Here is a 69,030-nt window from a genome sequence, read left to right on the forward strand (position 1 = left end):
TATTGATGCAGTTGATGAATTAGGGTATGAGTTTGTGGATCCTAATGGTGCTAAACTAACAGGTCATTAATAATAGCCCTTTTTTAAAACAAAACTTGTTTTTTATTTCACAGAAAATTAAAAAAAAATTATTGCTTATGCATTTCAAGTAAAAAATCTTACAGAAAAATACAGAAAAATACAGTTACAGAAAAAATCTTACCAAGCCATAAAATTAAAAAAAAAAAAATTCTAACAAATAAGGATTTTGGGTTTACTATTATTAATTCAGGCTATCACTATAGTAGCTCCAATTTTTGTCCTTACTCAACCAATAAACACCATTGGTTTCTGAAAAAAGTTTTGTTTACTGTAAAAAAAATGCTACGACTATAATAAAAAAGATAGCTTATTGAAGTTCTGTTAAAAGAAAACTCAAACTAAGCAAAGGAATTTACTAATCCTTCAAAGTAGTATTGCTTATTAGTAATACTAGGTGATTAAGGATTAAAAGTATTTTTGATTTCGATACTTATTCTCTTAACCCCATTACTCGCTGGCATTGCGTTTGCTTAGCACTTTGCTGTGATGCAAAAGTACATTTTTGAAAATAAAAGCGATAGCAAATTGCTACCAATAATAAGCCTAAGCTATGCTGATAATTTCAAATGTGACTTCTTCTTTAATGTAAGAAAATATTATAAATGAATAATTTCAGATTAAAATATATCTATGCACATTTTCAATATATTTTTGCTACAACGTATACCTTTGTTTTAGCGTAATAAATTTGTAAGAATGAAATAATTTTATCGTCGGTTTTTATCTTTTCAAAAAAATTACACAAGAGAGAATAAATGTTCGGTCGTTTAATGGTACGCTACTGCGATGTTAATATTTAAACAAATTAATTTTAAAATCTAAAAATCCAATTTTATTCATAATTAAAAGATTATTATTTCATTTTTTAAGGCAATTTATAGACACCTTTAAACTAATATATGCAAATAGATTATTATTTGCATATATTAATTTAAAGGTGTTTATATATTGTCTTTATCGATTTTTAAAACAGTGATGGCAATAATTAAATTTAAAATGCTTAATTTAAGAAAAAGCATCTTTGTTTTATTAAAAGTTTTATATACTTTGAATATATAAGACTCAATGCTGGTAAATTTTCGTAGGTTTCTATGCACCGCAAGCAACTCTACGTGATGGTCAAAGGTGTAGTACAGCCAAAGCATATTTGGTACCAGCGGAAAACCGAAGCAACTTACATCTGCTTCCTTATGCTTTTGTACATAAAGTAATGTATAATTTTTAATCTATGTATTGGAGTATAGTATACAAAAGCATTAAACTCTAATTTTAAAAATGGTATTATTTAAAAATTAATGAAACGTAATTTAGGCCAAAACTAACTGTCGCTACTGCTCACAAGGTGGCTCATAAGTGTAGTGTTTTCCATTGTTTTAAAATGCGGATTGTATTTTTTCAATAGTTTAAAGATAAAATCAGTTGTTTGAGTTGCAGCTCTATTTAATCAAAAACGAGTTTCCATGAAAGTTTATTGTAATAGTATTTTTATACGTTATGTGTGTGATGAGCTCAAAGATAAACGTTTATGACATGTGATGCCTACCTTACCGAATCGGTAATTTTAAAGTTATCCGAAACCACGTGTGTGTATATTGAAGGTTATACTTTTTAAATGTATTTCTATAAACAGTAATTGAAGTGAAAAAAATTAAGTTATGTACTAAAGTACAAAATTAATGGAAGTAATTACCTAATTCAATTACATTAGGGAGCAATTTGTTTTCTGTTGCGTGAAATTTTTTAACGGATTTTTGATATTTCTACGCTGTTGGTATCAAATGTGCAATCGTTTTATCTCTCTTAGCTATCGTTTTTTTAATGACGTTTTTGTCTATATTTTATCAAAATGTATAAGTTTAAAAACGTTATAGATAACATAGATCTAGATCCAAATCTAATTGGTCGCATAAATGTTACGACAAGTATTTTGTCAGAATTAATATTGCATAAGAACCTATGCCCGAACATACGCTACTTATCATACGCCACGTTATCGTACGACACTAGGGGGCTTCCCCTATTAAAAACTGCTTCTCCGTATGCCCCTGAACAGGCCATAATAAAGAAATGCCTCTAGTCGCGTACGATGACTATTTCGAGTATGGTTTTATATGGAATTTTAATTTTAATCATGTGCCCTGACTCCACTAGAAGTTTGTCGCAACTTTATAACGTATAAAATTTTTTAAACACGTTCATTTGGACAAAAAATGCCATTTTTAAAAATATTTGTAGCTTTAGGATTAAAACTAATTTCAGGTTTGAAATCCTCATACCCGAATTAGGCAAGATCAAGCATATGCGTAAATAATAATAAAAAATAAAAAAAACATTTTTTCCCCTGTGATTCCCCATTCCATTTATCGTGACATTTATCGTGATCATAGTTAATCTTTATTTTGGTAAGTTGGACTTCTATTTTTTTTTTGCTTAATCTAGTAACATAAAGCCACCGGGAATTACGACAGGGAATAATGTTAAATAATTAGAATTATTTGCTTGTGTCGGTATACGTTTTTCAAGCTCTGAAATATTGATTAGTACTTATTAATTGCTTATTTACTTTTTTCTTTTTTGACCCATGTGAAGAACTATTCAGCTAATGTTTAATTTAATTCGAATTCCATTTTATTCAATTTCGTACTAAACATTAGGATTCGAGATTCCTTTTACATGTTCAAATAAAAAGTGTAAATCAGTGCGTGTCAAAAGTTGTATCCTTAAAGTATAAAACACGTGCAATTTTTGAACTATTCGCTCAATGGACTCTGAATTGATTAGTTACAATGCCTCACTTGTTTAGATAGCAGTTTTTAGTTTTTTTGTTTAGCATATATTTAGATAGCATATATTTGGTTATTTTGATAGTAGTTTAGCTTTTTTTAAATAGGTACAAATTCAAAATTGTATTTTTTGTACTTAAAACCCCTATACCTCCTATTTTTCCACAATAGGCATTCCATATTTCCGTTAAAATTTCTTTAATCTCTTAAAATAATCTTTTTTAAGTCATTCTTAATCGAATTGCAATTAAATTAAATCAATTATTTAATTTTTATTACAGTTTATAAAAAGCTAATATTTTATTCTTTTCTTATCGATCAATATAATGGCTAACTTTTTATTTCAATATTAATGTAAGACTAATTAATTCACTGTTGTGACTAATCGAAAGCAAAAATTTATTTATAACTCTTTATTCCTTATGTAACAAGCTCCTCTTCCCCCCCACTACAGCGCCTCTGGCGGTGAACTAAGACAGTCTGCCAGGAACCGCCGTTAAGCACGGACGTTTAATTCGAGTCCAAAACCCCCTCTTCCAAATTCTTGTATTTTTTTATCCTTGTTTTATTTTTATGTGTTTTGTCCTTTTCAATAAATATTTAGAGTTAGATAATTTCTAGTCTTTCATTATTTATGTGAATTGGTAGAAATACAAATAAACCAAGACTTCCCCTACACTTACCAAAACTATGTCTCAGTTACATTGTTATACGAATTCTCACAGTCTTGTCGGCGATTCGAGATCGCCAAATTATTTCAAATCGAATATTGATTATGCTTTATTTTTGGCGATATTATCTTTCGATAAATCACCAATCTTCGATCTCTTCCCATGCTCCTAACTGTCCGTTGGGAACAATTCATTCACTTTCAATTTTCAATTTTTGGTGACTGCGGGTGCCCTTTTAGGCCTCTCTCCCAGTCCCAACTGTTGAATATAAAATGCTAAATAAAATTCTCGATGTAAGAGAATGTTTTATCTTGATCTCTTTAAGAGATTTCTGTTCCTTATTATTTTTATATTTTTAAACTGTGGCCATTTTCAATAATTAATAAATTTTTTTTAAGCGATTTTATTTATTTCTCTGAGACAATTATCATTTTATTGCATCCAAATTAAGATGCATCTGTAACGGCCGAAAAGTCAATAATGCTACCTGTACAAAGCCACTAATTAATTTAAAACGATCACCGCCGTTACACTCCTAAACTCTTAGTCCAATTGAGTCGGATTTGGTATCATTCAAATTGAAGTGAAAAAATACATCGAAAACTACCACTCAATTGTCAATTTAGAAGAAATTGAACGTTCCCCCTTCCCAAATTGGGACTACCCCCTTCTGTTTTGGGAGATGCTAATCCGTTGAAGATAAAAGTATTCTTTTTTTTAGAAAGTACGCTTTTGAATCTGATTTCGTAACATAAAAAATCGTCTGCTCTAATTAGTGAGCACGATTGAAATCACCCTGTTTGAACCATGAAGATTGAGTCCTAGAACGTGAAGATCCGATCATTAAATCAAAAGTTATTCAAGGTTGACCGGGGTTTTTGGGAGCACTGTGCACTAAATACAGGGTTATTCATAATTCCTTCCGGGGTTTCGAAGCAAAAAAACGAAGACGAATATGGCGAAAAAGAACATATGAAATTATTCTGAAAGTATTCGAGTTTTAATTTAAGCAGTTGCCGGTAGATGGCAGTAACATGTAACACTGAAGACAGTTGTAGTAAAGAAAAATGGCGTTTACAGGCTGAGGGAATTATGAGTAACCCTGTACAATCTCAAAAAATAAACAAGTAAAAATTTTAAAGGTATATTTTATTTCTAATTTCTTCCAAACGTACTTTATGAAGCATAATGATGGAGAGAATAGAGCAGTTAATTTCATGGAATAAAGGTTTTGCAGAAAATGGTAAGAAAATAAAAATTAAGATACCTTTCATGTTCTCATTTTAGGTTATAATAGAAGGTAACAGAGCAGTTGGAGTATTATTTGATGTCAATGGTACAATTTATGAAGTCAAAGCCAAAAGAGAAGTCATCTTATCAGCCGGTACTGTCAATACAGCTCAGTTGTTAATGTTATCAGGAATCGGACCAAAGGTTGAACTTAAAAAACACAATGTTAGTAACACTTTTAACTATGAATTCATGTACCTGATGACGGAAAGATAGGTTCATTTCTTTTCTTTCCTTCGGTATCTACTGTATTATACAAGAGGTGTTTTGTAATTACTGCCTTTGATGTATATTTTCAGAATACTTGTCAAAATTGAATGCAAAAAATCTGTGGAACTTTTTACGAAAAATGCAAGATTTAAAACATTGAAATCTATTTGATTGCCTAAGAAAATTGAGAGGAGGAGAAAAGTAATTATTAGAAATGTCTTAAAAGTTCATACGGCAATCAAACTGGTTATTGTATTTTTAATTTCAACCTCCGAACTAGTTATTCATCAGATTTTGAATACTGTCATTCATTTTGTCACGTATTTTTCGCTCTACTTACTTTTATATTTTTTTTCCTTCCGCTAACATGCACACTTTTTTACTTTCATTTTGTTACGGATTGTAAAAATACACATCAAAGGCAGTCATTACGCAATACCATGTGTTCACCTACGGCATCATAATATCTGAAACGTTGATGAAAAGCAAATTAAGAAACTTTTAAGTAGCTAGAAATTTTGTATGGTAAGAAAGTTTCAACGAATACACTGTTAGAAGATTTGGAGATTTTTTGAACCATAATATCGTTTAAATTTGCTGCAACCTTAATATGATTCTAAGCTTGACCATGTTATCGCATTCTCTAACTCTATTATTACACTTGATTATGGTTCAATTTGAATGGAAACATCCTTCAATTTAACACCTTATTAGGATTGCAGCGAATTCGCAGCATATCAAGCGGTTCAAAGTACCTAAATTAGGTTTGAACGGTGAACTGATTTTTCTGAGAGTGTATGATAACTTTAATAATGCGCATCATATGTATGAATGTCACAATAATTACAATATGATACATTCAATGTGCATAATGTGTATGATAGTTACAATGTGTTGATATTTGTGATAGTTTCATTGAGTAGAATTTCTGTTATAGTTTCAATGTGTAGAATTTGTATGATAGTTTCGATGTGTACTACAGTTTTAACGAGTAGGATGTGTGAAATAGTTTCTATGTGTTGAATGTATACTATAGTTTCAATTTGGTTGAATTAATATGACAATTTCAATATACAAAATGTGTAGAATATATATGATACATGTGTACTATAGTTTCAACGTGTATAATGAGTTGGACAGTTTCAAAGTGCATGATAGTTTCAATATGGGGGTTATGTATATTAGCTTCGATTTTAGGGATTAACATGATAGCTTCAACGTTTATTATGGTTTCATAGTGTATGATGTGTATAGCTTCAACGTGTACCTATGGTTTCAAAGTATATGATGCGTATATCCTTAATGTGCTTAATAGTTTCAATATGTATGATAGATTCAATGTGTAGAAATAACATGATAGATTGAACGTATATAATGGTTTCAAAGTGTATCATGTGTATGATAGCTTGCCTCGAAGTGCATGATAGTTTCAATACGTAGGATATGTATGATAGCTTCAATGTGTGGATTTACATGATAGCTTCAGCTTGTACTGTGCCCTCTAAGTGTATGATGTGTAAAGCTTCAACGAGTACTATGGTTTCAAAGTGTATGATGCTTATAGCTTCAACGTGTACTATGGTGACAAAGTGTATTATGCTTATAGCTTCAACGTGCATTATGATTTCAAAATGTATGATGCGTATAGCTTCAACGTGTACCAATGATTTCGAAGTGTAAGATGTGTATGATAGCCTCAATTCGTAGGAGAGTTTAAATGTATACGATGTGTATCATAACTTCAATGCGTGGTATATTTATTATAGCTACTATGTTTATTGTAGTGTAAATGTGTTGGTCATAAATGATATCACATAGTCACAGAAAAAATAAAAAATATATGTTTCGTTTCAGATTACTGTTGTAAGTGACTTACCCGTGGGAAGGAACTTTCAGGACCATTGTGCTACAATCAGTAATTTTGAATTGAATTCAGAATCCCAAACTGTTGCAGAAAAGTTGACGAATGAAACAAATATTAGAGATTATATTGACTATCGCACAGGTAATGTTTTAATACACATTTTTAATGAAATGTTGAGATTGTTCTAGATCTTATCAGAATGCATGTAAAGAAACTTTATCATGCGAAACGCTGCTCCCTGCAAACCTGCTTCTAATAAGAAGGAAAAAAACTGTAATACAGATCGCATATAATGTAAATGTTTAAAGCTATACTATCTGAATATCACGTACATAATAAAAAAAATTGGTTTATATCATTTTTCTTAAAGAAATATAATAAAATTTTCTTTATTTTTGTAATAGAGGTACGTTTCTTATTCTGCAAAGGTGTTAAAACAAAATACGTATTTAGCTGTAATATTATTATCTTTTGACACTTCTTTTGTTTTAAATAGCTCACATTACTTTGGTTTAAAAATATTTAAATCAATTAGAAATTTATACAAAAATCGCTTTCCGATAAAGTTTATATAAATTATTAGTTTTCATTGTAATGTAGAACTTCCTATATCTCTTTTCTTCAAATAATAATTGAAATCTTCAAAGAATGGTAGAGTGTCAGTAAAATCAGTCTTTATTCATCAATTATTCATTAATTATAAACGGATTAAAATATATTTCATGGATAACGGAGCTTACTTTAGTAATATACAAGGTGATTATGAAATAATTTAATAAAGGAAAGCTCCCCTTAAGAACATACCCTTTATAATAACAGAATAATATTTTGTATAAGTGCTTTGTGTACAAAATATTTTGCATTATGATATTATAAAACATGCGCTAAGAATAATGTTAGAACAAATATCCAGCTCTCACGGTTGTAGATACAGGGACAGAATTTCGAAGCTTTTAATAAGAAACTCTAAAAATTTCTCAGAGAAACATGCTTCTCACATTAAAAAACTAATAAATACATTAGCATAATATTTTGTACATGAATTGGTTCAACGCTGAGAAAGCAAGATGTTGCATACAAATCACTGTGATTTTCTCAACTTTCCCATTATTGCCAGAGTTGAATCTCGGATAAATTTTAAATATAAAAAGTAGTCTTTTCTTCATCTCTGCTTAGTACCGCTGTTTTTCGTGATAAAAAATATTGTTTCCATGCACTTTAAGATTTTAAAGTGTCCAAGTAAGATCTCCCGAATCGCTGCTTGGGAAACACGGTCCTATTGAACCATGTTTACCGGGTTGCGGCTACTACCTCTATTTTGGGGGACATAAATCCGAATATCGTCGGCACTAATTAATTAGCATGCTTGTGGTCATCCTTTTGAGCCATTAAGAAGAACGTGAAGATCCGATCATTAGATCAAAAGTTATTCAGGGTGATTAGAGCATCCTTTAACAAAATCGGAGGTCCTTGATTCGCTTCCTGTCATCAGCCAACATATATTCTTCTCGCGCATTTCTCCTTTCCCATGCGTTTTGCTCAAAATTGAGCGAATGTTGATTTCAAATTTCGAAACAAAATGTCTTCAAATTCGACTATTATTTGTTTCGGAGCTATTTTGACTCATTTTTACGCAATTTTGCGAAATATTTTGCGTAAGTGTATGTACAAATACATTTGAATTTACCGTCGCTGGTTGAAATTTTAAACTAGGATAAAAATTTTATAAAGAGAACGAAATTCGATTCGCTATTCCAGAGCTTCAGGTGATTCAAGAATTTTACCTAACTTTAAACAGGTTGCTATTTTTACTACACCTAACTCTTGATGAAGAGCCCTGTTGTTTAAACGAAAACAAACATTATAATGCGAAGACTTTGCTTCATGTGTGCACATAAATTATATTCTAATATCTAAAATATATTAGAATTTATACAGGGCAGTGAAATATATTTCATTAAGAATTAGAACAAACGCAAATTGTTATTTTTTATGTTAATATATATGAAAGAGTAACATTTCAAATAACATATTAGAAAAAAACTCAAAAAATAAAACGCTATACCCCGATATATTCAATAATATTATCATCAATTAATGCGTATCAGTATGTTAATATAAAAACTTCCCATATGGTGTCATGGTATGTTTTGTACAAATATGATTCCGATAATCTAAGAAACTTTTTTAGTAACCATTAGACTGTTTTTTATATTTAAAAAATGACAAAATATATTTTTGCTTGTTATTAAAACGTCACATACATATTAAAGATTCACCGGTGCCCCATCTGATACTAAAGGTTTAACCACATATTTCTGTGATAATCTCTTTGTACGTTTTATTAAATATTTAAATACTTATTACGAAAATTAAATAAAGCTCCAGAGTATAAAAATCACAATTAAAAATCATTAAAATTTTAATTTTTCTACAAGTGGCCCAATAAAAGAGACACTTCATTTCTCTCTTTTATTTGAGTTTTTTGAATATTTTATGGTCTAAAATTAAATAATGATTGTTTTTCTTTCTTTTTAAAGGTCCTCTTGCTAGTCTGGAATTTACATCAACTGTAGCATTTTTAAAAGGATTAAAAAAAAAGGCCAAAAGTGGATGATCCCAACTATGAGCTTTATTTCTTGGAATCCCTCGATCAAGTAGGAGCGTCTCTAATAGATTCTGTAAGTTTTGTTTACATTTTCAAGCTTTTTAAAGATATTTATATAAAAAGTAGATAAAAAAATGTGTTTAGAAAAGTATGTGAAGAAAATTGTATAAATTTCAGAAGAAATTTAAAGGATAAATCCATGAATACAGTTTTATTTTTCTATCATCGATAGATAGCCTATTCACCAATTGGTTACAATGCATTTATAATTTTTTTTGTCCTTGTACATCCGTTTTCGTATTTTTGTACTCACCTTTTATATTTATTTTCACACTCTTTGTAGGAAATAATAGCTATGTACAAGTATATTACCCGATTAAAAACTTCACACGCGTCAAAAATAATACAAAAATGAAACAACAGTCGACATGTTTAAAGCGCATCGAAAATAGGAGCCCATTTTCAAGATTTGACAGACGTGAATGTAACGAAACAAAAATTATTTGATAAAAATTAACATAAACTTTACCTTTTTTTTTCATTATTATTATATCTTTATTTATATTTAAATCATATGAAGTTTTTAATCAGGTAATATATTAGAGCTTCAGTTTCTTGTGATTATTTATATAACTAACTACGTATATTGTTTTCATTTTCTTTTTCAAATGTAGGCTTTCAAGCAAGTATATGGCCCATATAAAAATAAACCATTCTATACATGTGGTGTTCAACTCACTCAGCCTTGGAGCAGAGGGACTGTAACATTGAGTTCATCAGATCCTCATGAACCGCCAGTAATTGATCCTAATTATTATGGCAATAAAAAGGACTTGGCTGATATTGTTTCAGGTAAGTGCTATTAACAGAAAGAAAGTCGACAGTAAAAATATAGTTTCTTTGAGTTACAGATTGACCTGGATATAGCGGGGCATGCACCATATAGGGCGTTGGATCCATGTCCGAGAGGTTGTTAGTTCGACCCCCTCCGGCCACAGACACACCGTGTACAAAATGGTGGCTGGTGCATGCTACATCAGTCGGGGTCTCAAAGTTTTCCAAGTTCTCATAACAAATTAACCCTTTGTAACTCAACAACTGTGATTTAAGAAATATTTACGCGGATGTTAGAATACATCATATTAAGCGTGTAAAAAATAATGAAAAAATTAAGACCCTAAAATTAAAAATTTATTGATAAAAAGCATTTGTTGAACATCTCCAATATCGTGAAAAATAGCACAAAAATTCCAATATATTTCAAACTTCATGTGAAAAATTTTGAAATTGTTGTTTTTATGGTAACAAAGTCTCACACCACATTTTTCAATCCCTCCTTAGCCAAATATACAATCAAGGGGATTGTTGTAAAAAAATTGTTTATCCTGCAATTATGTCGTGGAACAATTCTTGCTAAACGCATTATAATATTGGTAGCTGCACCAAGACTTGGTTCCCCCGAGTTTGCAATATTTTCTTAACCTGAACTTGGTTTGATTTTATAGGTAAATCCAGCTCATTATAGAATTGAATTTTCATGTATGTTGCAGATATGTAACGTGGTGATACAAAGGGTTAATACCTCTGAGGGTACTGGATCGCAGATTGATAGTGCTCTAATTCATTTCAAAATTAGGATCGGCGGATAGATGGTGTGTAAATGTGTCCTTCCTGAAAAAACGGAATGTGACGTATGTTTGTTGTTTGTTGTCTTCAGGGATGTTTCCCAGACCGTTGCCAATAGCAAATAGTGCAGGTGACGTAAATAAAAGTACCGTATTGTAAACTATCTAAATCCTTTCTTAGGCCTTTTGAAGATTATTTACCATCTACATGATCTTATAAAATACATGTGGGAACTCAAACCCCATTATAATACATTTGCCTTGCTATTAAAATACAGGAAACACTTATTTCCGTTTGAGTTTGGTGCTGTCGTCTATGTTTCTATCGATTGTATAGAATCATCACATTTGTTTTTAAAAGTTTGAAAGCCTCGTGTGCGATCTGTTCTGCTATAATACCTGTTTTGATGTGACATTTGTACTGCTCAACGATTCTACGATTCTATTGTAAATGTAAATAATTTCGTAAATGTGAATGTGTTAATTTATAGCAAATGTAAATGTGCTTTTATTGTAAAATTTGGAAAAATATGAGTTAAAACTTTGGCAAATTAAAATATATTTCCCTAAATGCTATTGTTTAATTAATAAAACCTAAAAAACTGGGAGAAATTCAACAAAAAAAATGGCCCCCCGAAAGGATTAAAGTGATATGATTATCCCTTAATAGTTTCAGACCATAATTTAACATTTTGTGTTAGTTTACTGGTTGTAAATATTTTTCTATTAAGACTAAGTAGTTTGTTAAGTCATTTAAGTTGGGATTGGTAACAGTAGGAACGTGGCCCATTATAATTATGCAGCAATTGATAGTATCGTATTGGCAGCTGAAAAAAATATCATTCTAACCTGTGCCTACTGAAACACGATCCAGGGAAGGGAAAATAATTTTTCAATGAGGGTTAAATGATTCAGCTGTTTGGGGGAACGAACAACAAAGGAAGATGAAACCGAGATGCATAATCGAGGGAGAAGACGAAGAAAGTTTTTAGATGAGAAAATAATTGTTCTGGTGAAGCGTTGAGAATTAAAGCTGAGTAAGGTTTGTTGGCAGGACGAAACCATACAATTGTAATTTAAAATTGGTAAAGCAATTTTAAAAAAAGGCAACGTCAGTGCGGTACAATACTTTTATTTACGTTGCACTAGAAAAGCACAATGGGTTATTAGCGATGGTCTGGAGAACATACCTGAGGATGATCCGGAGACAACATACATCCGTCACATCCCGCTTTACAGGGAGGACACTTTCACACATCAGCCATCCATCAGCAGATCGTAATTTTTATCTGTACCAGAGCACGATCAATCTCCGATCTAGTACCCTCAGAGGTATTGATTTGTTTTGGGAACTTGGAGGTCTTTATGAGCCCGAAAGATTTAGTGTGCACCAGTCACCATTTGGAAGGTCTTCGGCAGGCAGGGATTGAACTCATGACCTTTCGGACATGAGTTCAATGCCTTACCAGTCAGATTAACCTGGCCCGACCCCTCGTCTGAATAAACAATTGAATATTTTTATATACTGGTATAAGTTTGGAATCACGTCCGTTTCATCAGTTGGGATAAAAAAAATTAATTCAATCAACTTTAGTTAAGTAAATGAAGGCTTATAAAAAGAAGATACTTTTGATAAATCTTAAGAACATAAAGCTAAAATAACTTATCTTCCATCAGTAGCTGATGCACAAGGTAATGTAACATGAAGAGGACAATAGGGTAGCATCTAAGATTAATGCTCTTTCAGAGATATCCGCAACTTGATGATGACCAAGAAGCTTGTAACGGCCTATAGGGACCATTCTTATTGCATGCAAATAATTCTAGCTTGTTCATATTGGTCTCATTTTAGACAATATTGACAATATATAGACAATGAAATCAGTTTTCGTTCACATCTCAAATTTCGCCTCCTCGAATTTTTCGCATGCGTGAAAGATGCTATTATTGTGTAACAGCGTTTTGAGGGCTGCTAGGTATGGAATCTTTTATCACTCTAGCAATTTATTGAATAAAGAAAGGATTTATAAAAATGCTCTACGTTGGATAATTTCAAATTAGATTTTGGATTGCCAATAATAGCTATATGTTTGAAGAAGTCGGATTATATTGTTGAAAAATGAAATCAAATATTAAATATGATAAAAAGCTATAACCTATTAACTTTAATCTGAAATGTTATTAAAAATGGAAGCATAGTTTTTATACGCGTTTAACGTCCATCTTCCGCATGAATAAAATTTTTTCATTACATGTAGGTAATATTTAAAAATGATAGAAATACAATAAAAACTACACGATGAGTGTATTTCGATGGATGTTCACGCTCCTAGTTTACATATAACCGAATATAACAAATTTACATATAACAGATACGCTTCTAGTTTTACATATAACCGAAAAAAGTTTGATTTTGAAAGAAAATCTATTAATTTACTTTAAATAAAACTATACTACAATCTATTTTTGGAATTATTTTTTGAAAAAAAATAAACTTTCTGGAATTGATGTTAAATGAAAAATTAAATAGGGTAAACTAACCAGTGAAGGCTTAAGCTTCGCTTGCCTTTTAAAAAATCATATTAATTTCAAAATTCGTAATTATAGTTAAATGACAGTGTCTACATATTTGCTACTAAATGCAAATTATGTAAAAAAATTTTTAGATAACTTACATAATATTGTTTTAAAGTTTTGGAGGTTCAAATAACAAGTAGTAAGAAGACCAAGTGAAGGAACAGCTCTTACCAGTGAAGGAACACAAAATTTCCCTGTAAAGGAACACTTAATTTTGGTTATTTTTAAATGCTCTTTATGAATTCATAAGTCATGCAAATATTTAAAAACAAGCCTATTCTTGAAATTATAACATACAAATACTTGGAAAATGTTAACTTTTTTTTGTAATCAGGAATTGAAAATTAAAGTATCAACATATTAACACATACTGTTCATTCACTGGGAAATCTATGCCCAGTAAACGAACATGCTTGTTCCCTCACTGGTTAGAAGTTTTTTTTTCGTATTTGTAACATACTTTTGATGCGGAACATCACTAAAGGTACAAGAAAATTAAAGTTTATCTTTTATTTTCATTAACTTAGAAAAAAATCCAGTAAAGAAGCACTTTTTCCTTTACTGGTTTTTCCTCGTTTGGAGATCCAGTGAATAAACACCCCCTTATCTTAGTACTTTATTATGCTATGATGCTTAAAAAAATAAAACGTAACTTCAATAACTATATTTTGAATTCTCTTTTTCACAGTGAGAAAAATAAAACTATTACATGCAATTAATTTCACTTCAAACATATAAATACAAACACTCGCCTTATAATGCATTTCCACGCGATATGGAAAGGTTTTGCTTCCTCACTAAACCTCCATAGCGCTTGGAAACGCAGTTTACCCTGATTTGCCCTTCTTCTGCCTCTGTGAATCTTCAGGTTCTGTTTTTTATTTCTCTCTCTCTCTCTCTCTCTCTCTCGGTTACTCAGGTTTTTCTAATTTTATTTCTCACCTTTATTTTTCCATTTTTCGTTGGCAATTTTATGTTTTTATTTTTTTTTCAATTTCAAATCACTTTTGTTTCTTCGCATTCACACCTGACAACTCTTGAAATTGATAATGGGTGATTTTTGAAGCATTTGAAACATGTCGACTATTATTTCCGTTTTGTATATTTTTTGAGCAAATGAAATTTTAAATCAGGTAATAAATCTTGGTTTGCTTTCTACTTGAGAAACATCTGAGTTGAAAAATTAATAGTGATAAAATTAATTAATCATTTGAAAGAGAATTAACAACATAATATATTCTCAAAATTATAATAAGTTGAAAAATTATTAAAAATATTATTTTTAAAAATTTTACAGCATTAACGCCTATGAAACTTAATTTAAGTACATCAAATCAAATTTTCATGTTTTATTCCTTTAGGATTAAAAGTATGTCATCGCTTCGGAACAAGTAAAGCAATGAAGAAATTAGGCTCTAAACCCTTCAATACCACCTATCCTGGCTGCGAAAGATACTCCAAAAATCAAAACAGGCTCTTCAAATGCATGGCTGAATCTTTCGTATTAACTCTAAGTCATCAAGTTGGCACAGCCAAAATGGGAGATCCCCGCGATCCATCAACTGTGGTAGATCCATATTTAAGGTAAATAACCCTCACTTTGGAATTCATTTTTATTTGGCTTAATTATCTACTTTCAGTTTAATTTTCTTAGATAATCTATGAGGATATATTTTTTTAAGTAAGAACTGTTTTTGTGATGGAGTAATAGAAACTTTATTTTTAAACGTAAATTGTATCAAAATCCAAAATAAGAACATTTATTCACTTTTCAACATGGCCACCATTAACATTGAAATATTTGTCAAGTTGTGGCACCAGCTTTTGGATTCCATCATCAAAGAACTCTGCCACCGTACCATTAAAGCAGTTAACAATAGTTTCATTCAATATGGGGTCATTTTACTTGCTTCAGAAAATTCTTTCAGTTTTGGAAATAGAACGACGTTTGATAGGGCTAAGTCAGGGCTGGGTGGAGGATGATCCAGTACTTAGCATTCATGTGAGTAGCAGATTGTTCTTCATCACTAGCATTTGTTCTTTCCTCATAAAAAAGCTTTCACCTTTTACGCACATTTCCATCATCCCTTCTCCTTCGATAATCTACCGGTGAAATTCAGACTTTTTTTTGCCTTTAGAAACTGAATAACTGAACATACTTCACCATCTCCGGGATTGCTGATTGAGATGGCGATAAACGAAGCAGTGTTAACCAACACCGACAGAGACTAGTCAAGAGTTTTCGATCTTCAGCAGACGTCGCTTAACAGTATGCGTAGGCACGACGCGTAGTCGATTCTTAGTTTAAAAATGACCCCCGTAAGAATTTTTTCTCTCTTTTCAGAAAAAAAAACTAAATTACATTTGTTTTTGTTTTAGTATCTATAAGATTCCAAGATCGTTAAGACACGGCTCCCAGCACATCACTGTAGTCAAGCATCACTGGCTGCTGTCAGTGTGCGGGTGGGTGATCACTTGGATCACTTTGCGTAGGAACCGAGGGTGTGCGGTATTGGTTCTCGTTAAACTGTTCTACCGTAAAGTGCTTGACTTCGCGTGCAGGTCGTTGGGCTGCCGAAACGGGGGTGCCATCCCCTGTTTTCAGAGGATCAAAATTGTGATGGCATGTCCTCGGATCATCCTTAGGGATGCTTTCCACACCGTCACCAATAGCCCATTGTACAGCTCTAGTGCGATGTAAATGAACTACAACAACAAAAACCATAAGATTCCAAAAAAAGAGGGAAAAAATAAAAGAGAAAATAAGAAAAGCATACATTTTAGAACAACAAAAGTTTCAGCTTTTTTTGCTGAGATCCTTTCTTTTCACACGATTTTTAACGGATTGATCGGAGCGAAGATATGTAAAGTTAACATTTTTCATAAAAAGTTACAAAATAAAAATTAAAGCAACTAGTAAGCATGCCTAAACCCTTGTTTATACAGTTATTACGGGAAAAATAAGCATGGCGTTTGCGAAAGACGAACAACCACATAATTATTCATATAAATCTCGAGTATAAAAATATTTACAATCTTTGTTTTCAGTACACGACTCATAGGACCAAGTCTAGTAGCAGAACCACTGTACTGATCAGCAACAACATCGAAAAATTCTAAACAATATCTGCAGATTGTGCTGTAAAATATTTGAATACAAATGTAACACTTTTGTGGTTAGTAAGTTTTAAAAATCAAGCATGTCTAATGTTACAAAATATTGTAAACATTTCTAAAAGAAAGTTTAGTTAATTGAAACTTAAGGGAGAAAGTTAAGTTAATTGAAACCAGAGGGAGATGAAAGATAAGTTATTATTATAGGGAAGATCAGTTTTTCTTAAGTTAACTTATTCACTACTGAAGTATAAAAGAATATAGTAAAAAAATATCCTACAGTTCTGAATTTCTATTTTACTATCATAAGTCACAGTAAGATAAACAAAATATAAATTATACTGTCAGGGAGATAATAATTTAAGATACAAATACCTGGACCTCAGGTTTTAATTAAATAATGAAATATTTCAAATGATAAATTGATAATAATTGATAAAAGTTTGAGCTAAGTACAATGCAATACTGCTGAGCTTCAAAACTATTTTAATTATGCAAATCCCGCAACATTAGTTATAGAAAATAATCTAACATTAATTATAAAAAATATTTAATTCTTTTGGGTTAATATTTCAAAATTATGGAAAAGAAACACAAAAGACCTTAATATATAGCAATTAAATAAAATACACTTAAAAATATTATCTATTGCTATGAGATTTCACTTGACTGCTACGCAGTCATAAATTTCGCCATACGCACACATATGCCAACCTGTATGTACTTGACTGCATTATTCTTAAGTATTAAGTAAGTATAAATTTAAAAGCTTCATACAAATCACAGAACTACTAAGTAAAAAGAAAAGTAATTATTTTTGGAATAACTAAATTATATAATATTTAAAATTATTTACGTTTTCTAGCTCATGGATTTAGCATCATTTTTCAAAAACCACTTCTGTTTAAGTGAAATTCTACCCAAATAAATTACATGTTCTGCATCGATTGGAATTCACAGAAAGCTTAAACGTTTACGAATGTTTCAGTGGGGTAAAAGTTTAAATTTTTTATAGCGTGTTTTCAGAAGCTAAGAAGCGAAGGACCACGTATGTGGACCAAGGTTATGAAGAGGTTACACTTAATTTTGTCGGCAATGTATTTGTTTATTTTTGACAGCGAGGGCGACAAAATGTGCGGCCCTCTATAGTTCGTCTAAAGTAAGAATTCCCCTAGCTATTCATCAGGACCCGTGGAGGTGACTATGGCAACGAAGTATAACTATTTCAAGTAGGGGTGTGGGATCACTGTTTAGGACAGATTTAGGCTCGGGTCCAAAAGGGAATCTTTTTTTCTCGGTCTATTGTGTTTGTCCTAGAGTGAAGAGAAACTACCCTCCCTGAAATGCGCTATTCTTGTTTCCATAGCAGCAGATAGCCTCAGATTTTGTGGCTGGGGGAGTTCTTAAAGTAAACAAACTATAGTTCTGCACCAAATATTGCAAGTTAGGCTCATAATCCATTCATCCTTCCCATATTTATTTAAATCAAAGTGATAATCTTTTCTCATATGAGCTTAGTAGTATTAAATACTATGTAACACTCTACCTTGTCTTTTATGATCAAATGTGAAACTTCGATAGTCTTGTTTATCAAGCTTTAATATTTCGAGGCTGGTTTAAGAAGATATGAGCACACCTGCAGCTTAGCCATATATCAAGAGTTCGAGCTCTTTGTCAGACTGTCTGCTCCTTCTATCAGATGGGAAGGCGGCAAAGCGTGTTAACACTCTATATAGCTATTTTTTGTATCTTTGTAAAACCTGATTGCTTTCGGTAAAATCAAAAGGCTAATTTTGAAGGTTGAAGGGGCAGATCCATTGTTTTTTTTAAAACATTTTTATTTATCTAAAAGTATTCAGGGAGTTTTTAAAATTACCGTGTCCGAGGCCTTTTCATCTCTTTGTTAAAGAAATTAGGACTCTGTAGTGCTTGTCACAGTAATATAATACTTCATTGGTTAAGACAGGCACTGCTATTTCTTACATCAATGCTGAGTGCTCATTTTCACCCAGACCTTACTTTTAGACTATAAGCACATTGTTAATACTTTGATCCCCGATCAATACTATCAGTTATACCTATAGATATTCCATTGCTGTTAACAAAGAGAACGGAGCCTTACATTTTTTTATTTTGCAATTTTGTCCCCCATTTAGTAATCTGTTGCTTTTTTTAAGACTTTCTTTTGATGGTGTGCGCATGCGTAACTTGTAATAACTTTTTTGATCACTGTGTTGTTAAATAATATGTTTGCCAGATACATGAATTATGAAACCGTTGTATCGGAAAATCTAACACTTCATCCTATATTTGAAGTTGTTTTTTGCTAGAGATGATGTTAAGTCTATTTCAAATTATAAGTATATTTATAATAATATTTCGTAATAGCTGAAGTTAATTTTTTTGATTTCATTCGTTTTCTATCTGAACTAAATTTATAATGCTTTCATAATTAGAATTTCTTGTAGTTAGAGATAAATCTTTCACAAAGTGAAAATTGTCTGGTATAAATATTTAAAAAGTTTTTAAAGACGACTTTCTCAATTATAAATATTGAAATGAATTTTCGCAATAAACTAAAGAATATTTTTTTAAATAAATTCCCATATTATTAAAATTAATTTTGCGCTTATGAATTAAAATAATTATGTAAAACTAGTAGTGAAGTAGTCTATTATTAAGCAGACTTTGCTTCACAACTAAAAATATTAAATCTATTCATTTACAAAATAAAGCTTATTTAACTTCATATTTTCCCATTCTTTTTTAACCTCAACATATTTACTAATTTAATTACTAAGCATATTAATTTTACTAGTTTACGTTACATTAATTATATGTGGAAGTTTTATATTCTATTTTTTATGAAATCTATATTTTTGTTGTAAATTCATTTCATATTAGACCAAAGTAAAAATATAAGGAGTGATCGAAAAGTATGGGTACTATCAAATTTATTGTTAAATATGCATCACACAAGATATAAAAAAAACATGGAAGATAATTTCAAAATATCCATACAATGATACCAAATTCAACTCTCATTAATTTCACCCCCCCTGAATATAATTTTAAAAGTCATAAATAGAAAACTGCACTTTATGTTGCAGATTTGGATTTTTCAGAAAAAATTATCCCTATTTTGTTTGCAGGATGTTGCGTTGCTCTAATCTCACTATGAAATGGACTGCAAATTGTTCAAAATGGAGATATCTCGAGAAGTACCTGTCAGATTAAATAAGTAAATTATTAAACAGGTTTCATACTGTTTAAAACAACTATCTACTGATACTAAACTCTACTCAATTCCAGGAATCACTCCAGCTTCAGAAAATGGGGTGGAAGTCGAGTTATGAGTCATTAGATAGATTTTCAAAATGTCAAATGCGACTGCTTTTATTTAAGCTTACATGTATTATAAGTAAATTAAATAGTCTGCACCCTGTTTTCATTTTACAATTAAAGCTCCATCTGTGAACCAAAGTAGGCAACAAGTNCTTCTTAAAAAAAAAAAAAAAAAAAGATTCCCATTTAAGATTTTGAAGTTGCTTAAAGTTTAAGATTCCTGTTTAAGATGTTGAAAGGGGGGAGTTTGTCACAAATGAATGCATCTTTAATGAATCTTGATTTTTTGACTTTTAATCTGATGAGTTTTTCTAAAAATATTTGACCATTTTGATACTTTTCTGACATACTGTTTAAAAATGATTATCTTTTAGAGTAAAGAATATAGAAGGACTTCGTGTGGTTGATGCTTCAATCATGCCCATTGTACCGTCAGGAAACACGAATATTCCAGCCATAATGGTTGCAGAAAAAGCAGCTGATCTCATTAAGCGAACCATCACCTGTCCATAGGCATCGTGGAATCGGAGATATTGGTAAAAAGGAGTCACATACTGACAAAGTAAAGAATGAGTTCACCTCTCTGTATTGGTCATTAATAAATCATAAAATGAATGTAATAGATATTCAAAGATAAGTTGTTAAAGTGTATTTATATTTATCTTGCATGCAAATGATTTGCTTCATAATAGAAAAAATGCATACCGTTGGAGAGGCTTTATCATGGAGCACATCCTTACATGTTCCAATCATAATTTCATTCGAGTCTTTGCACCCAACTGCTCTCAAACTCTAGTAGCTGCTGTGTCTGTACATTTTACTACAAATTCATCATCAGTTTTGAAGATATCTCTTGCTTCACTTTAACCTTTTTTTTTACTCAAGGACTTTAGTACCGACGAAAAATTTGGACATGCCTCCTCTGCTAGGGCACTTGACTCATCGTTTTTTTCTTCTTTTTTTTTTAAAGAAACAAACAAAAAGATTTTGATAATCATACTTGTTTTTAAATAAAATACCCAAATTGCATAAATTTCAGAATTCTACTATTTATTATAAAAACAAATACTGATAATGAATGTGACTCACATCACTATTAAAACACAACAAAAACAAAACAATCACATCAAAAATGTTTAATCGAAGTAAGTCCGGTAACATAATTTATAGTAAAAGCACTACCAGTGATTCTCGCCGCCTGTACTCTTGACCTATCGCGCTTATTTGAAGGAAGGAATACCATAAGATAATTTTTTTAAAAATGGGGGCAAGGATAAGGATAAGTCGATTAAAAAGGGATGGAGTGAGGGACATGCGGAAATCATTCAACACAGATTTGTACAAATATAAGTATTTTGGAATATATATATATATATATAATAAATTTATTTTATTATTTTATTTTATTTTAATATTTANATATATATATATATATATATATATATATATTCCAAAATATTTAAAATAAAATTATAGGTGGCACCATTTCTGTTCTAAACTCTTCAACTTCTATTTTATTTGATATACAATCTATAAAATTTTACTCTTTATTAAGTTGTATAACAGAAAAAAATTAATAATTGAAATGGTTAATTTGAAATAAAACTAATTGTTTTACTAGCCAATAACAATAAAACTTTTATCTGCGTACCTTTATTGGTGCTTATGTTTTCTGAGTATAATAATGCTTTTTTCATCTCTCTGTCTCATACGCTCTTCGAGTTATATCCGTTTTTGAAAACTGCGTCTCATGTTAAAAGTCGTGGACCACGATGGACAAGACTGCCTCGATTTTTTTTAACACTTCAGTGCCTTAAACAATAACAATAATAAATAAAATTGCGTTAGGTGTTTCACATTTGCTCAATCCTCCTTAAATCTTGAACTAAACTTGATTCAGTTGAAACAAAGTAAATTAAAAAAAAACTAATTTATTCTCATAATCTAGTATCGATATAATTTTGACGTAATTTACCTTTCGTAAAACCTATATTTTTTTGAGTGCAATGATGTTTATCACATTTGCTCTATTTTAAAAGATTCTTGAATAACGATCATTTTAGTAAACTGTGTCCCCCCGGCAGAGCTCTTCTAACTCCCTAAACTAGCTATTCTCCTAGGAGAACGTGAAAAAAACTAAAAAGAAGGCGTTACTAAATCAAGAAAACTCCATGAGGAATATTATTAAAAAATTTAATTTTCTGAAAGAAACCCAAATATAATACAGTTAGACATAAATATTAAAATGCACCTTTACACTGGTATAAATACCCTTAGAATTAAGATTGCACCAGTACTGCACAATAATTAAGTTATTTTAAAAACAAAATTATTACTTATTAGTTTCCTCCTATGGCATGACTTAGAGAGTAAAGTTTTTCAAAATAAGATTTAAGATTAGAAATCGACAATCTAAGCTTTTTTTCCCATATTTTGCTGAGATCTATTGTTTGTTTTCAAAGCATATAAGCATTATGTATCTTTGGATTTGGTTTTTTTATTTTTAAATAAACTATGATGATAATTGAAGAATATTATAAAAATTTGTAAAATTATGTTATAGCAATATATTTCAGTATAAAACTAATTTTTGACTAACTTTCAAGTTTTTTTTTTATTATTAAAGTCGTAATGTAGCTTTTGCGTCAAAGTACAAGTAAATTGAATTGAATAGAAACAATCGAAACTAATATTACCTTTATATACAGCACGATTTTAGAGAAAACTATTGCATAAGGGGGTGAGGAGAATTGTGATTGAAAATCAAGTCTCAAATATCAAAAGGTTCAAAAACTCTGACCACTCAGATAGAGGATCGGGGCATTGTTTTTCTTTCTTTTTTTCTTTTTAACGATTCGATTGAAGTGCTGCCAAAAATAAGCATAAACAAAATTGCACTGGTCTCTCCGATTTTTTTGAAAATCCCTGCCAATGCATGATTTACATGTTTGTCTTAATAAAATAGCTGAAACGTTTTAATTTCACTCAGCTTGCCAACTACTGAATTAAAATCACCTATATTTCCAATACAGTCTTGATATTTCGTGCAATGTAAAACGTAAATCACTCCCACAGCAGTTCGTTGTGAACCATGGGGCTATGGAGGTTAAGTCTCTGCAATTTGGTGACAAACGACATCCCGGTGAACATGAGGTCAGTATTGCTCATAACTCACCTTTACTTCCCACACAAGCTGTCATGCATCGATGTAATGCTCGGCGGGCTTCATGTCAACACTGAGGTTTGAATCCCGGACTTCTCAATGGCAACTTAGTGCCAATAATCACTGAGCCACACAAACACACACCAACATTTAATCCCGCGCCTTATCGGTTAATGGTTAAGGTTGGAAGACTAGAAAAATGAGAAAAAATAAAAAATAACAAATAGAAAATAAAAAGAAATATAAAATTTAATATATATATANCCCCCCTTTTTTTCATATGTCTATAATTTTTCTTTGTTTTATTCTTCATTTTGAACTTATCTAATGAGTGCTGTTTACTTGCAGCTTAAGCGCAATAAATGAAACTTCTTAGTGTTGTGAAACGTGTTTTTCTTAACTTTCTTAGTGTTTTCTTGTATTTATTTATTTTCTATATATATATATATATATAGTTAATCTTTGATAAAAATTACTTTACAAATCACATATTCACTTACGATTTATAACATTTTGAAACTGAATACGGTTCTACAGTTTAAATTGTTAAATAAGCTAGGAACAACCTTAAATGTCATGCTGCCATTTATAAAGGTAACTAATTTGTAATTCGTAAAGATCTTCTAAAAACTTACCCGTATATTTACAAAAATACTAATTTATTTTGGTATCTATTAAAAAAGTCATTTAAATTATGTAATACTGAGTGAAAAAAATTTTACATGACATTTTCGCCTCAATTACTAATTTTTTTCTCCGCATTTTTGTCTATATTATGCTAAATCTTGAAATACTTGAAATGTTATTCAGTTAAGAAGCAGGACCAGGTGATTGAAAGAGTTGTTTAGTTTAATGATAAAGATCATTTTAAAAGTTTAAATTTTTTTTGTAAAAGATTAAGTTAAAATGTTTGAAATTATGATATGTTAAGCAACCAATCAATAAAAGAGACATTTCATAGTAGATGATAAGAAATTTTTGTGCAAGTCATTATTTTAAATCTTGACATTTTATATCATTTGTAATACTATTTAACGCTTTAATGATGATATAAATCTTCTAAAACAAATTTAGCTTCCTATTTAATTTTTTTTTATATAAAATATTAATGTTTTCAATCACAGAAGAATAATTCAATCAATTGTAAAGAAACACTTGTGTTTAAATATTCATCCATGATGGATTTTTTGTTTATACTCCGATTAACGTGCATGACTTTTTTAACGGATATGATTAGCAGTAAGACTTAAATGATAAATAGACTTCCGTTTTCACCTTAATGCGGATTAAAAGACCCCATTTGAAACATAGAATAGAAATCCAGGGAAGTCTCGAAACTTTTTCTTCGCAATAGCATAACAGTAATATAGTCGTATAATACAAATAAACTAACATTAAATGATAAAAAAAAAATAGGAAATATTAAAATAGCATATTTACTGGTATCTTCAACTTAAGCCCGACTTTAGAAATGTAAATAATTTTACCTTAAGTTCTGCTTTACATATATTGATTTCCTCAAGCTGATTTTATTCAAAGTTATCTATTTTAATTTTTATAACCTGCGTTGAACAGCCGACACAATTCCAAGTTTACGAATCTCAATGATCAGCTTCGTAGCCACGTAATTTTGAACCAAACCCAGAAGACAAGGAAACTTATAATAAGGGTTAAGGAATACTCCTGCTTTCACACTATAAGTTATTCCATACTAATTTTTAGCTTTAAAATTTATTTTTAGGATTGTTGTCGAAAATGAATTAAAAAAAGCATTTTAGGCCAGCAGAAATGACGAAGATATCTAGACCCCAAAATATCTCCTCAGAAATCAAGTTATGGAAATGCACACTCCAAGAATAATACATTAATATTTAATCCGTTCAAGAGCATTCATTGGGTCATGTTATCATATATTAGATGATATTTTCCGACACCAGCGGACCATGATCACACGAACGTGATTTCTATCTAAACTAAATTCAGTGGAGTGACAGCCCATTGAGGGCCAAGGCCTACTGTGCCCATCTCAGTTTTCCTGTCCTTGGGCTCTGGAGTACAGAAGCAGATGTTCCAGTTGGGTGGTCAGTTGAACGCGAAGCCCCCAGTGTTTAATTCACAAGCATGCTTGGTGCTCATTTATCGACCCACCGAAGGGATGAAAGGCTGAGTCAACCTTGCCCGGCCCGAGGATTGAACCCAGGACCTGTCGCATATCTGGAACGCTTTGCTTCACTTTTTAAACGACACAAAATGGCGATTTGTGTCAATCTCATTTTGCGGGTACTGAACTGGCTAAATGGGTAAAAAGGGAAAAAAATTCAGAACTTGACGAATTTTTATGGAAGCTAAAAATAGAAATGAGAGAGGAAAAACACAAAAACCTGTTTAATTTCTAGACTCTTATCTGAGAAATTGGGGATATAAAAACAATTGTTAGAAGTACCTTGTCCTCAAGAATCAACTGGCAATCAAACTGGTTTCGAAATTTTTATAACGGCCATCTTCATTAGAGAGTTGTTGTTTTTTTGTCGTTTTTACTATTTTCCCAGCAGAATGTTAATTTTAAACTCCTAGAGTGCATACCTTTTTTCTGACTTTATTTTTTGACAATTAGTCTGGAAATAAACACTAAGGGTGGTGATAATGAAACACCTTCAATAGCTTCAAAAGCAAAATTTCTGTTTTCTTGCCTTGCACAGTTATGATTAAGTTGTGCAAGATTGTCTAAAGATTTAATCAAAAAAATATTGACTGAATATATAGTGTAAGTTTATTGATATAATTCACAGTTCTAATAATTTTTATTCATCCACTATTTAAACTACATGCGTGCCAGGGTTCCCTATGAATTGAAGAGATAGCAAATTTTAAGTAAAAAAATATGTTGCTTGTTTTTAGAAACTGATCATGAAGTGTTCTGATCAAAATTTGATACACAATCTGGTCAAAATTATTCAGACACCCATGTTGACCATCATGGTATAGGGGGCAGGGATTCGCATGGATCCCTTAGTTGCTGGAAACATAAACTCTGAGAAGTAAGTTTAGAATGCCTGACTTCCCAACTGTATAGCAATATTTTAAGGAAGGTCCCTTTTATGTACACATAAAAACTTGCGCCATTACTGTTTGACGAAATGGTCGTTTTAAAACTAAATTAGCCTTCTCAGACTTCCAATTTAAATTACTTTTAGAATGAATTATAATGCAAATTATGTTGTCAGCCAAATCGGCCATCATCACTCAACAGTGATGGGCGATTTGGAAGTCAATTCTTCATACCACCTATCAAAAATTAGTGAAAAAATTTCCCAGGCGTGTTCATCAGACTATCATAGATATAAAAGATAATCAACATATTAATATATACATTAGTATTTTTGGCCGGATAGTGTATCTATAGTGCTTGGATATTATTTGCTGAATCAAGGAATATGCTTTAATAGTTAGTTTATTACTGCTTGAATATCTTTGACAGAACCACTAAAAGCATTGGCATGCAAATTAATTACAAAAATAGTATAACAGGTATAAGAAACTAAGAGACACAAGGCTGAGATCATATGAAATATTCATTGATCAAAGCTATTACATGTGCTGAGATTAGATGATATGTGAAAATGTCACAAAAGATGTTCAAAGTTTCCACCATTGCTGGTGATGCATGCGTTACACCAGTGTTTCCCAAACTTATGACTTTTGTGTACCTTTTATAAATTTTTCGCATCGCTGTGTGCCACTAATAAAAAAATGAATGCATTTTTTACTATAAAAAATTGCCCAAAAATTAAAAATCATAACTGGTTGTTGACACCAGTAATTATTAACTGTTAACTCTGCAAAAAATAGCCAATAGAAAAATGCGTAATTGTAAATTTTCACAGCTAGCTTTGTTTATAAATAATTTTTTTTTTAAATTTTCGCTTGTTGCCAGATATTTCACATAAGAACGCGCTCCCNGTTTTTATACAAAATGAAAATGTTTTGGAGTCAATATATTTTCCTTTTTTTTGTTATTTTAGGATATAAACATATTTTTCAAACTTTATTGAACAAGTATTGCATTGCTTTATATTTTTTGAAATGACTCATAATAATTTTAAAGAGTAAAACATTATTTTAGTTCAATATTTTTACTTTAAAGTCATGTCATAAGGCATTTTTAGCGCAATTTTTGCATTTTTAAGGGCATTTTTCGCCCTTTTTAAAGTCATTTTTTGCACTTTTTAAGGGCATTAATTGGGATTTTTTAGGTCATCAAAATCCGGGCTCTACTTATGACTTTTGCGTACCTTTTCTGAATTTTTCGCACCGCTGTGTGCCACTAATAAAAAAAGTTAATGCATTTTTTACTATAAAAATTAACCGAAAGTTAAAAATCATAACTGGTTGTTGACACCAGTAATTATTAACTGTTAACTCTGCAGAAAATAGCCAATAGAAAAATGCGTAATTGTAAATTTTCACAGCTAGCTTTGTTTATAAATAAATTTTTTTTAAATTTTCGCTTGTTGCCAGATATTTCACATAAGAACGCGCTCCCCCGCTGAACTTTTTCTGTACCCCTGGGGGTAAGCGTACCACACTTTGGGAAACACTGCGTTGCACCATAGAGCCATGAATTGGCAGGTTTGCTCAAATACACCTGGATCTTGTTTGATTTCTGCAGCAGCACAGGTGATTTATGCAACTACATACTTTTCGGAATCCAAAGGTGTTGGGCACTCAGCATTTTACAGAACACCCCAGTTAATCCATGTTACTCAAATAAAAGATCGTGGTGGCCAGGGGACCGGTTCAACATGTCTAATCCATTTTGTGAACAACAACATTTAGCGTCGAACGATGACGTTTCCGACTATGGGTTGCTATGCAAATCTGAATCTTGGTGATGTCCCTTACTTCCTCTTAAAGGTTGTCCCGATAATCGTGGGACACCCTGTACATTATTGTTTTATCTAATATCTATATTAGGAAGGAAATTTTACAAAAGGGATTTCAAATACTGAAATTATAGCAATTATGAAAAAGAAAAACTATATAATACTAGACCTAATTAATGACTCGATATAATGTAACACTTGATTAATATTTTAAAGTCATTATAGGAAAAAGTAAATATTCTTTTTTGATATAAATGAAGAATTTATATAAATGAAGAAATTTAATTCTATTTATGAAGAAGGAAAATATTCTATAAAAGTACTTTTGTGGAACAGTACAAACGCAAATATTAGAACTTATTTATTTATGTAACAAAAGTGTATGTCAATTTTCCACTTTATTCAAACAATAACAATGATTCAAAACCGGAAATTTGTTTCGTTTTCTGAAGCTAGTCTCAATTTTCCCCGCATGTTTACGCAAGTATAACTTCGTAATTCATTGAACAAACGGAATAGCTGAGGCAAAATAATATATACTTGAGAAACAATCGACAAATTAGACCAAAATACTCATTAATAAATTATAAAAAATCGTATTAATTAATAATATTTTTGATTTTGCGCTATGAAATTTTAAAAAAATATTTGTGTTTTTATACTTTTATTTCTTAAGAACTTATAAATTAATCTCGTAGAAATTTTAATTTTGATTTTTAAAATTACTTTGCTAAAGTAGTGTCAATATTTATATTATTTTCAATTCAAAACATTTCCTATCATAATTAAATTAAATAACAAAAAATTACAAAAAATAATAAATTTTTCATGGAATGGTGCGTAAAAACATGATTATTTATTCAGAATTTATTTAAATTGTTTCATTTCTTATTTTCTTCACTCTAAATATCTATATATTATAATACATTATATCCAATATATATAAAAATATTGTATGTCATCATATCTATTTAAATGTAATATTCAATTTTCGAAAAGTTTAAAGAAAATACTAAGATTATCAACACAAATGATGTAGATAAATACTAGATCTGCATTATTATTTATTAATTATTAGAAACTTATACAGTTAAATGCAGGCGCTCATTTGAGATAGGTAAATTAGTAAATACGCTGTAAAGAAGGAAATGTTTATTGAGAAATCTAATGCATTAAACTGCGTCAACTAAAATAATATTATTTTTTGTACTGTAAAACAACTTGTCTACAAAGCGTTCACCCTTATACCATTCATACCGTTCACATACGGATGAGATTGAAGCATAAAAGTCACAATTACAAAGGACAAAACAGTAATTAACTTCATAACAATAATTACATCCAAACCTAGAAACTCAGCACTGTGAGGTTCCAGCTCATTTATCATACAAGCATATAGTTTACTTAAATAAATCGTATGAATCTTATTACTTAAAAATTAATAATTATGTTTTTTACAGTATTTTAAGGTTATACAAAAATATCAAAGCAAAAAATATACACAATTAAATCGTAAATATTTATTTATTTATAAATGAATATTATTTTTTCATACTACCAAAGAATTATGCATTTTATATTAAAAGAAAACATTCAAAATGTTAATGTGTTTTTAAAATAGTATTTAAAAGTCAAATATATATATATATATATTAAGTCAGATATATATTTTTTAATTATATTAAGTATAATTGCACCGTATTGAGTTACTCAAAGTTATTTTAAATAATTAAGACTGTTTCTAAAAAACTTATGAACTAATTCTTCAAACAATAATATTCAATTTATTTTATTATATTCAATTTATTTTATTAATGGTCAATTTATTTATTTTAAAGTGTTTATATGTAAAAGGAAACGTCTTCCTCTTAAAGTATTTTTAGGTGATATAAAATGAAAAATTACCAGTTTGTGGACTATAAGAAAAGCCACAGCTTAGAATAAATTTTGCTCAATAAGAATATTCGTTCAGATTAAATGCAAAACATTTTAAATCTTGTCACTGATGTTAAGGTTCAAAAAAATAACGATTGCTTAAGATTTTAAATGTGTACAACAAACAAAACATTTCTTAACCTCGCAACAGGAAAAATAAGCTTTTTTTTTTTTTTTTAGTCTTCAAATAAATTTAGCATTTGAAAAGGCTTCGCACTGTTCTTTTTAGCTTTTCCGGATGTTTCATCAACAGCTTTTCCGATTGGTCAACCTACATGTGACGTAAGCAAAAGAACATTTCAACCCATCAACGGTTTAAGGGGCGCCTAACTTGATACTTCTTTTAATTTCTTTAAACAATAAATTTTACCGACAAGAACCCATTTTCTAGAGTGGGTGACGATTTTACATAATGTTTTTTTTCTCAGAGGATTATTTCTTATGGGTCAAAAGAATTCTGAAATGCTAAACTGAAGTGCATTAATATAATTGGTTCAGGAATGACAACTGTTCTGAACTCTGTTCCTTTTAAGATTTGTGTGTTTGAAGAAGTAACAGGTGACTAAATCGCTGCGTTAATTTTTGACTAAACAGGTAAGATTTTGCATCTTGCTTTAGGTTCAAAAATTTTTTTAATATGAGTGATTCTTTACAAAGTGTGGTATTCAAAATGAGTAAAATATTATTTATGAATATATTTTTAATACTAATTACCAATGCAATTATTTCGCACACTAAATCACAAAAGAAGCTATAGTAAACATTTCACGCATATTTGAAGAAATAATTATTGTACTGTTAATTAAAGCAAGTTAAAATGTCACATCTGTTAATCATCTTTTTAATATTTAAAACATGATTGATGAAATACTTTTTTAATACCAATATTTAATAGAGTTAATCTACACACTTTTGACTATCATATAATATACTTTATCACCTACTCCACACATAATTGATGAAATAATTAATTTTTATGTTAGCTCACAATTTTTGCATTTTTTGTTACCTATAAATTATTTCAAAATAAAATTAACAATGTAAANGATGAAATACTTTTTTAATACCAATATTTAATACAGTTAATCTACACACTTTTGACTATCATATAATATACTTTATCACCTACTCCTCACATAATTGATGAAATAATTAATTTTTATGTTAGCTCACAATTTTTGCATTTTTTTGTTACCTATAAATTCTTTCAAAATAAAATTAACAATGCAAAAATATTGTGCAATTTATTATTTAAATTATTAGCTCAAAAGTATTATTTTTGCTTTACTTTTAATGAAACAGTACTACAAAATATCTTACAAAAATTACATTATTAGCTTAATTTTTAAATAATTCATTATCTTATCATATTAAGAACAAGTATTTTTAAATTTAAGTGTTGCATAAATTATAAATATAGTTTCACTTTTTAATGCTTTTATGATACCTCTCGCTCCCGTCAAAATGACAAGGTGAAATTTCGCCCTCTATTTCTCGTGTCTGTGATATTTCGGGGAAGGGGTGTTTAAAAGGAACGCGTCAAAAAGATGAAAGCAATCTATTTCTCATACACAGAATGATGTTTATTTTTTAAATATATACAATAGACTGCAGTATCAGACTATTTGTACTGTGCTTTTCTTTTAAAAAAAACCATAGACATCAGCACTCATTAAGCATGTAAGCTAAACCCTTGTTTGACCCCTTAATGTTAATTTTACTTTTTGCATATTTCACCATGTCTCGAATATTCTCAGGAACTATTCGACCAATGTTGTATTTTGCCATTTAAAATTACATTTAAATAGCAAAAAAAGCTTTTATTTTCACTTAAAAAATTGAAATCTATGTAAATTATAGTTAAAGCAGCTCGAACAGTGGCAGGAAAATGCATAGGAAATTAGATGCTATTTTTGAAGAACATGGGTAACAAATTTATGTAATTAAAAAAATGAATTTACTTATTGTGCATTATATGCTATGCAATCAAACAATGTTAATTCAGTTGTATATTTTTAAAAAATAAATTTTATTTTTCCTTCTTATAACTTCTTATGTAACTTCTCATAACTTCTTATTCACGCTCTAAACACATTTGCACACTTGTTTATTCACACTTGCAATACATACTTTCAATAAAAGTTTGCACACTTGCAATGAAATGATTTCATTTAAGATTATCTTCCACAATATAATTAACTTCAAGATCAACAGTGCTGTAGTTAGGCGCTGACCATGAGGTTCTCCAGCCAATGTTGGAGCAAGACGCAGATTCTGCGGGTGGATAATTAATACTAATCAGTCGAGTTTTCATGTCGGGAAATGGAAGGATGTCTCTGGTGGGGACATAAGATGGCCTCATTCCTTTATTTATCCTTTCTTCCCTATTATCGTTGTAAATATCATATGTTTGTTATAGTTATTTTAATTTTCATAATTTGTTTAGTTCAATATATAATTGTTTAGTTAGATGCTTTCAATGGTTGATTTCACCTAATTACCACACCGATAAAATTATAGTAATTATTCATAACGAGTATACAATTAATTGAATAGGTCCCTCACTCCTCTGTTCTTGAATTATCAACCAGCACAGTTAAAACGCTTAAGGCAAACACATGCATACCTGTCAACTTTTAATCCCTTCATTTATGATTTTTCCCAGTGGTATTAAAATGGAATTAAAATTTTCAATTTTAAACAAAAAATACGTTGGATTTGAAAAAGCTTAACTTGAAGATCATGATAGTAACACATACTAATATATATGCTTAAATTTTTCAAGAATAGTGGTGGTCAAAATGATTTAAAAATTAAGCTCTTAAAGGAAAAAAAAATGGTATATATTTACTACTTCTATAAATATAAAAAAATTTTACGCCAAATGCGTAAGAGTTGGCAGGTATGCACATGTATTATTTTTCTATGCATATGCATATATACACCGATGAGCCATTACATTATGCCCACCCTGCTAATAACATGTAGGCTCACCTTTAGCCTTCAAAACTGCTAGCACCCGTCGTGGCATTGATTCCACAGGGTGCTGATAGGTAGTCTGAGGTATCTGGTACCAAACGCTCACCAACTGGTCCTGCAATTCCCTCTCATTGCGAGTGGGTAGCGTGGCAGCACGAATTTGGTTTTCCAAGTAGGACCACAAATGCTCTATTGGATCAAGGTCAGGTGAATTTAAGGGCAAAGACATGACTTGAAAGTCACTGGAATGTTCCTCAACTGTTCGACCCTTATGACATGGTGCATCATCCGGGTGGTCATAATGTAATGGCTCTACGGTGTATATATATATATANTAAATTATGAAATTTTGATATAAATCATGAACTTGTTTTTAAAAAAGCATTCAAGTAAGATTTTTTATATCCTTTCTATTCATTGGCATCAGGAGCAAGCAGCTGAAATTTTTAACTTGGTTTTTTGAAGCTCTTTAGTCAATAAAGTTTAAATGCCCTACATTTGAAGCAAATGTAGTCAGTTTAAATGCCCTACATTTGAAGCAAAGTTAAATTTTTAAATCATATATATATATATATATATATTTACCGGCACAGTTAAAATGCTCAAATCAAGTTCGTGTATTATTTTTTTATAAAAATTTTTTTAAATACTTTTTGTTGCAAATATGCTCAATTACTATTATTTTTTCATTGCACGAACGTTAATATTGCAATTTTGTAGCGCTGAATACAAAAAAACATTTTTGAATTCTACGCAGTCACTAACGAGATAAAAAATGAAATAATTGTTTGTAGAAACGCTATATAATCTAATAAGATGAATTTATATATTTTATTTATATATTTGCATTTTTTAAACATTGCATTTCAAATTGGAAAAACAAAATTTTCTTTCGAAATTCTCAAAAGCATTTGATGTCTTGTTTCTTGTTCTAATTCGCAGTGCTAAAAAAAAAATCAAGTTCAGGTTATTATTTAAGAGCAAAAACATTTTCAATTGCCTTTTTCTCAGACTTTTAAACAGCCTTCTTCCATATTGGATCACTGAACGAATTATACAGTCAAATTTTAACTATATTTACTAACACAAACAAACGAGTCAAGCTGACACAGAATTTTATGCAGATTGATTTAGAACTTTTCTTTTGGACACAAACTTACGCATATAATTTTCCCCCTTTCCCTGTATGAATGTTTCTTTACAAGAACTATAACCTTTTATACTTTTCAAAGGCGACTGACTATTTTCCATTTCACGAATTTCTTAAATAAAAAATAAAAGAAATTTGTACTCATACTTTCAAAAAGTCATTGCATTAAAGGTCACTCGTTGTCACATTATTTTAGCAAGGTAATAAAAGTAAACGCTGTCAAAAAGCCTTCTGTTAAAAGTTCCAAAAATACTATAACGACTGTTTTTATCCTTACACTATAAAAAAAAAAATCCGGATCAAATTTGCTGTGAAAAGCACCTACACTCTGACATCCCGTAATTTTTACAGTAATATTTATCGTAAAATCACTGAATTACCGTAGTTAACTATAGTAATACTCTTTTGAATTTATGTTTCAAAAAGTAAAGAGAAATATGCAAATGCTTTTATGCCTTAGTTCGTTCTCAAATTTAATTGCTTGTTTGCTTGCTTTCGTATGCCTGTTTAGGCAGAGGAGTGCGATTGTTCTTGTTTTCCAGTGGCGCCATCTATGGCAAAGAATTCAACTTCTGCCACACCATACGTCACACCCGTTTATAGGGCGGACCCATTCATACATCCATTCATTCATCCACACATCGTAATTTTGATCTGAATCAGAGAACGATCGATCTCCAATCCCGTACCCCCAGAGGTATTCATTTGTTATGTGAACATTGAGGACTTTGCGACTCGACAGATTCAACGTGCATCAGTCACCATTTACTACACGGGGAGTTTTCGGCCTGCGGGGTTCGATCCCACGAACTCTCGGACATGAGCCCAGCTCCCTACCGACCAGACTATCCCGGCCTCAAATTCAAGTAGACTATATAAATTAAAGGGCGAACCTTATTCTCTCTGAGTTCGTCATCTACCTTCGCATTTCATTACAGATTGCCTTTCTCACTGGTTTATGTATTTTTCATCTATCATTTTCATACGAAATATTCATTTTTCATACGAAATATTCATATTAATTTTTATACGAAAGGTGAAATTTTTTAAAAAATGCAAAGTCATTCAATTTATAGGCTTTGCGAGTAGATCGATATAAATTTCAATGAAACTTGGAAATTATATTTCAAACAAATTATTTACAAAATTCTTTTTTTCCCCTTCATATTTTTGAATTTCAGTGCTTGGAGACACAACTGTTTTGAATCCTGCGTCCTAATCTAAACTCATGAAAGAAATAAAGAAGAAAGCAGAGGAAACTAAGCAAACTTAAAAAAGAAACATAGTCAATTAAAACGGCGCATCCTCCCCATTAATTTTATAGCATCATTTATTTTAAAATACAACTATCATTGAAGTTGAGTGAATTGATAATTAAATTAAAAATATTCTAATCTAACTTTCAATATATACAATCTAATCTAACTTTCATTTTATGCCTAACTGGTTGAGATTATACACTGACAAGAAACGGATTTTCATTCAGAAATTTGTATACGTGTAAGTTTTCATACTTCTGATAGTAGATTCATTTGATATTTGAATGAATCGTTTAAATTACTTAATGAGAGGTCGAAATATTAGTGAAATAATAAATGACAGAATTAGTAAGGTAATAAATTCATGTGCAATGAATGAATAAATTATTGAATCCATGAACTATCGAATTGATGAATCAGGAGATCAAAGCATGAATTAAATAATAAGCAAATGAATGAACAAAAAAAAAATCAATTTATTAGTGACTGACCAAATAGATGAATGAAAGAATAAGTCGGTCAACTTATGACCAATGAATAAATGTTTTTAGGAATCAGGAAATGGAATCAGGAAGTCGACAAATTTTCAAATCGGTAAATGTACAACATTAATAAAATAGCAAAAAAATAAAACTGATTCTTCTACTTGCTTATTCACTTAGTCATTAATTCCCAGCCTCATTAATTCTTTAACCCGTCTTTAATTCTTTAACTTCGGCGAGATATTGATTCACTGACTCACTGTTTTGCTCTGATTAGCAGATTCATTGATTCTCATAATATTGTATTTGTCATATCACTAATGCGTTGATTTAATAATTCGCTTATTTTCTTATACAATTAATCGATGATTTCTTTTCCTTGATTATTCCAATTAGAGATTTTTAACACGTCAATTCACTGATCCTTTGTTTATATCCCTCATTGTTTTGTCGCTCATTTGTTGATTTTTTATTCGCTGATTCAATAATTTTCTGATTTATTAATTCACTGATTTAATTTCTCATTGATTTATTGAGTTGCTGATTCATTCGCTTAATCCATTGATTCGTTGAGTTATTATTGACTTATTGGCATTCTTATTCGTTCATTCTCTGAGTCCGTCATTTTCTCATCCATCGATTCACTGATTCATTGATTATCAGATTAATTACTTTTCCCATTAGTTTTCTCATATCATTCTCAGATTTTTTTTGTTTTCATTGGCTTTTTTGGTCGTCTTAACTTATTCGTTTTTCCTAATAACTTAACATCAATTTTGTGAAACAAATTTCCAAACTGTTGCACAAAATTCTGTTTTATTAAATAAAATTGCTTTGCACAATTATACTAACAAAAGGTTGCGTCACGAATTACTCTGCATATCCTACAATATATAGATATTTGGTCATAACTTGTAATACAATTATGGGTTGCTTTAAAAAAAAAATTGAAAAACTATAAACATATATAAATTTAAAACAATTTAAATACTTGAGGAAATAAAGGGATAATTTCAAAATAATAAGCAAAAAATTTCTTACAAAAAAAAAAAAAAAANAAAAAAAAAAATAACGCCTGTTTTTATCCGTTCCGTCACAGCCAAACCGCGATGACTTTAATAATTTTTTTCCGTCCAATTCACACCGCTTTATATAATATTTTTTCTCTCGTTTGATTCATATCGATGACTTTAATATTTTTTTCCGTCCTATTCACACCGCGATGACTTTAATATTTCTTTCCGCCCTTTCTATTCGCCGCGTCTTTTTCACAACGCCTCTAAACTGCTTGGATTTGAATGTGTGTGTTTGCCTCATAAGTAAGATGATCTTCGAAGAAATGAAAGAGGTTCAACCGATTCTATAACGTAACAAGCTCTGTTTATGCGTGTTAAAGAAAGGGTAAAACCTGTTCGCACGCTTTAGAACCGCTTTTAGTTTATATACAGAGCAATGATGAGGCAGCATTGTGATGAAAATATTTACGCTTCCCACTGGCGGTTCAGCAAATGGAACGAAACTGAAAGAATATTTTACTTCTACACACTATTTCCCTATCTAATAGCATAGAAAGGACCGAGATAGCCTGGTTGGTAGGGCACTGGACCCATGTCCGAGAGTTCGTGGGTTCGAGCCCCGCCGGCCGAAGACTCCCCGTGTAGTAAAGTGACTGATGCACGTTGAATCTGTCGAGTCGCAAAAGTCCTCCATGTTCCCATAACAAATCAATACCTCTGGGGGTATTGGATTGGAGATCGATCATTCTCTGATTCAGGTCAAAATTATGATCTGTGGATGAATGAATGGATGTATGAATGGGTCCGCCCTATAAACGGATGTGACGTATGGTGAGGCAGAAGTCGAATTCTTGGCCATAGATGGCGCCACTGGAAAACAAGAACAATCGCACCCCCTCTGCTTAAACAGGCATACGTCAACAACAACAACAATAGCATAGAAAGACTGGCTTTGCTACGCAGAAAAAACTGCAGGCTAATATACAACTTTTTACGCAGAGAACCGTCAGTGGGTTAAGTTCAGCTAGTAGTTGACTTATCTACGTCACTGAATAAAAAATTTGAATAATTGTCCATCATATGTATCATAAACTATTTTTTTTTGTGGGGGGGCATATAACTTAGAAATCAATCAAGTGACCTCAAAATAAAAGTAAAAAACATATTCGAATTCTGTGCTTTATTTAAAAATAAAATTTAATTTTATGCTACACCTGACACCTATTTCTTGATAGTTTATTCTCTGTTGTCGCACAAGCTAGTTACTGAATATTTTTTTACTCTATTTCAGCATAATTCTGTGAGCAAGTTTAATTCACCCACCAGAAATGCTGCTTTTTGTTTGTATCTCCACGATTATTTGCAGTTCACTGATATTTACAATAGCCGACTGCTGGTCAATGGGAAATATGGAAATGGAAAAATCCACCCCTATGCTGTATCAACGATCGGTATTCCTACCCAGTCAGTTGCTTCCAGCCATCAGAAGATCCAAAAAGCTCAATCAGGATGCCGAAGACGCTGTCGATAAACTAGCTACGCTGGATTATCCAAAGCGAGGAGTATCCCTTCTAACAAACAGAGATAGCTTCCTTTCAGATAAAAATTATGGATCAAGGAACAGGAAATTCCGTAATATGATCCAAAGTGGACGCCCACGAGGCCATCCTTTAAGGTGGGGTTAATAAATAAAAGCAATACAATAGCTGATTAAAATGTATGCAATATTCATAATTTTGGAATGCAAATGTAAATTTATATTTTAGCGTTTGAAACACTCTGTTAGATTATTACTATAGAAAAAGTTTCTTGAAATTGTTTGTTGATTTTTTTAAAAATCTGATTGTCAATTTTCTTACATTTTCTGCATTTGAATAATAAATGATAAAGTTGTGAATTTTTTCTTTCAAAATATTCATTATTTTTAATACACTATCTAGCCAAATGTATCCATCCCATCTATAGCATCATCATGTAGGGGTGTTTTTTGTGGTTTGCCCTAAATCCCTTAGTTCTAGGGGAAGGAAACTATGAATTCAGAAATGTGTGAGGGCATTCTAGACAGTGCTGCTCATCCAATTCTGTAGAAATATTTTGGGAAGGGCCCATTGCACTTCCTGGTGAATAACCGTTCCATCACGCATCTTTCCATTCAAGCAGCCATGGTTTGACGAAATGAGTGCTTAAAAAATAGGAGTTCTAAAACTTACTCAGAGCGTCAATCTTAAATACCATTTTGGACTTTTGAGACAAATAAGAACGCAAATTACCCAGCCAAATCAACCATTCTCAATGTCAGTGCTCACTTCAGTTGTGATAGAAAAGTGGAATTCAATTCTTATGGTCATTTATCAGAAACTAGAGTAAATACAGGTTGCCATCGATGTAAAAGGGGGACCAACTCCATATAAACACTTTGTTGAGTAGCAATTTTATTCAGAAACGTGCTCATGTCACAGGCTATTATAGTGCATTTAAACATGTAAGTTAAGTAGAATATTCTATATCGCCCTAGGTTTCATGAATTGAAATAGATGATTCAAGGTGCAACGACGAGTTAACTCAGTAACGTTTGGGCATGGTAAGACGAGTTGTTTCGTCACCGGTCAACTGTGTGTTAATATATACCTCATTCAGGACTCTCCGAAGTCGTACCATTGACTGCCCGAACATTTTGGTTGACAGTTTATACAGCTGGTTTTAAATTTATACAATAATTAACTATCAGTTAGAGGGGTAGAACTAATATAATTGTGGGAAAAACACTTGTTTTTCAAAGAAAATATCTTGAGCAGACAAAAAATTAAACATGTAATAATAATTCTGTAGTGTTGCATACATTGTGAATTCTTTTTTTTAAAATTAATTCTGTGAATCTAAAACTGTGTGTTATTAATGATGTAGTATAGGAGAAGTTACTATCGTTCGATTCGATAACTTCGTGAATTTTCTCCCGATATTTACAAAGCCTTTACAGTATGCAAAATATTAATGTATTTTTAATTTACGTGGAATATTTTTTTTCAATTGTTTAAAAAACAAAAATACATTAAAATAAATCATGGTTCAATCTCGCAGTTAAACTTTGTATGTAATTAAAAATGATTTTTTTATTGTGCAATCAAAAATGATTTTTTTATTGTGCAATCAAAAACTTTGTATGTAATCAAAAATGATTTTTGATTTGTGCAATCAAAAATAATTCTGTCTAAAGCGAAAACTAAAATTGTAAAATTGTGCAGTTAAATTGTGAAAATAAAAAAGTCTAGGATGACGCTTTAAAGAATGTCGCAACTGGAAATAATGCAGTTTTAACTAAGTTCAGCTTAAAATTGTAAGTAGAAAAGAAAAACTCTGTGAACCACAAATTAATAATTTAGTTTTAAATATATNTAGCATATTAAACATCTACATTAAGAAACGCGTCCTAGTTCCCTTAGTAACAAAAGATTAAGAAATATCATATTAAGGAAATTAAGTGTTGTTGTTGTTTGTAGGCCATTAAGGCAAAGGCAAGTGATTGTTCTTGCTTTCCAGTGGCGCATCTATGGCCGAGAATTCGACTTTTGCCACACCCATACGTCACGCACGTTTATAGGGCTGACACATTCTCCAATCTAATCAATCATCCACAGATTGTAATTTTGACCTGAACCAAAGAACGATCGATCTCCCATTCAGTACCCCCAGAGGTCTAATAAAAAAAATGAACTTGATTGATATTTTAATATTCTGAAAAGCGTCGTTTTTGCTATGGTGATGTCGTTTCGTGAGAAAAAAGTACGATGTTTTGTAGCAGATAGCTTCAACCATTGTTTACATTATAGGGCATTACCATCATACAGAAGCAACATTTAGCGACAGATGTATGTAATATGTGATAGTTAAGTTACTAATCTAGTTCAGCCCTGATCATACAGATCAAATTTGTATTTCAAATACCAACCTAACTCAAACAATATTCCTTTTGTGACAGTTTATTCTAGTATCAGGGACCGATCAAGACAAATTCAGGCCCAAAGCCCACACAATTTTCCGGGCCCCTAACAAGATATTTCGAAATTAAATTTCTGATTGTTCTAACAATAAAAAGAATCTATTGAACTGTATGATTCAAGAGAAACATTCTAGAAAATTTTGAAAGCAGACAATTGAAGATTATTTTTATGAAATAAAGTTTACGCATCTAAATATTTAAGCAAAATATAAAACAACACAACAATGTTGTATGAAAATAAAAATTTTAAAGATTGTAGCCTTCCATATGCAGCTTTACATATTTGTTAAGAATAAGCTTTTAGCTCTTGTTGACACTAATCATTTGTAAGAGACTTTGAGAATCTGCATTCTCGTTGCATTTACTTAAGCCGTTGGAGTAAAAATTGCAACAATTAAAATTCAACAGTACTTTCGAGTTTGATTAGTGCAATGTTTACACAAGTTTGGTTTATCACAATAAAGAAATTTGAAATAAAAAATGCCTTTTTTTGAGATAAACTGTTTGAGTAATATTGTGGACCAAAAGTAATATTATAGTTACTAAATTTTGAGGTCCTCCAGAAAGTGTGGGCCCTAGGCCCGTGCCTATTGGGCCTAGGAGATCCTACTGTAGGGAGCAGTATGTGTAGAGGTTGAACTTCCAGGACTCGCCTGCATTGATTTCCATTTGTTTATTTCATTTACTTATTTATTTACTTATTTATTTTTTTTAGTTTACATCACCTTTCGACTTATTATTTTGTTTTCGATGGCGAACAACTCGTTTCTAAGTGGCCGCAGTTGTTCTTTCAGTACTTATTTATTATCTGCAATTAAGATGTTTGAATTTCCCTAAAGACTACGTCGAATGCATTATGGAGGAAAGACTGGAAAAAGAGAAGGACGGGAAGTGCTTGTTGTTTTTTTAGGATAGATGGTGTGTAGAGAGAAAGTCATATATGTAACAGTTAAGTTACTGTTCAAGTTAGCTTTGCTTAACTCACGCTGAGAAAACATTTACTTGTGACTTAAAAATATTAGTTAAAAAAAAGCATTGTGTATTATTTTATCATGAAAAATACAGTTTATTTAATGCGCATTGATACAAAGATTGTCACACTGAATAAACTGAATATTAAACATATATTCGTTTAAATAAATTATTTAAATAATTGCTTAAATCAAACAGAAATCATTTAAAATAAATCCATCGATGAAGCAAGAATTTCTGGATGCAAAATGCAATATATTGGATTAATAATTTATGTTTAACTAAAACTAGTTTATGAGAAAAAATATCAAGACAAACCATTATTTGAAAAATGTTGGAACATTTACATCTTAGTTAGAGCATGAACAACTTCGAACACTTCAGAAGTAATCAAAGTACTGAAAAGTCTATTGTTGACAGTTTTTAAAAGAGAAAATTTAAAACACTCAAATCCATACATTTGTGTTAAGGTTGATTTATTTAGAAAACCATCATTTTCTTTAAACACTTAATCATCATTTTTCAACCCCACCGAAGTGGTCTCGGTCTTCCAAAGGAGTATCCTGAAGCACCGAATTTTCCACGAACAAAGGTTTTAAAAAATTTGGAATCTTCAGGTTTATACTTGAAATATATTGTTGGGTTCGATTTTGCGAAAGTGCTTAATCCTCTTTTTGTCATGATGGGGTGTATATCATTAATATCATCGCCGCTTTCCTTTCTATTAAACCGAACTGTTTGTGGAACTTCGAAGAGATATTCTTTGTTCGAACCATTCATATCTTTAAGAACATTCACCAGTATCTTAGAGTAAGTCTTGTCAAGAGGTAGCTGATATTCATCTTCGAATTCTCTTTCATCATTCGTAAAAACATCGAGACCAGCATCATATTCTGCTGCCGAAATGCGAGCTTGATTTGAAAGACTTGTAAAAACCAATAGAAAATACAAGAAGGTCACGGGACACATTTTGCTAAAAAAATTAAAATAAAATATTTAATTAACTTAATAATTAAAATAGATAATTACATTAAAATAAAATAATTGGCATTTTTAATATTTTTGACTATACAGGGAACAAATCACGAAAAGAGCTATAAGCACATCATCGGTGAGTTTTAACACAACAGGAAATGGGAAAAATGGACACAACTCGAAATGAATGCTTACGAAAATGGACACAGCTATTTAAGAAAATTGACGAAGAATTTAATTCCATTTTTCAAACTTTTTTAGCATTGTCTTTTTTTAAAATATAAATCATTTGCATAAATATCTTGGAACAGTATACTGAATTAGTCTTTTTTAAAATTAAAAAAAAAAGACTTTAAAAGCCAGCCATTGTTCTTACAAGGTTGCCACGGGTGGTATAAAATTGTAATAGGAGTAGTAAATTTACGTTGTAGGGTAGGTAGGTATTAAATTTACGTCACACTAGAGCTGTACAATGGGCTATTGGCGACGGTCTGAGAAACATCCCTGAGGATGATCCGAAGACATGCCATCGAAATTTTTATCCTGTGCAATAGGAGCGGCTCCCCTGCTTTGGTAGCCCGATGACCTACGTGTGTAGTCGAGCACTTTACGGTATGACAGTTTAACGAGAACCGATACCGGTGTACCCTCGTTCACTATGCAGGCTGATCAAAGTGGTCACCCACCCGCTTACTGACCACTGCCAGTGATGCGTGGTTTTGGTCGAGAATAAACATCGTCTGAAAAGTAACATATGTAATATAACTAGTCACCCAGACATCAAATGATCGGATTTTGCCTCGTAATGATTAAACTTATTAGTGTTTAAATAAGTAAGGAAAATTAAGCTCGGAATTTTTCGTTAATTTGTAAAATTTGGAAGAAAAACTGAATCGGCGAATTTTTTTGCTATGCATATTTGCTTACTTACAACTAATCAATTTAATCCATCTAATTAAGCTTCGAATCAATTAAAAATTAGTTTTATCACACGTTCTTTTGAATTATTTATCTTTGGTTTCACGACGATGTAAGGTGGTAACGTCACCGATTTCGTATTGTAAAAGGTATATGAAATCACGAGTTTCTTTTATTGATACTTGCGATTAATGAAATCTCAATAAGAACTAATGAAATAGAAGTAAAGTTATATGTTGATATTAAAATTTTGGTAACTTCTGAATATTAAATTTTAAATTATACCATATATATAATTAATCTTTCTTTTAGTGAGTTGAACGTTTAACTCAGATTATGGTAAATCCAATATTATGAAGCCGAGCCAGAATACTACAAATAATTTTAAAAAAAGTTATTGTATATTAGGTACCAGGAATGAGTAGAATAATGATGTTAGGGTATTCATCGATTTAAGAGGGTGATATAAAATCAATTTCCACAGTACTTATTTCATGCACCTTGGCATAATAGGTTCTCATAACAGCAGTACTTACAGCGACAAGGAACTTGAACGGCAACAGAAGTATTTTAATACCACATCTAAATAAGCATTACTGGCGTCAATAATAGTTTGGCGATATTTTTTACGGTATTCAAAATAAGTACGGGTCTTAAATAAATAATCCCTAGAAACTGAAGCAGTAAAATATATGTACCGATATTATTTCGATCGTCAAAAATGGTTATAAAACTATTAATGTCGTTACTAATGATTTTCGAGAAATAAAATTAGTTAATTTTTGTAGCAGTTACGAATTGAAATAAAAAAAGTTTCGTATTAAAATGATAAATTAATAGAAAAAAGGTACTTATTCCTAATTTATGTAAACTATAAAAATTACCATATTGTTATTAATTTTTTAATTTCGTTTTATAACAGTCGTTGAACTGTCGACCCAATTTTTTGGATTTACGACTACTTATGTTGTACTCCATAGCCTTGTAATTTTGAACCCAATCCAGAAGACAAGGAAACTCCTGGATCAAGTATTGGGAGAAATTTGCCATCGTGGACTACTTTTTTATCCCGCTAACTAACCCGCATTTGCGATTCACGGAGAGGGAAACCACGAAAACCTCCCACTGTTAGCCTGACGGCAAGGGGACTCTAGCCCATGATCCGTCTACCACTGAGGATCTTTTACGTCTGCACTGATGTCGGTGCAAGCCGAATGCGGAATTCTTATCAACCAGCCATCTTTGGGATTCGAACCCGGTTCATCTCATTGGAAGGCGAGCGCTCTATCCCTTGAGCCGTCAATGATGCTTAATTAATTTCAGTGAAAGATCAAAATATAATGAAAAAATAAATTTTGTACAATTATTAATAGTGACTCCGTCTTATTACTATATATACCAAAATCGCTTAGTTAATTTTAGTAATAGGTACTACTGCTTTTATGTTAATTTGTGTTTTTTTTATTATCAATAAGTACTAAATATACTAAGATTGGCATTAAGATACTTCTTTGAAAATAGATTTTTACGACCCACGGTACAGGAGAAAATTGTTGATCTATGGTAATTTTTTAATATCAAAGAGTTGACTTAGAGCAATAACATAGCCAAATGATACTGATTGTAATTAATGTTTATTTTGAAGGATTGAACTTCTTAAAACATGTTTTGCTTCATCTTATAACGTAAAGCTACCGGGAAGGGCAAAAAAATAATAAAAGAATGGAATTGTTTAAGCTTAAATACTTGTTTCGGTATATATCTTTCAGCTTTGCGTATGGTTTTGTAGTGCTGATTAATACTGATTTATTGATCACTTACTTTTTTTCACCCCGTACGAAAAATGAGTATTCAGCTAACATTTAAAAACCTTCCAATGCATACCAAGCATTACTTCGTTTGCGAATTTCAATACAAAAAAATTAATCCTTTTTAATACTTTTAACCAGATTAATGAATGATGTTTTAATGGTTGAAAAAATCATGAGAGAATAAGATTGAAATAACATACAGTTTAACACCTGTGCAAACTTTAATTTCAAAATGTTAAACACTCTTTTTCGAATAATTGCTTCTCTACAATTTTTAAAACTAATTTGATTTGAAGACTTAGGTTTTGAAATAAATTTTTTGCCGTTTAACTAGACATAAATGTTAATTACACAATTACTCCTTAATTTCAACTCATTTATTGGTTCTTTTTCTTGAATTATTTTTCTTTATGATGAATTCTTGAAATTTTCAAAAAAAATTCAGCAAAAAATATTTTCAGTAAAACTTTTTTTAAAAAAAAATATCTAAGTATTTTCAGCATTTTAAAATCTTAATTACAAATTGTTGACTCTTTTCCTTTCTAATAACTCCAAAATTAAGAAAATTGTCTTATAAATAAAAAAGATTTGGATATTTTTAACATACGAGCCATCATCTGAATATACGCCATTTTCTTAAATTAATTCAAATAATGAAATGTACTTCCAATCGTAGTCTTGGTCCGAAAAATCTGAAAGAAATTGTTTTATCGTGCAAATTTATCACACAAAAAATTTCAATGAAAATGTATGACATAACGGCAACGGCCATGGGTTGATTTGGAATGGGCAAAATACAAATAGTAATTAAATCAATTTCAATTAAAAATTCCTATTAAATGTCCTTGATTCTATTAGAGTTAAGATTTTATTTAATAAATACAGATAATATGAGAAAAATATCGTTTGCTCAAACTCTAATTTAATATTTAGAGATGGAAAATATCCACGTTAAAATTATTTTTGCATTTATATTTAAACAAATGCATTGCATCCAATTTAGGGCCTTGCTCATTTTCTTTTCAGCTAATATCAGCGTCTATCGATTTCTTTGAGTAAAAGTTGCAGTGAATAAATTATATGCACTTTAAAGATATTTCCGAAGCATTATACATTATAGAATATTTCTCTGCTAAAAATCAGGAAAGAATGCCGCCTCCAATCTATTCTAAGCATTCTTAGGTATTTCTATTTATAGTCTTGGATTTTTGTTGGAATGTGTGCTGTTTGTATTTATTTTCAGTGAGCAAAGTATAAATAATGTAAGAAACCCGTAGGCTTTTAAGAAATGAGATGAAAATGTTATTTGTTTTGGACGTTTCATTCTGATAAATTATGTTCCTCTTACCAGTTGAAACTTAAATAAAATACATACTAAAGTATTCAAAAAAAGAAAAATTAATAATTCAATAGAAAAGCTTTCAAATTTTTTTTTAATTTCTTCTCAGTAATTCCAATACTACTCTAACACATAACCCAATATTTTCCTGTTAAAATTATACTAAAAATAATGGGTTGATAGCGACTGCATTTCGTTATGGCAATCACCTGCGGAAATACAGGATATGTGATAAGATCAGACCTGCGGAATAAAACTTGTGAATAATTACATTGATATAATTCTAAAATTCTATACAACAATTGAATTATTATTAATGGAATTATAGGGCTCAAAATGGATTACAGTCCGCAAAAAAAGGATCCCGCTTAATAACTATCCCTCTTTATCTAATGATCGGATCTTCTCGTTTCAGGACTCAATATTAATTGTTCTATGGAATGACCCAAAATATGCTAATTAATTAATGCAGACAATTTTTTAAGTTGTGAAATCAGACACAAAAAGAGTACTTTCTCTAAATAAACATACCTTTTTTTCGTCGGATTTCGATTTCTGACCTCAGAATCTGGGGAATATGGTCCCTATAGTTTGGTCCGGAGAATGATTCAAAGTTTGAATCCCTTGATGTTAATTATACATTAAGCATATTTCATCATATCTCGAGAAATTTTTTCAGCTATTTGAAAAATGCCTGCACGCAATTATAAAATTAGTTTATCAAACGATAATTTCATAGCAAAAAATATTTTTTAGTAAATATTTATGACTTTTTACTATTTTATTTAATAATAGTAAAAAAAAAAGCTTGAATTGTACAGTATACAATTTTTTACAATATCTTAAATAATGCAATTTTTCATGCTGAAATAAAAAATTGTTCTTAGGAAATCAAATTTAAAAAATAAAACTTTTTAAAAGGTTTAATTTCGAAAATTAAGATATCGTCTCATCTAATTAGTTAGAATATTTAATGTCATCCCCTCGAATCATTAAGATTGAGTTCTAGAACGTGAAGATCCGATCGTTAGATCAAAAGTTATTCTGGGGTGATTCTTTTTTTATTTTGCGCTTTGTACGTTTATTTAATTTATACCGTTTTGTTAAGTTAAAAAAATCCTTAAAGTAATTTCTTATTTTTAAATAATCAATATTTTGCAAATTTTTGTTTCTGATCCACTGTAGTTTAGGTGTTAATTCTTAACAGTTACTTATTAAGTAAGCTAGTAAGGAATTAGCAGTTAGGTGTTAATTCAGTTCTTAACAGTAACTGCTCAATGCTAAGCATTGAGCAGTTACTGTTAAGAACTGGAGTTCAAAACCCGATCATAGCTTCAAGCGCACCGATATTCAGATTGATGTGGTAACAGATAGTCTGTAGATCGAAGATGGTCGATGGATTGAAGATGGCCCGTTTCTCTTCCAGCAGGATAATCCATGCATCGAGGCTTGCACAGACGTGGTTTGATAAAATGGGTGCTCAAAAACTGGACTGGCCTTCGCAGAGCCCCGCTCTAAATACCATAGAACACATTTGGGAGGAATTAGAGCCCAGATTAAGTAGTCAGTCAAATCGACCCTCCTCACTGAAAGTACTCACTTTAGATGTGCTGGAAACCTGGAAGTCAGTTCCTATGGCCACCTATCAAAAGCAGGTAGACAGTCTTTCCAGACGTGTGTAGGTTGTCATCGACGCAAAAGTGGGACCAACATCACATTAATATGGGCCTCAAGGACCTCTAAGTCCATATCATTGGCCAGATAGTGTAGCAACTTGAATAATGCCTGTATGTAATGCTTCTTGCATGAATGTGTAATGTCGGTTAAATTTGGCATTATGTAGTTATATGTTGGATCTTGTAATGGAGCAATTTGTATCATAATAGTTCAAATTTGCTGCAACATTAATACTGAACAAAATTTTAGCGCTAACAATTTTAAACAAAACTACACATCGAATTCAATATTACACGATATTGGGATTCCAATTTAAGAGAAAGACAGTTCAACTTAGAATAGTGTTAATGATACAGCAAATTTAAAATCGATTACGGTTAAAGGTCACGATATTAAGATTTAAAGCTTTATCGATTTTTTGAAAGTTACACATCAAATCCAACTTATCACTTTCATTTTCAAAGAATAAATATATCTTCCAAGAAATCTATCCAGACCACTTCCATCACACTTAAAATATTAAAATTTATTTTTCATTTACCAATTTTTACTTCAGATAGAGAAATTTCAGACGCTAATTTGAAAATAATAAATATTATCATATTTTTAATTAAAAGAGTATTTTCTATAGTTGGTTAGAACTTAATAGGTATTTAGGGAGGGAGGGGAAGATGCTCTATTGTCCAAGAAAAATTAAAGCAGTGCGTGGGAAGAAAATTCCTGAATGAGTCACGAACATAGATTGATTTTTCTCTTATAAGAATTCCGGAACTATTTACGAATGTCATTTGCATCAAATTTCTCTCTTAAACACGAGAAATCAGAACACTTGACTGAAATTAATTTATACTTAAGCTTTATTTTAAATACATCAGAATTTAAAACATAAAAACCATATCTTTTTTTTCAAGTTCTTGTAAAAATAAAACAATTTCAGGTTTTCAATTTTTTATTATAATAGTTTTGCACAAATATATTAGTTTCTCGATAAATGGTAACATTTCACAATAAAGGAAGGTACCTAACATGAAACACTTATGTAAATATTAAGTTCAGAACATAACAATTGCTATGATACACATAATTACTATATATAATGTATAGTGAGCAATAAAAAACGGACCTCCCTAATTAACTTTTGATCTAATGATTGGATTTTCCCTTTCTAGGATTCAATCTTAATGGTTTAAGGGAGTGACCTCAAATATGTTAATTAATATGTGCATACGATTCTTTAAGTTGCGAAATCAGACACAAAAACGCACTTTCTCTGAACAATCAATCTCTCTTTCGATGGATTCGGATTAATGACCCCCGAAATACAAGGGATAGCCGTTATCTGTGAAATATGGTTTCCATATTTTGAACAGAAGAGACGCCAAAAGTCTGGCTCCCTTTTTGTTAATTTTACTTTTTGCGTGTTTCGCTATGTATCGAAAACTTTTTAAGAGAATTTATGAATCTTTGTAGACAATTATAAAATTTGTTTATACATAGATAATCCCAAGCAAAAATAATTTTTTGGTAAATATTCATTATTTTTTCTTATTTTACTTAAAAATAGTTGAAAAGGTTTTGAATTGTAAGGCATGCAACTTTTTGCATCAATTCGAAGAATGTAATTTTAGATGAGAAAATACAAGAGAAAGTCAGCGAAATTGGTGGAATAGTTTCTGAGAAATCGAAAAAGAAGTCGTATTTTTAAAATTTCCTTTATCAGGCTTTGTTTGACCGATTTCGTTTACACTTTAAATTTTGCCATGTAAAATTACATTCTTTTAAATTATGCAAGAAATTGTATACCTTACAATTAAACATTTTTCGACTATTCGGAAATAAAATAATAAAAAAATAATAACTATTTACTGAAGGTTGTTTTTTGTATGGAATTTTCTAACGTAAATTCATAACGAATTTTCATAAACGAATTTTATTCATAAACGAATTTTATTATTGTGCGCAAAAATGTTTCATTTTGTTTGAAAAGTTATGTATGACGAGATATGTCGAAATACGTAAGAAATAAAATTAATATTAAGGGGACCAAATTTTCGACCTCTCGTCTGACCAAACTATTGGTACCATATTTCCCAGATTGCAGCTATTCCCTGTATGTTGAGGGTCAACAATACGGATCCTTTGAAAATAAAATGTTAATTCAGAAAAGGTAAATTTTCGTATCTAATTTTGTATCTTACAATATCATCTGCACTAATTAATTAGTATATTTGAGGTCAACCCCTCAAATCATTAAGATTAAGTGCTAGTACGTAAAGATCCAATCATTGGATAAAAAGTTATTCAGGGTGATCCAATTTTTTTTTTTTTTTTTTTTTTTTTTTTTGCTCACTGAACATGTTACCGGTATAAATTGTTGAGGAACTGCCGAATTTGCAAAATTGTAACGCATTGAAGCAGTGAAAAGAAGAAAAAAATATTAACAAATCTGTAAAGTCTAGAAAAAGTATCCTCATATGGGATCGTACCAAAATAGTAGACAAAACATGCTAAGTAATTAAGCTCTAATTGATATAACTTTTGACCATGGTTATTTTTACTCTGTTTTATGACAAAAATAAACATAAAAGTTTTCCCACTTATTTAACTACAAATTAAACACCTTAATTTTGTACATTAAACTCAACGAATTTGAGATTCTACTGGTTTCTGTGAGAAAATCTTAAGAGGATGCCATACCGTGGGAGAAAGTTTTCATTGCGAATTCCATAACAGCTCCATAACTCATTCAGAATTAAAATTTCAGAAAAAGCGTGTTCAGACAAACCTAGAGTAAGCCATGAAGTTTCAATTGCTGAAAAAAATTTCAGAATATAAAAATGCAAACAAATTATTGGAACAGAACTTCTCCTTACTTTAGGCTTGACTGAACTTTTTCTAAAATTTTAATTTTTAATTAGCTATGGCGGCGTAATGGAATTAGCAATGAAAAGTTTCTGCCTTAGTATAGCATCCTATTAAAGACAAAGTGTATTCGAAGAATCCGAAAATGGTTTGCGATTCAAGACATATCGAATCCATTGATGCGTCAAAACTGGACATTTTGCCTCTGTCACGTCATTGCACTCAATGGCAGACACGTGATTTCATAAATTTAAAATGTATATCTTTTTTCCGTAATTAAAATAAAACATATTTATTCGCTCGTTATTTTTTTGTCGTCTAATTTTACTTTTTTTGGAAAACCTGCCTGCATGTATTGTGAATATTTTTATTACCAAATGTTAAGTATTCTATAAATATGTTTCAGATTTATCATTAGCCTTTTTATATTTTCACGATTCATTAGAAAAATAATAACTTACAGTTTAATTGTCATTTCTGTTTCTTACGATAAATATTTATAAATTAACCATTAGAAAACTACATGCTGAATCTAATGGGAATAAATAATTTATATGACTTCTTATGCTTCATATAGGGGTAAAATACGATGAATTTTAAAACAAAAGGCTAAAGACATCCAAATCAGCTTAAAAGCAAAAATAATTTTATAAGTCATCGCTTCTTTAACCCATCCTACGTTTAATTTTAGTTTCTAAAAACTAGTTTATAATTTACTGATAATAATCCTTCTAAGATAATAAGGTTCATGATGAGGTAAATAATCCAAATTACGTTTGGTCAGAATACTATTTTTAAAAAATGTTATCACTTCTGTGAATGTCAATGTTGCTACCTTAAAATAAATATATTTCCTTGTTTTTAATAATTCATTGCTTCATCAAATGTAAGTGAGGTGTGACATAAGTTGCTGAAATGTGCTTCGCGATAATCAACTATGCCAATAAATGTTATTACTAATGTCATTTTGAAAGAAAGTGTTTTTTAAAATAACAAGTTTTGCACTCTTGAATACACTCTCCGAAGTAAAACTCTCACTTCTGACGATTCTGCAATCCTTGTATTTAACAATATGTAGCAATATTTAGTTAATTTCGAAAATTATTTTGTCGCGAAATCACGTTTGTGACGAAACGGGAACTCTCAAATATAGGACGAAAATGTTTCCTCAACTCGAAACCTCATCGTAGTGCATTGTAGTAGATTTTAAACTGTAATGACTAAACTGGGATGAGGACTAGATAATCGAAAATAAAGTGAGGAATGAAGCCAACCGACCTGAATTATGATAAAGGAGTTAGCTTGGTAGCATCCTATGCTTGGTCTATCCCGGGTTCTAATCCCACAACGAGTATGGGTGCAAATTTATATCTCTGTTCTATTTGTCTTTCTTGTGTTATTAAGATGGCATAGATGACAAACTATATGGTCCCCACGATTAATTGATTATTAGAAAAGTTAGGTATATTAAGTTTTTTTTTCTTTTCCCTTTTTTTGGGGGGGAAAGGAAATAGAATGGCGAAATATATTTTACTATTGACGAAATTAATTTCGTCAAAGAAGTGACGATTTTTATTTCATCTCTTTAACGAAATGTTCGCTCGGAGCATACATCAGATAACAGTTTCGTCAGAAACGAAGAAAGTTTCGTGAAATTTGAGTATCCATTTTTTTTACCGTGCATCATAAATTTTGATGAATCACCAATACGTTTCACAATAATGTGGTTTAATTTGAAAATAAACATGGTGTGATTTAACTCATAAATGACAGAAAATTTGTATGGTAATGTGTCAAGCTACTTTATTTATGATTCAATATTTAAACTATAATTCTGAGAGTGTAATGCTTTAGTAGTGATTAAAACGCCTCCTTTAAAACATCATCTTAGTTGTTATATCTAAAAACCACTTCATTAGATCTTTATATGTCTATACCGCAAGACAAGATTTTATTTAACTTGGCTACTCCCACATCTCATGAAATAAATCAACCGATATTTCCGAATGTTTTGCAATTAATGAAAGTTTATTGATTGAACCAAAAGTATATTAAAGAAAATCTTCATTAGACAGGGTTTGCCTAAATAATTCATCGGGTTTAAAAGACAATTTATTTACCAATATACGACTTACAAAGACGGGCAATACACACTCTTAGGAATTTCCGCAAAATTCAGATGGCTGGACGTTAATTTGTTCTGAAATCTCCATTCTTTGAGAAAAAGACCAATGCTTGCAACTACTATGAACTTCAGCAAAATCAGCACAGTTGACCGTTAATATGTATGGTCATAACATAAAGCATTTTAATTTATATAGGTAGTTTCACCCTTTATAATAGTGATAATAGCCTCAGGTTACGAACACAAAGGCCCCAGGTTCGATCCCAGCCTGCGCCAAAACATCTTCGTCACACATCCTCTATATTGGTGATCTTAAACAGCGAACACGCCACTCTCTCACTCAAGGATAAATGCTGCAAAATTTCGTCTCGTTCCACAGTTCGCCTTAAATGGACAATAAATAAATAAATAATCACCTGACTCTCAAACAACATCAAGGCCCGAAATGACGATAACTTTCGCGAGCATGGCGTTAGCACTCAATGACCGGAACACTTGTTACCGATCAATGACCGTAATCAGTAGAGGGGAAACTTTTTAAGGTGCATGTAAAGCTACACACGGCTACCAAGTTGTTGATATAAACTACAAATATTCAATGTGTGTGGTCACCAGACACGCAACTCAATGGCAAACCAATTTCTCATCTCCCAGAACACAATGTTGTCCCTGAGAAGGAAATTGGTCGATTTGAACATATGTTCTTGAAAAATCAAAATTTAAATATTTGATTTTTTTTTTTAAATTCTATTGCTCAGAAAGAAATCGATCGCTATCTTTCAAACTATGTAATTTGACATTAAAAATTAAATTGTTTTAAATTATCATCTAAAAGCTTGAACATCTTACAATTCAAAATACGTTTCGATTATTATTAAATAAAACAATGAAAAATAACATAGAATTACGTAAAATAAATATTTGCACTAAATCACTTTTGGTTTAATGATATTTATAATTGCGTGCAAATTTTTTTTACATTTGTTTAAAGATTTTTCGAGATATGGCGAAATTTGCAAAAGGGAAATTAATATTCAAGAGTCCAATCTTTCGACCGCTGTCCAGGCAAAACTATTGAGACATTGAGACTCTATTTTTGAGTTAGCGGCTATCTCCCATAATTTAAGGGTCAAGAACCCGAATCCGTCGAAATAAAGGTCTGTTTATTCAAAGAACGGTATGTTTTTGTGTCTGATTTCGTAATTTAAAATAGCATCTGCTCTAGTTCATTAGCATATTAAGGTTAGCCCCTCAAATCATTAAATCTTAGTATATGAAAATCCGATCATTCGATCAAAAGTTATTCAGCGTCCATTTTCTTTTTGCCATTAGTACGTCATATTCTTGTACGTATTAGTACGTCATATTCTTTTTCAAACCTTTAAAATAGGATGAATCATTTAGACAATCCTGTATTGTACGCATAAAATAAATAAAAAGTATTTTTTTGCTTTATAAATGATACGCTGCATGCAGAAAATGGTTATTAATATTATTTATATAAATATAAATGTTGTATTTTAAACAAATAGCAAAAATGAAAAGAAAATGAAAAGGTAAAAAATTTCACTATTTCCTTTTATAACCTACAAGAAATTTTTTTTTATCTAGATACATATAATTTCAACCTCTTACAAGTCATATTTCAAAAATAAAATTTCAAGATTCGTGACAAAATATTTTTTCATCAAAGAAATATGAGAAGCATAGTTACGACATTGTAAACACAAAATTAAAGAAAATTACCGCTTAAATTGCAGTAGTTAAAATGTCTAAACCTAGCAAACTTTTTTAAATTTATGTTGGAAGAGAAATATATATCAAATTCTTTTTCTTCACTCCTAAATGGCATTTCAACATTATTAGTTGAAACATAAAACCGAAAAGCAAAAACATTTGAAACATAATTTTGAAAACAAAATAAAATTATTTCGGTCACATTAACTCATATATTTAACAAGTAGAAATAAAGCTAAAAAAAATTGCAGTTGTTAAATGACTTTACATAAGGTGTTCGGAAATGACCACCATTAATTTATACGTTTAATCCTTTCAAAAAGAGAAGACAAAAATAAAAGCATGTTGAAGATCATAAATTAATATTTAGGTAATAAAAATAATATTATTGAAGTATTACAAATGTCTGTTATGGAAAGCACATGAACAGAAAAAAAACCCTTTTTGATTGCTGGCGATGGAGTTATGAAACATGTTTATTAGAAATACCTTCAAAATTCAACCAGCAATCAAACATTATTTAATGTTTTGCTCAACAGCTTTCCTCAATAAAGACTTATCAGATTTCAATAGTGATTTTGTGAAAATAATTCGATTCTAAGGCCTATATTCAGTTTCAGATTTAGACTTATAAATAAGTTATGGTGGAATCAACAGCTTTCCTTAATAAAGATATATCAGATTTCGATAGTGATTTTGTGAAAATAATTTGATTCTAAAGGTTATATTCACTTTCAGATTTAGACTTATTTATGATTCGGGAAAAAAACGACTATATAAATGCAAAAAATCTCTTAGAATATGGGAATAAAAACATCAAACCTCTCAGGTAAAGAGAAAGAAGTTGAAAGGGGATTGTAAGAAGCATCTTTAATATAAATCAGGCAATCAAACAGGTTTTAATATTTTTCCCCCTCTTCATTAAAAGTGATTCAGCAGTCAAAACTGCTTCCTCTCCTTTTAGCTTAAATGTTAATTTGCGACCCTTAATGTTTATATTTTTTACACAAATTTGAAAAATGTGCACATTGCAGTTGCTGTTTAAGGAATACGATGTGGAACACATATGTATCACAATCGGAATAAAGTTAGCAATTTTTATTTTTTTAAGAAACCATTTTTGTTTTATGTTTTTCTCAGTAGCATGCTCATTAAATTATTTTAAGTGGAGACATTTTAAGTGACAGTTGAGAAAGAATAGACAAAACGAAATATTAATAAAATATATCAAATACTGTGGAATAAACATTAATATTCTTTTAAGTACTTACAGTAAGAAATAATAAGATAATGAATTCAATTTTGGAAATTGAAAAAAAAAATGTGCATCGCTGTACTCTCTTACTGTATTAAAGCAGATGAAGAAAATTGCAGTTGGCGGTCAATAAAGAGGAGGAAAGGGGTACATGAAACTGTGACACGGGGGAAAGAAGTGGTACGATGAAGTGTGACATTACATATTTTAGTTAAAAGAAAAACATTTAAAATCAGAATAATAAATATTTATTTTAAATTAGTTTTTGTATTTTTTCATATCGAAACGAGTACACACCTAAACACCTTTATAATTCTGCAGAAAAATGGTACTAAGAAAGATAGTTATAATTTGAAAAAAATTAAAAAATTATCTGTACTTTACAATAATTGAATAAAATTATTTCGTTTAAATTCATGAGTTTAAAAAGATAGAAATAAAAAAAAATTACAATTGCAAAATGCTTTGCATAAGGTGTAATGACAGCCATGAATTTATATGTTTAATCCCTATAAAAAAAGATAAAAATTTAACCATCTTGGTGATCGAAATCAATATTCAATTGATCAAAAAATGATAGCAAAATATTGCAAATATTTATTGAAAAAGGCGTAGACGCAATAGTAAAGATGGGTGTTTGTGATTAAAATTTCTAGAATAGAATAAAAATGATAATTTTACTTCATATCTAATGAGCAATATTACAATAAAAATTTTTTTTGCAATGTATATAGTTAGAAAAATTACTTATTTGGGAAATTTTTGATGAAGAAAATCATGTAAATTTCTCAAAGTCGAAAGGGGAAAGTGGTGATAGGGCTTTGCAAATGATATGAAAAGAGATATTGAAATATTGTTTTTTGTATAGCGTTTTCAGTTAAACAAAAGAAGAAAAAAAATTGTGAAATCTTCAGTAGGAAAGGATAAAACTTTCTTTTCATAAAGGGAATCCTTACGTTACGGTGGGTAAAATAACAGGTGAAAAGACGTTTGTATGCGTCGCGAAAGATTTTTCAAGAAGAAAATATATGGTAATCCAATTTCTTAATCCAAGCTAACTTTATTAAATAATTTTTGATCTTATAATCCCATTTAATATTGAGCCTGCATACTTCTTTCAAGAAATGAAATAGCTTTTTGTGCTTCAAATTATTAAGATTAAATTAAGATAATTTTTCTTATAGCGAAGCTATATTAATGCTTAACTTTTTTTCTAGGGCAACTTGGATAGTACCTAAATTGTAAAAGAATTAATTGAATATAAAGTGAAAATTTCAGTTGAAGAGAAATAGGGATGACGGTAAATGAAATCACGTGATCATCGTCAAAGTTTTAGCATGTAAAACTATGTAACAAAAAAATTCAGCTTTAAATTTTTATGGGCAAGTTAAGATAAAAGTATCTATAATGAAGACTTTTCAACTAAATTCAATTTATAAATTCAATTTAAAAAAAATGTTTTTTGTGGTAACCCTTACATCTGGTATTTAATTTTTGTAGGTGATAATTTAAGTTCTGAAATGAAACACAAAAACGTTCCTTCGAGGAAAAAACATACCTCTCTTCGACGAATTTAGATTCCTGACTCTCAAAATGTGGGAGGTAGCCACTATCTAGAAAATATGGTCTGGCACCGTAACTTAAAGAAACAATATAAAAATAATTTTTAAATTTGTTTCAGTAATTTTTTCAACAAAAAAACTGCATCGGTTATTTGGAATAGAACATCTGACATCCATCAATGGTTTTTAGTTACTTTTAAACAGTTTTAAAATTACATCGTTCTTTAATATTTTAATCAGTTACTGTTCTTTTTTTCAATTTAAAAAAAAATCACCGAAGATAAATAAAAAAAGTTTTCTTCTAAGTTTTGAATCTCTTTGTTTTAAATCTAAATCTTTTTTAATCTTAATCTTAATATCTGAAAATGGCCACAATCTGGAAAAATTGAAAAAAAGTTTAAATATTTATGAGGTTATTGTAAAATTTATAGTTTTTAATTACACACCATTTTTAGGAATTCAGTTGATAGGTTGTAACCATGGTTTCCAAATAATTTATTTCCTTGAACTTATTCTACTCAGTTTCTAAATATTTTTGGATGTGATTATTCGGTATATTTTTGAAACTCAAAAAAGAAATTTAAAAAAAAAAGAAGACTAGAAATGAAATATTTTCTTACCTTTTCTCCTAGATAAATTAAGATTCTAAAAACTCTAATATGATTTAAGACAAGCAATAATTAGTATTGCCTAGCTGTTATGTTCTTGGAAAAATGTTTCTGAAAAGAAGAAGTAAGAGACAGAACACCTCCACGAAGAGTAGAGCAGAATTAAATTGTAGTCAGCCCGTCCCACTATTTGACGTCACTAAATGTCTTAGCCAATGGCTGAACGAAGTTCTCAATTTTTAGTAAGAGGCGCGAATGCAAACTTTAAGTTAATGTTCTCCTTAGGGGTTAATTAAAAACATGAAACATTGTGAAAACTGAAAAAATTAAAGTATTTAAAAATTTGTTTGCGATAATTAAAAAATTATGTCGAATATGCGAAGCATAAGAGAAAATATAAAATGTGCATAATCGCTTGAAACAAGGTAGTTTTAAATAAGAAACGATACTGCACCTATTATTTTATTGATGATTATTTGAAATTCAATGTTCTACTTATTTTATCCTTAAGTTTTCATTTTTGTTCTTTCTTTCTAGTTTTTCATTTTTGGCCTTAAAATATTTGAGCATTAAGATTCATTACATAGTTTAAGATCAAATACATAGACAATATAAATAACGTTTTGTTCTTTTTTTTCCTTTTCAAGGAAGGAAAATAAAATAAAAGGAGTATTCAAAATGTTTAACAATTTCCTTTTAGATAAACTCCGATTTTGAACTTTAGTTATCCAAATTTCTAGATTTTATTTACGTCATCACAACATTTGAAAAACTTATTTTTCTTTGAAATTTTACGATAAACTCTGGTCATATGTATATTTCTTACATATATTTAAAAAAAAACAAAAAAAAACGGATATTTCATAACTATTATGCTAATAACCATTATACTTACCTTACTTAACCATTATACTGGTCATTAATACTGATCTTAAAAAACGTTTATAAAACCATTTTGGTACTTAATGCCCTTTCAAAAGTGCGCCCCCCTTATTTAAGTGATGATCAAAAAGTGATAGGGCAAACATTTCACTGATAGGATTCATTCGGGAGAAACAAAATTATTCTGTCAATAAAAATAAATAATTAACATAAATACTTATTTTCAGTCCTAAAATCAAAACACAGTGCTATTTTGAAATTTAAGTGTTCGATATCAATCAGAAATATCCAATTGATTTAAATAAATATGTGGTACCACATTTTTCTTATCATTTTCCTCTTTTGACCGCCACTCATCAAAAGTCAAGATACAGAATAACAATTAAGGAATTATTGCGTAATTTTGACGTAAAATTTAACAGAGAGTATGGATATTAACTGGTAAATTTACCTTTATTATAAATAATTATATACCTATGTATAGTGCTATAACAGCGTAAGGTGATTTTGAAGTTGCGGACGAGAGTTGTTAAGAGAAACAAAACAATATTTCTCACTTAGATCTTGAGTATAAAGCTTTGAAAGGGCGAGTTTTACCCTTGAAACAGATGTATATTACTGGGAAAAATCTTAATCACGAGTTTAGGATTATTTGTTATTTTTAATATAAATAATTATGTTCTACCATTTCTGAGAAATTTTTTTTAAAAGATTACTGCCTTGAAGTAAAATCTGTTTTTAGAGATTGATCATTTCAAGATATTTAATACTTTATGGTTTTTTTAATACCTAATTCTTTATAGTAATATATATATATATATATATATAGCACAATAAAAACAAAGAGAAAAACGAAGGAAATTAATAAGTTTTAGTAACTGCGCATAAGCTGCAAGTATATAGAACTCATAAAATAAGCTAAAATATTGAGAAAAAAATGGAGAATAATAAAATATAATTACAAGAGAGATGAACAATGATATATAGTTTCTCAGAGCTCAAACAGGATATGATACAGACCTGGTCAGTAAATTAGAAGCATTATATAAANTCAAAATGCATTAACTATAAATTTTAAAATTCCGCCTGGAAGTGATATTTTTCAATTTGTTTCAAATTCATCCACTCGTAAAACTGTTGAACAAAACGATGCCGAAAATAAAATTAAAATAAAAACATTCAACAGAAAAATTAACCAAAATAAATGCTGAAAGAACGATTTACTAGTCTTATTCTCTAAAGAAATAAAATGGAAGACGACTGTCTCCACTTTGATAAATTTGTTCTAAAAGCTTCTATTTTGATCGGGCGGGTTCAATGTACTGAATTTCCAGTCATTTGATTCTTCGATCACTTAATCGATTTTAAAACGTTCCCATTCATTGCAAATTATCCAAAATGTTATATGTTCTTTCAAATGGGTCAAATCCTAATACTTTGATTTCCTTTAATTCGATAATCACATAGAACTTTTTTTCCAACTTGAGGAACAGTAAGCTTTACAAAAAATTTAAAAATATCTATATATAGCACAATAAAAACAAAAAGAAAAGAGAGAAAAACGAAGGAAAGCAATAAGTTTTATTAACAGCGCATAAGCTGCAAGTATATAAAACTCATAAATACGTTAAAATATTGAGAAAATATGGAAAATAATAAAAATTAATGAGCGGAGAAGCAAAAAAATTATTGAAATAAAATTATTTGTAAAAATATTTATAGAAATATTTTTCTTTATCTTAAAAAAAAATATTAAATATCCGGAAAACAAAATAAAGAAGAGATATAATTTCTTCATCAGCTTTCACAATTATATCACTAAAAAGGAGTGCTTTCTAGTATAGTATCATGATAGACAAAGCAAAATATATCAATACAATAGTGTGAGGAGTACTCATAAAAATTGAAACCAAAATAGAATACATTAAGTAAGAAATATGTACGAAATAAAACATATTAAGCAAAAAACAGAAAATGTGTATAAAGAAAATACAGAACAAAACACGATAGGAAATCTAAAAAGCGAGGAGTGAATTCAAATGAACTTACGCATACCGGAATCTTTCAAGAATGATTTAAAATATTTTCGTAACAAGTTTACAAATTATGAAAACAGAAGCGTAAATGTTGTGATCTCTTATTTCTCGAAACTCTTTCTCCAAGGAAAATAAAAAGACATGTACAGTGCATTACACTTGGTTAGCAAAACTATATATTTAAACTATGTAAGCTATCTTGCTGTAAAGAATTATTTGTGATTTAGAATGGACAAATAACTAAAATATTATAAAAATGTTTAATTTTTTAAAAAAATCGCTAATTCGGCGACATTTTTTCTATCTGGATGGAAATTATCAAAATTACAGCATTATTCCAGTTTTTTGCATATTTTAATGAGCCCAGTTAATGTAGCATTGTAGTAAGTTCTGAAATATTAGAAAATTGGACCACAAACGCTGTTAATTTTTTTAACACTATATTTATTCTCCATATTGACGTTTTGTCCCATTTTCCAAATAAATACAGAGGGCGCTGACTAAAGATAACTTAAACTTGACCTAAAACTCATATTATAGTAGCTCACACTATAGTAGGAAGCAAACTCATATTATAGTAGCTCACACTATAGTAGGATGAAAATAGCATATTATTGATCATTTCATGCGACAAAAGGGCCTTCGAAAAACAGCTTGAAAGAACATTCCATAGATCTTCTCTGTTTATTGGCTTCGGTTTACGGACGTCCCCGCCCTGTTCACCCCACTGATCAGGAGACGGAGGTCACTTCTCCGATGGGAATCGAAAAGTTAAAACTTAGGTTCTTCAGTCTAGATCAGAGGTCGCCAAAGTGGTCTATATAGACCCCCATGGGTCTATTTAGCAAAAGCGGGTGTCGATCTGAGCCAGGGGGTCGAATGGGGGTCGATACGAATCGGAAGGGTCGATTGGGGATCAAAGAAAAAACAGTTCTTAATACGCAAATCGCACATACCTATTTGAGTATGTAAAATTTGTGAATTTTTTTATAATTGACTTAGCATCAGACATCATTTATAACAAACAAATGAAACGATTCCTATGTGTCTTCGATGAGAAAAACTTTTGGAAATGACTACAAGAAACCGTCAAAAATGAAAGATCATCTTGATAGGGTTCACTCAGATAAAAAAAAATTACTTGAATTTTTCAAAAAACTTATAGTTGATCGAAATGTGAATTTTTCTTTAAGAAGTTTTATGAATCAGTCTACTGAAGTTGAAACTGAAGGAGGATTAATAGCTTCGTACAAGATTTTGCTTAATATAGCAAAGAGGGGGAAACCACACACAATCGCTGAAAAAATTGTTATACCTGCAATTAAGGACGTCATTGAGAATGTAATGAAAAAAAGACTCCGTTAATGTTTTAAAGTCATTGCCATTAAGTGCAAATTCTGTAAAACGGCGTTTCGACGAAATGGCAGAGGAAATAGATAATACGGTAGTTTCAGAGCTAAAAAATTGCAAGTTCTCTATTCAACTTGATGAATCTGTTTTTGGTGTTTCTGCTATTCTGATGGTGTACGTTAGATATTTCAGTAAAATAAAAGGACAATTCATTGATGAATTTTTATTTGCTAAATATTTTGAAACAGATGGAAAAGGAGAGACAATTTTTAGATGTTTACACGAATATTTAAATAATTCTTCTTGAAAATATAATAGCGGTAGCCACATTATGGGGCACCTGCTATGATAAGGCGTTACCGAGGTTTTGCTACATTTCTCAAAGAAAAAGTGCCCGATATACGTACTATTCATTGTGTGTTGCATAGAAACAACTTAGTAGCAAAATATCTGAGTCCAGAGTTACATAAAGCTTTACAGTTTTGTATGAAGTGTATCAATCAAATTAATGTCCAACCTCTTAAATCAAGACTATTTTCCAAACTTTGTGAGGAAAGCGACGAGTAATTTAACCAATTACTTCTGCACACCAAAGTTAGATGGTTGTCTAGAGGTGTATGCCTGCAAGGGCTCGTTCAGTTATTTGACTCCTCGACCGAATTTCTCAGTGAAATAAACCCTGATCTGAGTGATGAACTCCAAAACAATTATAACCATATTTTTTATTTAGAGGACTTATTTGGAAAATTTAATGATGTCCAAACAAAGCTGCAGGGAAAAGATGTAACAATTATCGAAGTTCAAACAATACCATTATGCTTCCTAAAATTAAATTTATTTAGATTTTCATTGTTACGTAAGGATTAGCAGTATTTTTCAAATCTGCGACAATTAGAAATAAAAGAATACAGGACATCTTCAAAAATTGAGCGACGATTTTAAACTGTGCTTTGTTGATTTGGAAAACATTGACATCCCTGATTGGATTATTGTGCCATTTTCTGCTCAAATTGAAAATGTGGACATCAACCTGCAAGAAGCTTGCTGAATTATTATAAGATCTTGAAGCAAAGACGCTTTTTTAAAATTTAACAATAAGCAAATTTTGGACAAATATAAATACAATGCAAAATTATCTAAAACTTTACAAAATAGCTCAGTCATTCATGCTAGCATTTCCAAGTTCCTATATGGTCAAAGCCGGTTTCAGTCACGTAAATTCAATCTTAACTAAGTACAGAAATAAATTAAATGTGGAGTTTCGAGGGGATTTAAGATTAAAATTGACGGTGACCCTGGTTCGAATCCCAGCGATNTCTGCTCAAATTGAAAACGTGGACATCAACCTGCAAGATGAGCTAGCTGAATTATTATGGGGATTTGAAGCAAAGACACTTTTTAAAAATTTAACAATAAGCAAATTTTGGACAAATATAAATATAATGCAAAAATATGTAAAACTTTACGAAATAGCTCAGCCATTTATGCTAGCATTTCCAAGTTCCTATATGGTCAAAGCCGGTTTCAGTCACGTAAATTCAATCTTAACTAAGTACAGAAATAAATTAAATGTGGAGTTTCGAGGGGATTTTAAGATTAAAATTGACCAATTTTGAACCTAATATAGCGAACCTTCAAAAAAAAAACACCAGGCACACCCATCTCATTGATTAAGAAGCAATAAATCTGTAGTTACTTTGCTTATTATTTCTACTTATTTATAATTACTTATTTATAATTACTTATCACTTAACAAAAAAATATTAAGGTATTTAAACTTCAACAATAATATATTTTTCATAAAACTATTGTTACACAATGTACTATTACTTTAATAAATGTTTAAATTCATAAAATAAATGTACAGACACAGTATCTGATAGAGTTTTATTTCAATTAACAGAAATTTTATTTTATGGGGGTCGATGGAGATTTCCGAAGATTATATAGGGGTCGACGATCAAAAAAGTTTGGCGACCCCTAGTCTAGATGATCCTCCCTCTTCCTTTGTGCTTTGATCCAGTTTTTATGCTTTTAACCCGGAAGCTCTATTTTTGAAGTTTTGTAACTCAAAGAAGTGCTTTCTTTATCGCAGATAAAGTGCATTTTGCTGGTAGCAGTTCACAAAATCTTCAACGCTACACGACCTTCTATTTGTAAATTTCAGAGAAAACAAGGTGCGCTTGGAATTTTAACAAGGACGATATATATAATGTACATGCATACTGTTCACTGAATTGGAAACCTCTGAGACGTTTTATCAAAATACAAGCTGAGTTTAAGGGTCTGATGGGAGAATCATGATGTTGGGGGCATCTCCTGCTGGTATGGAAGTGCTACCCTGATATTTTTAGAAAGAAAATAAAACTCCATGCAATACCGGGGCATAATGCCAGATAAAGAGCTTCCTGTAATGCTACATTCTTACTCCGAAAGTGACTAACACATATTTCTTGGACAGTAATGCAGCTTTGCATATTGTCAGAAGCGTTGACAATTGATTCAATGAAAGCCCATCTGGCTCTAAACGGCTCCTCTTACTGCCGCTAGCCCGGATCTTAATTTATCAGAAAATGTTTGGGCATGTTGATAAGACGCTTCAGACAACAATCTCCTCTTCCATAAAATATACTCCATGTTTAAGTCTGCGTAACCAATGCATAATTCACTGGATATAAATGCTCTCTAGAAACTTGTAGAATCTATGCCTATATGAATTCGGCCTGTAAACAGTACAAAAAAGGTCTAATAAGATATTTAGCTAAGGCTTTTATTTCTTTGGCCAGAGTGAGTATCTCTGTATTTTCCATCACTTATTTGTTCCTTTTTCAACTTGTAAGGGATTTATAAGTCATTTTTATATAGAAATGAACACACGAAAAACATAAGTATGTGAATAAATAAATTTAAAAATCGGTCAGGTGCTTAAGAAATCTGCGCACAATGCCTGTAATTCAAACTTTATTGATAAACTGGAAACTTTTACCTGTCGCAAACTTTTGCCCCATTTTCACAGATTTTGAAAACTAATACACTTAGGAGGCACACTCTAATGAGTATGATGTAAGGCCCAGTCACTTAATCAATAAATTGTTATAACTTAATTATTCAACATCACTTTGTTTAATTTTATCGCATTGCGCTAATTCTAAATTTTATTTTATTACCAGACGTAGTCCTGCCTCTCAAGCTTGCAAAATTTCTTTTTTTATTAAACTAAATTAAATTCACTGAGAAGTTTATTAAATGTTTTACTAGTAACTTTTATTTAAAATTTAAAACCAAGTGCATAAAAGATCATCTGGGATTCAAGTATTTAATGTATATTTATTTCGAATTGTATAGCAATAAGTTTAATTTCACTAAATAATCTAAGATATAAAAGTATTAAAAACTTTAAGTGTTATAGTTATTTATTTGTTTATCATGGCTTAAAGATTAGAATTTATTGATTCGTTTATTTGCAATTTACAGAAACACTTAAAAACTTTTTTGATTTTCTCAAATTTTATTTTTATCAAGTTAATCATGCCTTGATTTTTACCATAAAAATTATATTAAAGAATAGCAGTAAAATAACCTATAAATTTTCATTTTAAGATCAGTATTTCTTAATATTAGATAAAATGTGGAACTCTCCTGGAGGAAAAAATATCTTGCGATCGTTATTTTTCCCTAACGTGTTTATTTTCAAACATTAATTTTACCAAACTCGAATTTGTTTATTTTAGGAGTATATTAAACTATTCGAAGGTGGAAAACCATATAAATAAAAAGTTTTCAAAATCGAAAAATTCAGTATTAAACGTGCCATTTTCTGGGCAGAATCTAACTATTAGTTTATTTGAACTATATGTAAAAATTGTTACACTATGATGTCTAACTAAGCAAAATTTTCATTTAGATAAATAAATGAAAGCAGATGTGCTATTAAAGAAGTATTGCGATCTTCAAAGATAAAATTTCAACATGTTAAGTTTATTCATAAACAAGGTCAACATTGAAAGTAAACTAAAAAAAGAGGAAAAAAAAGCATTTAAATTAAATTGAATTACAAGGGCAATCAAAAAATATAATCTAATACATTTTAGAAACGCAAATACAGTTCCATAATAACCTCTTGTAACCTCTCTCTCTCTCTCTCGTCTTCGCTTGCTCATCATTTTAACCTCTTATATTGCTGGTCGGAATTAATTAGAATGAAAAATTAAGAAAGGTAAGAAATTCGATTTAAATAATCTCGCTCTCAGAAATAAAACTCTCACCCTTTGACGATTCAGCAATCCTTTAGTTGTACTTCGTTAATTTTAGGAATCATTTCGTTAAAAAAAACCACGTGATTTGTGACAAAACTCGAACTGTCAAATGTACGACGAAAACGTTTCCTCAACTCCGAAGCTTATCGCAGTGCATTGTGAGAGATTGTATACTAGAATGACGAAACTAGAATGGAGACTAGACGATCGAAAAAAAGTGACGAAGCAAGACAAACAGTATGTATGGTGTCAAGGAGTTTGAACCAGGAAGATCCCAGGTTCGAATCCCGATTTGAGAATGTGTGCACTTTATCTCTGTTCTATCTGTCCTTCTAGCGTTGTTTGAGCGACAATGATTCGCCTGTAGCGTGACCACGATGAAGTGCTTATTAGAAATATGAAGAAGTGACGATAGTTATTTCGTCACTCAGGCGTAATTTTTGTCCGGAGCATGTACCAGGAAACGGATTCATAAAAAAAAGGAGAAAGTTTCATGAAATTTGAACATTCATTTTGTGCAGTACTTTCAGACATTTTTTTGTCAGATAAATATTGCATTATTTAAGACTAGTGAATTTTGCTTCATGGTTAAAATGCAAAGAAACACACTCTAAAACTATTCTACAATATGCAAAAATTGCTAAAAATTAAAATTGATAATTTTTTATATAATAATTTTAAAAAACCTGAATTAAGTTTCATTAATTGAATTTTTAGAAAAAATATTTTATTGCATTTATGAGCCAAATATTTCTCATTAAAACTCGTTCTGTCTACCATTATTTTATGAATATTATTTGAGCTTTTTATGTTTGCATACTTGCTTTACATACTAACCAAATTAATCGCTTTATTTTTGTAGACCTTAAGACAGTTTTTGCATAATGGACCCACCGAGTTCTTCCCAATGCTCTTGAGAATATGTTTAACCATGTTTTTTCAACTCGTTGGTTGAGCAAAATCGTTTATGTTAGAAGATCGATATTACATTAACAATCAATATTCACTCATTATTATCTATCATATTTATTAAAATCAATATCACATTGTGCCTGTTGGTATCACGAAACAATGACGTACCGAAACACTAATTGAAAGTATAAAAATCATATAAAAAGCAAAATGGAACGTAAGGATCATTCCAAAATCGGGGAAGGAGAGCACCGCTCAATACACCACCACGTTCATCGGACTGTTTCAAAGGAACACCATCAAATACCCTTTCTATAGTCTGAACTTAGCTCCCAGAGAGTATCGTTTGCATCCGGTACCGGTAATTTGTTGTACCGGTAAAAAAGGATTTTGGGATATGTTGAGAATCTGGTATGATGTGGGCAAACTAAAACTGTCACCAGGCCAATGTAGAGAAAACAAGGTAAAATGTAGAGAGTTCAAAATGTAGAGAAAACAAGGTAAAAATTACAGAACAATGAAAAAAGGGGAAAAAAAGAAAAATAATAATAAAAATAACAAAAAACCGGAAAAAATACAATAAATTTTAAAAAATCCGGAAAATAAAAGATATAATCTTTTAATCAGCTCACACGATTATATCCGCAAAAAAGAGTGCTTTCTAATATTGCATCAATATAGCCAAAGCAAAATATATCAATACAATAGTGTGAGATGCACT

General features: G+C 30.4%; 2 long non-coding RNA genes and 1 pseudogene across 2 annotated transcripts; 2 read left to right on the plus strand and 1 right to left on the minus strand.

The window, feature by feature from the left end:
- The window catches only part of LOC107439535 (glucose dehydrogenase [FAD, quinone]-like), a 25,288-nt pseudogene extending 4,488 nt beyond the window's left edge, over positions 1 to 20,800 (plus strand).
- A 9,677-nt stretch (positions 20,801 to 30,477) lies between these two features.
- On the plus strand, positions 30,478 to 38,932 carry LOC139425509 (uncharacterized). Its single transcript, XR_011636707.1, has 2 exons — positions 30,478 to 30,743; positions 38,327 to 38,932. It is a non-coding gene; the product is annotated as an uncharacterized lncRNA (long non-coding RNA).
- Positions 38,933 to 42,077: 3,145 nt separating this feature from the next.
- Positions 42,078 to 59,014, minus strand: LOC139425510 (uncharacterized). The gene is made up of 2 exons (XR_011636708.1): positions 58,886 to 59,014; positions 42,078 to 42,977 (listed from the first exon to the last, which is right to left on the minus strand). It is a non-coding gene; the product is annotated as an uncharacterized lncRNA (long non-coding RNA).
- Between the last annotated feature and the right edge of the window lie 10,016 nt (positions 59,015 to 69,030).

Source organism: Parasteatoda tepidariorum, chromosome 4 (assembly GCF_043381705.1).
Source record: "Parasteatoda tepidariorum isolate YZ-2023 chromosome 4, CAS_Ptep_4.0, whole genome shotgun sequence".
NCBI lineage: Eukaryota > Metazoa > Arthropoda > Arachnida > Araneae > Theridiidae > Parasteatoda > Parasteatoda tepidariorum.